General features: G+C 46.1%; 2 protein-coding genes and 1 long non-coding RNA gene across 4 annotated transcripts; 1 reads left to right on the top strand and 2 right to left on the bottom strand.

Moving 5' to 3' along the window:
• Nucleotides 1-31316: 31316 nt before the first annotated feature.
• On the top strand, nt 31317-38403 carry LOC109783728 (protein TPX2). 2 transcript variants are annotated; one of them, XM_020342326.4, is made up of 15 exons: nt 31317-31751; nt 32805-32960; nt 33240-33396; nt 33858-33966; nt 34807-34854; nt 35168-35289; nt 35383-35458; nt 36142-36245; nt 36511-36589; nt 36880-36945; nt 37036-37098; nt 37174-37248; nt 37342-37409; nt 37499-37552; nt 37855-38403. In XM_020342326.4, the coding sequence occupies exons 1-13, from the start codon at nt 31484-31486 to the stop codon at nt 37378-37380; spliced, it is 1362 nt and encodes a 453-aa protein (XP_020197915.1). In that variant the 5' UTR covers nt 31317-31483; the 3' UTR covers nt 37381-37409; nt 37499-37552; nt 37855-38403. The 2 variants fall into 2 exon arrangements, with proteins under 2 accessions (XP_020197915.1, XP_020197918.1); XM_020342329.4 differs by having other exon boundaries at nt 37342-37414.
• A 6484-nt stretch (nt 38404-44887) lies between these two features.
• Nucleotides 44888-45608, bottom strand: LOC141028036 (uncharacterized). Its single transcript, XR_012190208.1, has 2 exons — nt 45367-45608; nt 44888-45255 (listed from the first exon to the last, which is right to left on the bottom strand). It is a non-coding gene; the product is annotated as an uncharacterized lncRNA (long non-coding RNA).
• Nucleotides 45609-45618: 10 nt separating this feature from the next.
• Nucleotides 45619-52768, bottom strand: LOC109783729 (LRR receptor-like serine/threonine-protein kinase SIK1). The gene is made up of 26 exons (XM_045231671.2): nt 52158-52768; nt 51736-51807; nt 51367-51438; nt 51131-51202; nt 50756-50827; nt 50481-50552; nt 50312-50383; nt 50156-50227; nt 49997-50065; nt 49812-49883; nt 49650-49721; nt 49493-49564; nt 49303-49374; nt 49156-49227; nt 49006-49077; nt 48818-48889; nt 48640-48711; nt 48486-48557; nt 48313-48384; nt 48148-48219; nt 47972-48043; nt 47815-47885; nt 47605-47733; nt 47172-47510; nt 46705-47075; nt 45619-46553 (listed from the first exon to the last, which is right to left on the bottom strand). The coding sequence occupies exons 1-26, from the start codon at nt 52397-52399 to the stop codon at nt 46188-46190; spliced, it is 2955 nt and encodes a 984-aa protein (XP_045087606.1). The 5' UTR covers nt 52400-52768; the 3' UTR covers nt 45619-46187.
• Between the last annotated feature and the right edge of the window lie 19069 nt (nt 52769-71837).

Genomic DNA, 71837 nt, shown 5'->3' with positions numbered 1-71837 from the left:
TTATATATAATTGCGATCACGATGAACAAGATGCATAGGATAAAATTTCTGATGAAATTCCAATTTCAATCGTTTGTAGTTCCATGATCCCGTATCATCACATAGCCTATACCATGTCAATGCATCTCCCTTCAAAGATAAAGGGAAGTCTTTCTTCTTAATAACATCACCGGGTATACCTGCAAGCTTAAATAATCCACAAACTTCATCCACATATATTAGGTGCTCATCAGGATGCATTGTTCCATCTCCTGCATAAGGATTATCTAGCAGTTTTTCTAACATACCCGAAGGAATCTCAAAGCAGACATTTTAATTTTCAGTAGGTTCAGTAGGTTGAGGAGCAACTCTTTGCTCTACTGGTTGGGGTGAAGATACCCCGAACAAGCCCCTCGGAGGATTACTTTCCATAGTAACAATTGACAGTAAATTTCAGCACACTATATAAATTTTTCCTTACCAAATTCCACCTACCAAAGGCGCTTCACTCCCCGGCAACGGCGCCAGAAAAGAGTCTTGATGACCCACAAGTATAGGGGATCTATCGTAGTCCTTTCGATAAGTAAGAGTGTCGAACCTAACGAGGAGCAGAAGGAAATGATAAGCGGTTTTCAGCAAGGTATTCTCTGTAAGCACTGAAATAATAGGTAACAGATAGTTTTGTGATAGGATAATTTGTAACGAGCAACAAATAACAAAAGTATGTAAAGTGCAGCAAGGTGGCCCAATCCTTTTTGTAGCAAAGGACAAGCCTGGACAAACTCTTATATAGAGAAAAACGCTCCCAAGGACACATGGGAATTATCGTCAAGCTAGTTTTCATCACGTTCATATGATTCGCGTTCGGTACTTTGATAATTTGATATGTGGGTGGACCGGTGCTTGGGTGTTGTTCTTACTTGAACAAGCATCCCACTTATGATTAACCTCTATTGCAAGCATCCGCAACTACAACAAAAATATTAAGGTAAACCTAACCATAGCATGAAACAGATGGATCCAAATCAGCCCCTTACGAAGCAATGCATAAACTAGGGTTTAAGCTTCTGTCACTCTAGCAACCCATCATCTACTTATTACTTCCCAATGCCTTCCTCTAGGCCCAAATAATGGTGAAGTGTCATGTAGTGGCGTTCACATAACACCACTAGAGGATAGAAACATACATCTCATCAAAATATCGAACGAATACCAAATTCACATGACTACTAATAGCAAGACTTCTCCCATGTCCTCAGGAACAAGCGTAACTACTCACAAAGCATATTCATGTTCATAATCAGAGGAGTATTAATATGCATATAGGATCTGAACATATGAGCTTCCACCAAATAAACCAACTAGCATCAACTACAAGGAGTAATCAACACTACTAGCAACCTACAGGTACCAATCCCGGACTATGAGACAAGAATTGGACACAAGAGATGAACTAGGGTTTGAGAGGAGATGGTGCTGGTGAAGATGTTGATGGAGATTGCCCTCTCCCGATGAGAGGAGCGTTGGTGATGACGATGGCGATGATTTCCCCCTCCCGGAGGGAAGTGTCCCCGGCAGAACAGCTCTGCCAGAGCCCTAGATTGGTTCCGCCAAGGTTCCACCTCGTGGCGGCGGAGTCTCGTCCCGAAAGCTTGCTTATGATTTTTCTTCGGACGAAAGACTTCATATAGCAGAAGATGGGCACCGGAGGGCCAACAGGGGGCCCACGAGGCAGGGGGCGCGCCCCCCACCCTCCTGGACAGGTGGAGGCCCCCCTGACGTATTTCTTCTGCTCAATATTTTTTATTATTTCCAAAAATAACTTTCGTGGAGTTTCAGGACTTTTGGAGTTGTGCAGAATAGGTCTCTAATATTTGCTCCTTTTCTAGCCCAGAATTCTAGCTGCCGGCATTCTCCCACTTATGTAAACCTTGTAAAATAAGAGAGAACAGGCATAAGTATTGTGACATAATGTATAATAACAGCCCATAATGCAATAAACATCGATATAAAAGCATGATGCAAAATGGACGTATCAACTCCCCCAAGCTTAGACCTCGCTTGTCCTCAAGCGGAAGCCGATAACGATAAATATGTCCACATGTTTAGAGGTAGAGGTGTCGATAAAATAAAATACGGACATGAGGGCATCATGATTATTCTCATAACAGCAACATATATGGATATTGTCATATGATTTCTTATGCTCAAGTAATAATCTATTCACAATGCAAAGTATGAATCAGAAACTTTATTGAGAACTAACAAACTATAATCCCAGTCATTGAAGCAATTGCAATTTATCATAACATCAGAAAGAGTCTATGTCAGAGCTTTCTAGCAAGTCCACATACTCAACTATCATTTAGTCTTTCATAATTGCTAACACTCACGCAATACTTGTGGTTACGGAGTTTTAATCGGACACAGAGAAAGATAGGGGCTTATAGTTTCGCCTCCCAACCTTTTACCTCAAGGGTAATGTCAACAATAATAGTTCTTGCTAACCCACATCCAATTAGATATATCTATCAGGATCTTTCCAACATCCTGTGCTTGCCAAAGGATAAAATATAAAAAGGAAAGGTGAAGATCACCATGACTCTTGCATAAGGTAGAAGATAATAATAAAAGATAGGCCCTTCGCAGAGGGAAGCAGAGGTTGCCATGCGCTTTCAGGGTTGGATGCACAAAATCTTAATGCGAAAGAACGTCACTTTATATTGCCACTTGTGATATGAACCTTTATTATGTAGTCCGTCGCTTTTATTTCTTCCACATCACAAGATCGTATAAAGCTTATTTCCTCCACACCAATCAATCATACATATTTAGAGAGCAATTTTTATTGCTTGCACCGATGACAACTTACTTGAAGGATCTTACTCCATCCATAGGTAGATATGGTGGACTCTCATGGCAAAACTGGTTTAAGGGTTTTTGGAGGCACAAGTAGTATCTCTACTTGGTGCAAAGAATTTGGCTAGCATGAGAGGGAAGGGCAAGCTCAACATGTTGGATGATCCATGACAATATACTTTATCTCAGATACAAGAAAACATAACCCATTACGTTGTCTTCCTTGTCCAACATCAACTCTTTAGCATGTCATATTTTAATGAGTGCTCCCAATCATAAAAGATGTCCAAGATAGTATATTTATATGTGAAACCTCTCTTTCTTTATTACTTCCTATTAATTGCAACAATGACCAAAGCTATGTTTGTCAACTCTCAACAATTTTTAATCATCATACTCTTTCTATGTGAAGTCATTACTCTCAATAAGATCAATGTGATCTCTTTATTTCTTTTTATTCTTTCTCTTTTCTTTTATCCACTCAAGATCTTAGCAAGATAATCAAGCCCTTGACTCAACACTAATCTTTATTATATATAGCTCACGGACTCGATTACAAAGAGAGATCATAAAGCAAAACTCAAAACTAGATCATACCAGAACTTTATTCTACTAGATCAAGATACTACTAATACGATCGAACTAAGAAAAACGGTAAAGATAGGAGATGTGATGGTGATACGATACCGGGGCACCTCCCCCAAACTTGGCAGTTGCCAAGGGGAGTGCCCATACCCATGTGATTATGTCTCCTTTGCTGGTGAAGGGATTGTTGATGATGTAGGCTTGTCGTCCATCTTCCAAGGCATAGGCTCACCATCATAGAAGGATGATTGAGTCTCCGGGATCCTTAAATATGCAGCCAAACTCATCCTCTTGAATCTATATTAATACTCACAATTTTGGTTTTGCAGGTCATAGATTTGGGCTTGGAGGTGCTCGATTTTCTCGTGGAGCTTGAAGATGGCCTCCCCAATGTCCTTGGCATCCAGCTTGTGGTTGTTGGTGAACTCCGTGATCATTATGTGATTGGAGTCAAGTCCACGCTCCACCATCTCCTGGCACTTGAAAACTTGTTGCTCTATTGCTTCAAGCCTTGTTTCCACGCTTCCGGTCCTCCGTGGTCCCTCAACATCGCGGATGTGCAGCACCCCCTCACGCATCTCAATGGTTTTAGGGTGTTGCAGCACCTCCGCGAGGTAGGGGTTGATGACCTTCTCGAAGAACTTGTCCTTGGGGGCACTTGGAGACGTCATGATGAGCTAGATCTGTTAGAAAAACAGCTAGATTATCTCAAAGACTTGTCCTTGGGGGCACTTGTAACCATTAGAGGCAGGAAAAGGTCCCATATAATCAAAGCCCCAAACATCAAATGGTTCAATAACAAGTGAGTAGTTCATAGGCATTTCTTGATGTCTACTAATATTACCAATTCTTTGACATTCATCACAAGATAAGACAAACTTACGGGCATCCTTGAAGAGAGTAGGCCAATAAAAAGCGGATTGCAATACCTTATGTGCAGTTCTATCTCCAGCATGGTGTCCTTCGTAAGCCTCGGAGTGACACTTGCGTAGGATATGTTCCTGTTATGCTCAGGTACACAACGTCTAATAACACCATCTACTCCTTCTTTATAAAGATGTGGGTCATCCCAAAAGTAATGTCTCAAATCATAGAAAAACTTTTTCTTTTGCTGGTATGTGAAACTAGGTGGTATAAATTTAGCAACAATATAATTAGCATAATCAGCATACCATGGAGTAGCACGAGAAGTATTTATGACATTTAGTTTCTCATCAGGAAAGCTATCATCAATAGGTAGTGGGTCATCAAGAACATTTTCTAACCTAGACAAGTTGTCTGCAACGAGGTTCTCAGCTCCCTTTCTATCAACAATATGCAAATCAAATTCTTGTAGCAAGAGAACCCATCTAATAAGTCTAGGTTTAGCATCCTTCTTTTCCATAAGATATTTAATAGCAGCATGATCCGTGTGAATGGTTACTTTAGAATCAACAATATAAGGTCTGAACTTATCACAAGCAAGTACGACTGCTAAGAATTCTTTTTCAGTTGTAGCATAATTTCTCTGAGCATTGTCTAGAGTTTACTAGCATATTGAATAACATTTAATTTCTTATCAACTCTTTGCCCTAGAACAGCACCTACAGCATAATCACTTGTTGGGGATCGTAGCAGAATTTAAAAAATTTCTACGCATCATCAAGATCCATCTATGGAGTATACTAGCAACGAGGGGAAAGGAGTGCATCTACATACCCTTGTAGATCGCGAGCGGAAGCGTTCCAATGAACGGGGTTGGTGGAGTCGTACTCGCCGTGATCCAAATCACCGATGACCGAGTGCCGAACGGACGGCACCTCCGCGTTCAACACACGTATGGAGCAGCGATGTCTCCTCCTTCTTGATCCAGCAAGGGGGAAGGAGAGGTTGATGGAGATCCAGCAGCACGACAGCGTGGTGGTGGAAGTAGCGGGGTCTCGGCAGGGCTTCGCCAAGCTTCTGCGAGAGGGAGAGGTGTTGCAGGGGGAGAGGGAGGCGCCAGGGGCTGTCATACTGCTGCCCTCCCTCCCCCCACTATATATAGGCCCCCTGGGAGGGGGGGCCGGCCTGGATCCCATCTGCAAGGGGGGCGGCGGCCAGGGGGAAACTTACCCCCCAAGGCAAGTGGGGCGCCCCCCCCCCCACCCTAGGGTTTCCAACCCTAGGCGCAGGGGGAAGGCCCATGGGGGCCGCCCCAGCCCACTAAGGGTTGGTTCCCTTCCCACTTCAGCCCATGGAGCCCACCGGGATAGGTGGCCCCACCCGGTGGACCCCTGGGACCCTTCCGGTGGTCCCGGTACACTACCGGTGACCCCCGAAACTTTCCCGGTGGCCGAAACTTGACTTCCTATATATAATTCTTCACCTCCGGACCATTCCGGAACTCCTCGTGACGTCCGGGATCTCATCCGGGACTCCGAACAACTTTTGGGTTTCCGCATACTAATATCTCTACAACCCTAGCGTCACCGAACCTTAAGTGTGTAGACCCTACGGGTTCGGGAGACATGCAGACATGACCGAGACGCCTCTCCGGTCAATAACCAACAGCGGGATCTGGATACCCATGTTGGCTCCCACATGTTCCACGATGATCTCATCGGATGAACCACGATGTCGAGGATTCAATCAATCCCGTATACAATTCCCTTTGTCAATCGGTACGTTACTTGCCCGAGATTCGATCGTCGCTGTCCCAATACCTTGTTCAATCTCGTTACCGGCAAGTCACTTTACTCGTACCGTAATGCATGATCCCGTGGCTAACTCCTTAGTCACATTGAGCTCATTATGATGATGCATTACCGAGTGGGCCCAGAGATACCTCTCCGTCATACGGAGTGACAAATCCCAGTCTCGATCCGTGCCAACCCAATAGACACTTTCGGAGATACCCGTAATGCACCTTTATAGTCACCCAGTTACGTTGTGACGTTTGGTACACCCAAAGCACTCCCACGGTATCCGGGAGTTGCACGATCTCATGGTCTAAGGAAATGATACTTGACATTGGAAAAGCTCTAGCAAACGAACTACACGATCTTTTATGCTATGCTTAGGATTGGGTCTTGTCCATCACATCATTCTCCTAATGATGTGATCCCGTTATCAACGACATCCAATGTCCATGGTCAGGAAACCGTAACCATCTATTGATCAACGAGCTAGTCAACTAGAGGCTTACTAGGGACATGGTGTTGTCTATGTATCCACACATGTATCTGAGTTTCCTATCAATACAATTCTAGCATGGACAATAAACGATTATAATGAACAAGGAAATATAATAATAACCAATTTATTATTGCCTCTAGGGCATAATTTCAACAGTCTCCCACTTGCACTAGAGTCAATAATCTAGTTCACATCACCATGTGATTAACACTCACAGGTCACATCACCATGTGAACAATATCCAAAGAGTTTACTAGAGTCAACAATCTAGTTCACATCACTATGTGATTAACACTCAATGAGTTCTAGTTTGATCATGTTATGCTTGTGAGAGAGGTTATTAGTCAACGGGTCTGAACCTTTCAGATCCGTGTGTGCTTTACGAATATCTATGTCATCTTGTGGATGCTACCACGCGCTACTTGGAGCCATTTCAAATAACTGCTCTACTATACGAATCCGGTTTACCACTCAGAGTCATCCAGATTAGTGTCAAAGTTCGCATCGACGTAACCCTTTACGACGAACTACTTTTCACCTCCATAATCGAGAAAATTCCTTAGTCCACTAGATACTAAGGATAAGTTCGACCGCTGTCATGTGATCCATTCCCGGATCACTATTGTACCCCTTGACCAACTCATGGCAAGGCACACTTCATGTGCGGTACACAGCATAGCATACTATAGAGCCTACGACTAAAGCATAGGGGACGACCTTCGTCCTTTCTCTCTCTTCTGCTGTGGTCAGGTCTTGAGTCTTACTCAATACTCACACCTTGCAACACAGCCAAGAACTCCTTCTTTGCTGATCTATTTTGAACCCTTTCAAAATCATGTCAAGGTGTGCGTTCTTTGAAAGTATCATCAGACGTCTTGATCTATCTCTATAGATCTTGATGCCCAATATGTAAGCAGCTTTATCTAGGTCTTCCTTTGAAAAACTCTTTTCAAACAACCCTTTATGCTTTCCAGAAATTCTACATCATTTCGGATCAACAATATGTCATTCACATATACTTATCAGAAATGTTGTAGTGCTCCCACTCACTTTATTGTAGATACAAGTTTCTAACAAACTTTGTACAAACCCAAAAACTTTGATCACTCCATCAAAGCGTATATTCTAACTCCGAGATGCTTGCTCTAGTCCATGGAAGGATCGCTGGAGCTAGCATACCTTTTAGCATCCTTAGGATCCACAAAACCTTTCTGATTGTACCACATACAACCTTTCCTTACGAAAACTGGTAAGGAAACTTGTTTTGACATCCATCTGCCAGATTTCATAAATGCAGCTAATGCTAACATGATTCCAACGGACTTAAGCATCACTACGGATGAGAAAATCTCATCGTAGTCAACTCCTTGAACTTGTGAAAATACTCTTTGCCACAAGTCGAGCTTCATAGACGGTAACATTACCGTCCACGTCCGTCTTCTTCTTAAAGATCCATTTATCTCAATGGCTTGCCGATCATCGGGCAAGTTCACCAAAGTCCATGCTTTGTTCTGATACATGGATTCTATCTCGGATTTCATGGTTTCTAACCATTTGTCGGAATATGGGCCCACCATCGCTTCTCCATAGCTCGTAGGTTCATTGTTGTCTAACAACATGATATCTAAGACAGGATTACCGTACCACTCAGGAGTAGTACATATCCTTGTCGACCTACGAGGTTTGGTAGTGACTTGATCCGAAGTTTCATGATCACTATCATAAGCTTCCACTTCAATTCGTGTAGGTGCCACAGGAACAACTTCCTGTGCCCTGCTACACACTAGTTGAAGTGACGGTTCAATAACCTTATCAAGTCTCCACCATCCTCCCACTCAATTCTTTCGAGAGAAACTTTTCCTCGAGAAAGGACTCGTTTCTAGAAGCAATTACTTTTGCTTCCAGATCTGAAATAGGAGGTATACCCAACTGCTTTGGGTTTTCTATGAAGATGCATTTATCCGCTTTGGGTTCGAGCTTATCAGCTTGAAACTCTTTCACATAAGCATCGCAGCCCCAATCTTTTAAGAAACGACAACTTAGGTTTCTCTAAACGGTGTCGTCTCAACGGAATTGCGTGGTGCCCCTTTTAAAGTGAATGCGGTTATCTCTAATGCCTAACCCATAAACGATAGTTGTAATTTGATCAGAGACATCATGGTATGCACCATATCCAATAGGGTGCAGTTATGATGTTCGGACACACCATCACACTGTGGTGTTCCAGGCGGTATTAATTGTGAAACACTTTCCACAATGTTTTAATTGTGTGCCAAACTCGTAACTCAGATACTCATCTCTATGATCATATCACAGACATTTTATCCTCTTGTCACGACGATCGTCAACTTCACTCTGAAATTACTTGAACCTTTCAATAATTCAGACTTGTGTTTCATCAAGTAAATACACTCGGCATCTACTCAAATCATCTGTGAAGTAAGAACATAACGATATCCACTGCATGCCTCAGCACTCATTGGACTGCATACATCAAAATGTATTACTTCCAATAAGTTGCTCTCTTGTTCCATCTTACTGAAAACGAGGCCTTTCAGTCATCTTGCCCATGTGGTATGATTTGCATGTCTCAAGTGATTCAAAATCAAGTGAGTACAAACGATCCATTTGCATGGAGTTTCTTCATGCATATATACCAATAGACATGGTTCGCATGTCTCAATCTTTTCAAAAATGAGTGAGTCCAAAGATCCATCTACATGGAGCTTCTTCATGCGTTCTATACCAATATGACTCAAATGGCAGTGCCACAATGTAACACCCCGCATGTAACTTGCCATATTTGTAACTCCGACTCTTGCCATTTTTGGCTATGTGCTATGATATTCCCTCCGTGGTCGGGTTTTGTTTTTCGTTTTTGCATTTTGTTCATGTCATGCATTTCATATCATGTCATCATGAGCATTGCATTTGCATACGTGTTCGTCTCTTGCATCCGAGCATTTTCCCCGTTGTCCGTTTTGCAATCCGGCGCTCCTATCTCCTCCGGTGCACCCCTCTTGTTTTCTTTCGTGAGCGGGTGTCAAACTTTCTCGGAATGGACCGAGGCTTGTCAAGTGGCCTTAATATACCACCCGGAAACCACCGGTCAAGTTTTGTTTCATTTGGAGGTCGTTTGGTACTCCAACGGTTAACCGGGCATCCGCAAAGTCCATTTGAGTGTCCAGCAAAAACCCCCTCAAAAACCAGCCCAAAACCCACCAAACTCTCTTCCATGCTCTAGGTCGTTCGGTCACGATCGTGTGGGCGAAAACTGCACCTCATTTGGAGCCTCCTAGCTCTCTCTAGCTATAAAAGAGCATCCCCTCCCGTATACATTCGCAGGCGAACCCTAGCTTTTTCCCTCGTGCCGCGCCGGACGTGTCCGTACGCCGGCCGGACAAAGCCGCCGCCTCCTCCAGCCACTCGCGAGCCGCCACGTCAGCGCGCCGGATCTCCTACCGCCGCCGGCCCGCGAAGCCCGCCGCGGGCCCGCCCGGCCCGTACCGCCGCCGCCCGGCCTCCGCCTCCCCGCTCCGCTGCTCCCGCGCCTTCGCCGTCGCTCGCCGGCGCCGGCCCACCGCCGCCTCGCCGCCGCAAGGCGGCGCTGCCCCGCCGCCGTCGCCGGCTCCTCCCCGTCGCGGCCCGCCGTCCCCGAGTAGGCGGCGCCCCTCCGGCGCCCTCCTCCGTCGCCGGCCCGCCGGCCACCTCTCCTCCTCCGGCGAGCAGCCGAGCCCGAGCTCCTCTCTCCCTTGATTGGATCTGGATCCGGTCAACGCGCAGGTTGACCCCGAGCCCCCTCAAAATTTCCAAGTCCTTGAATTTTAACAGCATATGCCTCTGTTCAATAGTGCATAACTCCTTGCATGTAGCTCCGATTCGCGCGTGTAATATGTCAAATTGTTCGTCTCGTGATGCTCTATATTTTGTTCAATTGCACCATGTTCATTAGAGGTCATCTTGATGCCCAAATCTCTGTTGGAAGAGGGATAGTTGCTGTTATCCTCTGGTTCTTATCAGAACTTGGAGATTTGTCATTTTTGTATCTTTAATTCTGTGCATCTTATGGGCATGAGCTCTACATGTGTTTTGTTGTATGCCATGCCATCTTTCCAAGGGTGCATGCCATGTATTTTTGTGATCTCTGTGGTGACTAGCACAAGCATGCAAAGTAGGCTCTGTAATGTTTCTGATTTCAGGGACAGTGATTTCTCTAAGTCTGTCTGCTGTTATTTTGTTGCATGTTAACTTGATGCTACAGAGGGATCCATGCATATTTTGGAGATGTTCAGTAAGGATGTTTTGTAGATATTGTTGTACTTGATCCATTCCTGCCCTTGTTTGCAATTATGGAGTGCCATAGCATGACTCAATCTTGCTCTACTTTTGCTATAAAATATTTCTGGCAGATTCTTAACATGATATTCATTTTTGCCAAGCTCATTGTAGTTGATCCATACATGCTATGCTTTTGTTCTTGCCATGGATAGCTTCATAAACATGCCATCTTGCTGTAGGTATGCTAGTTTTGTCATGCATTGCTCTGTAGTGAGTGCATCAAGCTCACCAACATGCCTACATATTATTGTTTCTGCCATGCTCTGTTTTCTGCTAAGTCTGAAACCTGATAACGAAACTTGCTATGTTCTCATGCTTGCCATCATATCTTCTAGTCCTTTTTGGCTTATGGTAAGTAAGGGACTTTTGTCATGTGCATTTAGTAGAACACTGTCATGCCTTGATTTGCTATGTTAAGTTCCTGTAGCATGTTGATTTCATGCTCTGAACATTGCTACCTGATGCTATTTTCTGCCATGTCCAGTTTTTCACCAAGTCTGTGAACCTGTTATCTTTTGCACTTTTGCCATGCTTGTTTGGGCTTGATATGTTGTGATCTAGCCGTAGCTCAGTGTTCATCTTTTGTCAAGCATCTCCTGTAGATTACTGCCATGTGCTTTGTTGCTATGTTGGAGTGCTGTAGCATTGTTGTTTGTTGCATTTTAAGTGCTATCATGCTGTTAATCACAGATTCGTGTCATTCTTGTTTTGCTTGCCATTTGCAAACCGTGCATCCGTTTCCGGTGATCTTTATATCGATTTCGACCGAAATCATCTCATCTTTCCAGTGGCATGCTTGGTTTGCCAAGTTACTGCCATGTTCATTATTTTCCTTCCGGAGCACGCATATGCACCGAATATCATATCTTGCATACCATACATGTTTTGCATCATGTTGCTTGTGCATTTCTCGTGGTTGATTGTGGTTCCGTTTGTTTGTGTTCTTATCTTGGGTAGAGCCGGGAGACGAGTTCGTGAACGAGGAACCTGTTGAGTACGCTTACGAGGATCAAGCTTTCGACAACTCTGAGAACCTTGCAGGCAAGATGACCACCCCTCGATATCATTTCTATCTTTGCTTTGCTAGTTGTTCGCTCTATTGCCATGCTGCGCTACCTATCACTTGCTATATCATGTCTCCCATTTTGCCATGTCAGCCTCTAACCATCCGTTCCTAGCAAACCGTTGATTGGCTAAGTTACCGCTTTTGCTCAGCCCCTCTTATAGCGTTGCTAGTTGCAGGTGAAGTTGAAGTTGGTTCCATGTCGGAACATGGATATGTTGGGATATGACAATATCTCTTATTTAATTAATGCATCTATATATTTGGTAAAGGGTGGAAGGCTCGGCCTTATGCCTGGTGTTTTGTTCCACTCTTGCCGCCCTAGTTACTGATATACCGGGATTATGTTCCTTGAGTTTGCGTTCCTTACGCGGTCGGGTGATTTATGGGACCCCCTTGATAGTTCGCCTTGAATAAAACTCCTCCAGCAAGGCCCAACCTTGGTTTTACCATTTGCCGCCTAAGCCTTTTCCCCCGGGTTTTCGCGAGCCCGAGGGTCATCTTTATTTTAACCCCCCCGGGCCAGTGCTCCTTCGAGTGTTGGTCCGAACTGAGTAGACTGCGGGGCCCCCTCCTGGAAACTCGAGGTCTGGTTTTACTCGTAGGATGTCTCATCCGGTGTGCCCTGAGAACGAGATATGTGCAGCTCCTATCGGGATTTGTTGGCGCATCGGGCGGCTTTGCTGGTCTTGTTTTACCATTGTCGAAATGTCTTGTAAACCGGGATTCCGAGACTGATCGGGTCTTTCTGGGAGAAGGTTTATCCTTCGTTGACCGTGAGAGCTTATGATGGGCTAAGTTGGGACACCCCTGCAGGGTATTATCTTTCGAAAGCCGTGCCCGCGGTTATGAGGCAGATGGGAATTTGTTAATGTCCGGTTGTAGAGAACTTGTCACTTGACCCAATTAAAATACATCAACTGCGTGTGTAGCCGTGATGGTCTCTTCTCGGCGGAGTCCAGGAAGTGAACACGGTTTGAGTTATGTATGACGTAAGTAGGAGTTCAGGATCACTTCTTGGTCATTGCTAGATGACGACCATTCCGTTGCTTCTCTTCTCGCTCTCATTTGCGCAAGTTAGCCACCATATATGCTTATCGTCGCTGCAGCTCCACCTCATTACTCCATCCTTTCCTACAAGCTTAAATAGTCTTGATCTCGCGGGTGTGAGATTGCTGAGTCCCCGTGACTCACAGATTCTACCAAAACAGTTGCAGGTGCCGACGATGCCAGTGCAGATGATGGGGTCGATCTCAAGTGGGAGTTCGACGAGGAACGTGGTCGTTACTATGTGTCTTTTCCTGATGATCAGTAGTGGAGCCCAGTTGGGACGATCGGGGATCTAGCATTTGGGCTTGTCTTATTTTCATCTGGATTTTGACCGTAGTCGGTCTATATGTTTGTATTTTGGATGATGTATGAATAATATTTATGTATTGTGTGAAGTGGCGATTGTAAGCCAACTCTTTATCCCATTCTTGTTCATTACATGGGATTGTGTGAAGATGACCCTTCTTGCGACTAAACCACTATGCGGTTATGCCTCTAAGTCGTGCCTCGACACGTGGGAGATATAGCCGCATCGTGGGCGTTACACACAAGTATGTGGAACTATCATTACTATTTTATATCTTTTGGCACGAACATGTGTATCACTACGATCGAGATTCATTTTAGGTGCAAGACCATTGAAGGTATTATTCAAATAAAGAGAGTAACCATTATTCTCCTTAAATGAATAACCGTATTGCGATAAACATAATCCAATCATGCTCAACGCAAACACCAAATCTCGATGGTAGAGGGAGCATGCGATGCTTGATCACATCAACCTTGGAAACACTTCCAACACATATCGTCATCTCACCTTTAGCTAGTCTCCGTTTATTCCGCAGCTTTTATTTCGAGTTACTAACACTTAGCAACCGAACCGGTATCTAATACCCTGGTGCTGCTAGGAGTACTAGTAAAGTACACATTCATTTAATGTATATCCAATATACTTCTGTCGACCTTGCCTGCCTTCTCATCTACCAAGTATCTAGGGTAGTTCTGCTTCAGTGACCGTTCCCCTCATTACAGGAGCACTTAGTCTCGGGTTTGGGTTTAACTTTGGGATTCTTCGCTAGAGCAGCAAATGATTTGTTGTTTCATGAAGTATCCCTTCTTGCCCTTGCCCTTCTAGAAACTAGTGGTTTTACTAACCATCAACAATTGACGCTCCTTCTTGATTTCTACTTTCGCGGTGTCAAACATCGCGAGTTGCTCAAGGATCATCATATCTATCCCTGATATGTTATAGTTCATCACGAAGCTCTAATAGCTTGGTGGCAGTGACTATGGAGAACCATCACTATCTCATCTGGAAGATTAACTCCCACTCGATTCAAGCGATTGTGGTACTCAGACAATCCGAGCACGTGCTCAACGATTGAGCTTTTCTCCCTCAGTTTACAGGCTTAAGAAACTTGTCAGAGGTCTCATACCTCTTGACGTGGGCACTAGTCCGAAATCCCAATTTCAGTCTTCGGAACATCTCATATGTTCTGCGACGTTTCAAAAACCGGCTTTGGTGCCACAATTCTAAACCGTTAGCATTACGCACTGAACTATCACGTAGTCATCAAAACGTGTATGTCAGATGTTTCGCAACATCTACAGACGACGCTGAGGTTCAGCACACCGAGCGGTGCATTAAGGACATAAGCCTTCTGTGCAGCGATGAGGACAATCCTTAGTTTACGGACCCAGTCCGCATAATTGCTACTACCAACTTTCAACTAAATTTTCTCTAGGAACATATCTTAACCAGTAGAACTAAAGCGCAAGCTATGACATAATTTGCAAAGACCTTCTGACTATGTTCATGATAATTAAGTTCATCTGATTAATGAACTCTCACTCAGATAGACATCCTTCTAGTCATCTAAGTGATACATGATCCGAGTCAAACTAGGCCGTGTCCGATCATCACGTGAGACGGACTAGTCATCATCGGTGAACATCTCCATGTTGATCGTATCTACTATACGACTCATGTTCGACCTTTCGATCTCTTGTGTTCCGAGGCCATGTCTGTACATGCTAGGCTCGTCAAGTCAACCTAAGTGTTTCGCATGTGTTCCGAGGCCATGTCTGTACATGCTAGGCTTGTCAACACCCGTTGTATTCGAACGTTAGAATCTATCACACCCGATCATCACGTGGTGCTTCGAAACAACGAACCTTCGCAACGGTGCACAGTTAGGGGGAACACGTCTCTTGAAATTTTAGTGAGGGATCATCTTATTTATGCTACCGTCGTTCTAAGCAAATAAGATGTAAACATGATAAACATCACATGCAAATCATAACGTGACGTGATATGGCCAATATCATCTTGCGCCTTTGATCTCCATCTTTGAGGCGCGGCATGATCACCTTCGTCACCGGCATGACACCATGATCTCCATCATTGTGTCTTCATGAAGTTGTCTCGCCAACTATTACTTCTACTACTATGGCTAACAGTTAGCAATAAAGTAAAGTAATTACATGGCGTTTTCATTGACACGCAGGTCATATAATAAATTAAGACAACTCCTATGGCTCCTGCCGGTTGTCATTCTCATCGACATGCAAGTCGTGATTCCTATTACAAGAACATGATCAATCTCATACATCACATATATCATTCATCACATCCTTTTTGGCCATATCACATCACATAGCATACCCTGCAAAAACAAGTTAGACGTCCTCTAATTGTTGTTGCATGTTTTACGTGGCTGCTATGGGTTTCTAGCAAGAACGTTTCTTACCTACGCAAAAGCCACAACGTGATATGCCAATTTCTATTTACCCTTCATAAGGACCCTTTTCATCGAATCCGATCCGACTAAAGTGGGAGAGACAGACACCCGCTAGCCACCTTATGCAACTAGTGCATGTCAGTCGGTGGAACCTGTCTCACGTAAGAGTACGTGTAAGGTCGGTTCGGGCCGCTTCATCCCACGAAGCCGCCGAATCAAGATAAGACTAGTGACGGCAAGAAGAATTGGCAACATCAACGCCCACAACTGCTTTGTGTTCTACTCATGCATAGTAACTACGCATAGGCCTGGCTCATGATGCCACTGTTGGGGATCGTAGCAGAATTTAAAAATTTTCTACGCATCACCAAGATCCATCTATGGAGTATACTAGCAACGAGGGGAAAGGAGTGCATCTACATACCCTTGTAGATCACGAGCGGAAGCGTTCCAATGAACGGGGTTGATGGAGTCGTACTCGCCGTGATCCAAATCACCGATGACCGAGTGCCGAACGGACGGCACCCCCGTGTTCAACACACGTACGGAGTAGCGACGTCTCCTCCTTCTTGATCCAGCAAGGGGGAAGGAGAGGTTGATGGAGATCCAGCAGCACGACGGCGTGGTGGTGGAACTAGCGGGGTCTCGGCAGGGCTTCGCCAAGCTTCTGCGAGAGGGAGAGGTGTTGCAGGGGGAGAGGGAGGCGCCAGGGGCTGTCATACTGCTGCCCTCCCTCCCCCCACTATATATATAGGCCCCCTGGGAGGGGGGGGCGCCGGCCTGGATCCCATCTGCAAGGGGGGGAGCGGCGGCCAGGGGGAACTTACCCCCCAAGGCAAGTGGGGCGCCCCCCCCCCCCCCACCCTAGGGTTTCCAACCCTAGGCGCAGTGGGAAGGCCCATGGGGGGCGCCCCAGCCCAATAAGGGCTGGTTCCCTTCCCACTTCAGCCCATGGGGCCCTCCGGGATAGGTGGCCCCATCCGGTGGACCCCCGGGACCCTTCCGGTGGTCCCGGTACAGTACCGGTGACCCCCGAAACTTTCCCAGTGGCCGAAACTTGACTTCCTATATATAATTCTTCACCTCCGGACCATTCCAGAACTCCTCGTGACGTCCGGGATCTCATCCGGGACTCCGAACAACTTTCGGGTTTCCGCATACTAATATCTCTACAACCCTAGCGTCACCGAACCTTAAGTGTGTAGACCCTACGGGTTCGGGAGACATGCAGACATGACCGAGACGCCTCTCCGGTCAATAACCAACAGCAGGATCTGGATACCCATGTTGGCTCCCACATGTTCCACGATGATCTCATCGGATGAACCACGATGTCGAGGATTCAATCAATCCCGTATACAATTCCCTTTGTCAATCGGTACGTTACTTGCCCGAGATTCGATCGTCGGTGTCCCAATACCTTGTTCAATCTCGTTACCGGCAAGTCACTTTACTCGTACCGTAATGCATGATCCCGTGGCTAACTCCTTAGTCACATTGAGCTCATTATGATGATGCATTACCGAGTGGGCCCAGAGATACCTCTCCGTCATACGGAGTGACAAATCCCAGTCTCGATCTGTGCCAACCCAACAGACACTTTCGGAGATACCCGTAATGCACCTTTATAGTCACCCAGTTACGTTGTGATGTTTGGTACACCCAAAGCACTCCTACGGTATCCAGGAGTTGCACGATCTCATGGTCTAAGGAAATGATACTTGACATTGGAAAAGCTCTAGCAAACGAACTACACGATCTTTTATGCTATGCTTAGGATTGGGTCTTGTCCATCACATCATTCTCCTAATGATGTGATCCCGTTATCAACGACATCCAATGTCCATGGTCAGGAAACCGTAACCATCTATTGATCAACGAGCTAGTCAACTAGAGGCTTACTAGGGACATGGTGTTGTCTATGTATCCACACATGTATCTGAGTTTCCTATCAATACAATTCTAGCATGGACAATAAACGATTATCATGAACAAGGAAATATAATAATAACCAATTTATTATTGCCTCTAGGGCATATTTCCAACATCACTAGCATCACACATAATTTCAAAGGGTAAATTCCAATCAGGTGGCTGAACGATAGGTGCAGAAATCAATGCTTTCTTAAGTATTTCAAATGCTTCTACACAATCATCATCGAAGACAAATGGTATATCTTTTTGCAATAAATTAGTCAGGGGCCGAGAAATTTTTGAGAAGTCCTTAATGAACCTCCTATAAAATCCGGCGTGACCAAGGAAACTTCTTATACCTTTGATGTCCTTGGGACATGGCATCTTTTCAATAGCATCAACATTGGCTTTATCGACTTCAATACCTCTTTCAGAAACTTTATGCCCCAAGACGATACCTTCATTAACCATAAAGTGGCACTTTTCCCAATTCAGGACAAGATTAGTTTCTTCACATCTCTGCAAAACTCGATCAAGGTTGCGAGGGAGGGGTGGGAGCGCACCACTTGCCGCTTCGACTGACTAACGATGGCGGCGACCGTTGATGTCGTATCCTTCCTGAAGACTTCGTCGCGGCGTTCCCACTCCTGCCTTCTTGCTCAGGCTGAAAACCTGATCTTCAGGATCAGGCGGTGGCGGCTATCCATGATCGTTCCCTTCTGGGAGGCACCGCTTAATTTGGAGTCCTAGCTTCATTGTTGTCTAGCTCACCTCTCTATTGGTTAATGGTGGAGGTCTCCGTCGGCTCCAAGCAGTCTTACTGTATTGCTTGGTTGTCGGTGGGGTGGTGTGTCGGCGCCCGACACTTTTTTATCTTGCCTTGGGTGTGTCTATTTTGTGCGGTGGTGGTGCACGTTTGTATTGGTCTCTCGGTTGTAATCGATGATGATTGCTTTATAAGGGATTTTTGTTTTTTCGCCACAACTTTCTTTGGGCTTTGACAATTTGCCACCGGTTACATTGTAATTGATCAATTGCCATTTGTTATAGGGAACTTTGCTATTTTTCCCTCCGTCGGACGGGTCCCATAAGAAATTTCGAAAGCACCCCTCCCCTTGACCACGAACTGGAGAACAGGACTTGGTTGCTCGCCCTCGTTCCCCTTTTCCTCTCGCCTGCAAGAACTCAATAGACGGCGGCGACGGCAACTGCGCTCGGTTCTTCTCGACGGAGGCGGACCTGGTGGATCTCGGCCAGGACGGCGAGGCCCTCTCTCATGCCCCCTCTCTCCCGAGTGATGCTTGTGCCGCCGTCGCTGCTGCTGCATGCATATGTTTGAGCGCCGCTGCTGATGGTGATGCATGCTTGTGTTGCTACTACTGCTGTTGTTTTTATTTTGTTACTACTAGAGTTTCTTGCTGCTAGAGATCTCATGATGGTTTGATTGATTGTTGATGACAGACTACAAATTTAAAATGAGCCAGGAAGCTAATCAAACTAGATAATGGAAACCTTATACAAGTTGTCCTGCTCAGCATCGCCACCCTTCAAGCAGATGTGATTATTCCTTCTATAGTCACTAATTTGGCCCTTTATAAACATGCCAAGCTCAGTACGTTTGGCTTGAGGAAATAACTTGTTACGTTTGAATCAGCCTATCAGCTTAACCACCAGTACTTTAACTAATATGACCAGCCATGCAGGGGCGGCGGCAGGGCAGCAAGGGCCTGCGAGGAGCAGCAGGACAGCGGCGGCTGTGTTATGAGCGGAATCTTGAGTTCATCCCTTCATTTGGGTTGAGGCTGTGTTATGTTTGGGTCAAACAGGTAAAATGTACAATAGTCATCTATTTTGTTCACTTATGTTGTCTATTATTTCTAAAGTTTGTTTTTGCATTGAAAAGTGGCAAAATATCATATTCCAAAGAAAAGAGTGTTACCAGGTCAATTACAAAGTAAGGAGTGGCAAATTGTCAAAGTCCAAAGAAAGGGGTGGCAAATAATCAAATCCCCTCTTTGTAATATAACCCCTTTTCGGTGAAACTACATAGTCCATCGGACAAACAAAATCGGACCCAAAACACATTGTTCACCGGATTAAACTATACAAACAAAATAAACATAAATGATGTGGAAAGGCGAGCGTGTGGGATTTTTGTGGAGATGGTGGTGGGGGTGGTGTGGGCCAGAAAGCCGGTCTGACATGGCAGCAATGCTCGAGTGCGTCCATGCCTCCCCATATCTGCCCTAGGTATGCATCAGATATGGGGACTGCCGGACACTCTTGGAGTTTGGGCTGGATTTCAGTGGCGCAGTTGGGTGTTGTTCTGTTGGGTTCTACATTAGGTGCATCGGCTGCAATATAAAATTTTCCTATGCGCAGATCAACCAGGAACATGCTACAGCAGATAGATCATAGATCGTTACCATTAGACGTGTAGTGCCATGCAACGGAAGTAGAGTTGGGGCAACGCGTCTCCGGAACCGTCTCCTCCTCATCGTATCTCCCACATAGCCGATCGGATCCCACCAACAGGTTCGCCGGAGTGGCGCAAGTGCATCGCCTTTAACGGTATCCGCGCGTGCAGGAGGAACATTGTGTGGCGGACTGCTAGGTCCAATCACACAACCGGCAGTGAGTGGAGGTGGCTCTAGTTGCAACACATGCTAAGCCTTAGTGACAGCACCGAAGCGATCAACCGAATGGGTGTGACGCACCTCCACTATATATAGGCATCCGTCGCAGGCTCAACTCTTGGGCCTCGCACGGATCCTAAAGCCCAGAGTTTGTTCAGCCTGGATCCGAGTCCGAGTAGGATCAGATCTGACTCGTGGAGTTGGATCTGGCCTTATATGTTCCTTCCCTTAAGCGCGCGACCCCTTAGGTTCAAGTCGGTTTGGTCGCAGGACAGATCACCTCTGACTTGCTCGGTTGGTAGCGGACTCTAGCAAGGCGTGCCGACCACCAAGTAGACAATGAAGCCGGTTGGCGAACCTATACAACTTGTCACACTTCTGTTCCCTTTGCCATACTATATATGTTGTCGAGCTCAAGGCACGCGAGTCTGTCAACGTTGTGCTAGCCCAACCTCTTTCTCGTTCCAGTGATACCGACCACAAACCGGAGTATCTCATAATCCTTATCGCATGACCATGCTTATCTTGGTCGGATCACACGAGGGGCCCAGAGTATATCTCTTCTGATCTGAGGGGCAAATCACATCTTGCTCGACCATGTTTCCCAGCATGGGTTTTGACAAGCCCGAAATCTCCCTTTATAACTACCTAGTTACGGAATAGCGTTTAGTCGGCCCAAAGCAGATATGTCACCATCCTGAGTACATGCACCAACTCAGGTCTTAGGACATAGAAAGTATGTTGTACTAGAGACTCACAGATGACCCATCGTTGCGTCTCACAGTCGAGTCTGTCCGACTCGGACCTTATCTGGACTCAGATCCGACCAGATCCTTCCGAGTCCATATTATCTGGCTAGCATCCAATACTCCATGGCTAGTGAGATCGAGCCATCCACCGTGTCATATGCTAGTCTAGTCAGTTGTGCGTCCACACATCCCTTCCAACTAGGGACCATTGAGGACAGTCATCATACAATGCATAGTCCCACAAACAAGTCATGTACTTCCTGATACACATAATTGATAATGTCCACAGACTATCTTTATTCATAAACACATAGAAACTATTATCATACATGATTTCCTCTAGGGCATACCTCCAAAATGTTTTGCATCCGGGCAGTGACCTGACAGCCCACCCAGGCATTGTGGGGTATGGGGGTTCAAGTTGTAGATGCTCTTAGGACGTAGCAGGTTGATTCAATGATTGACGACGAAAGTGGGCTATGCATGGGCTGAAGTAGAAGACTGCTCCTGACTCATGTGCCCGGCAAGGAGCCGGGTGGAGCACAAGCTCATCGCGCGAAGCAGCGACAAACTCCAAGTTGACGAAGAAGATTATTCGGCATGCGGCGAAGCTTGCGATGGGCTCAAGGTGATCGCCATCGAGCCAAAAGCAAAGATCTAGCCTGGCATGTAAACACCAAAATTGTTGAAGGATTTCATCTGGATCTCAATTCCGGCCAGTGCAACCCGTGCCTACTGGGCCACTGATGGAGTAGATTACGACAGACCCCTCGTTGGAATGCTACAACTAGCCCGGAAGATCAGAGGAGTAACATAAGACCAGATTACCTAGGTCCAGGACCTCCCTGTGGAGGTAATACCCTACTCACAGGGGCGAATCTACTGGGTGGGCTTTAATAGGCTCAAGCCCCCCTCCAGCGCTGTAAAATTTGTTTTTACTACTAGTTTTAAGGCCCAACCCAGCTACTTGCAGGCCCAATCCAACACATATAGCATGACCCAGGCAGCCCAGTCCCCCTCCATTCTTTTAGATTCGCCACTTCCTACTCGTGCTCGTATTTATATTAATGTATGGGTGCTTATAGAGTAAAATGGTAGATCAATGTGTGATAATGATTTGGGTAATCGTGCCTATCGACTAGCCCCGCCTCGATTGATAAAGGATGCCAATGGCCTAGGGTTACAGAGTCCTAGTCGATCTAGGTGATGGAGGAGTCCTCCTGGGACGTCGGCTTCATTGTCTTGCATTTCTAGTACTTGATTACCGTTGATCCGGTTTTATATGTGGATATTCTTGCCTTTTTCCCCAGAGGTGACCCTGGTATCAAACCCACGGGAAGAATCATCGCTAGAAGTTCTGTTCTTTTGACCGAATATGCACAATTTTAGAGAGAAAACAATATTAGAAAATGGTCCAGGGCTTAACTTTCAGCCGTCATCTATACTAGCATAATCCCATGAGTTGCTATGAAGCCAAAAAAAGATGAGAAGTTACCATTGGCTTACGAGATTGTCAAAAGATGATGGTGTCTTGAGGTTTTTGCATGGTTCACAATTAAAAATGAGAGCAACAATATGACAAAAGATCAAGTTGCGTCCATTGAAAAATCTTAAGCAACCATAGTAGGTCCTTTGTAAGATTTGTAGTGAGATAACATTTTGAATTTTGAAACATAGGAGAATGGTCATGAGTAAGTTGAATGCACAAGATCGTGAAATTGCAATTTGTTTGTTCTCTCTTGCTATGATGTAGAGCGGGAAGAATTACTTGGGAAAATAAACTAAATTCAAGACCATGATTTTGAGTTGGGGTCGCATACTTGCATTATAATTCGTGTTTTTATAAGAATGTTATTCCGATATTAGGGGTAGTGGTGTATTCATTTATTTGGGATAGGACTCACACCAAGTAAAAGTAACATTTGTTTATTGAAGTTTGCTAGTCTCACATGTGAGTAGAAATGCATTTGTTTATTTGTATGGCCTCACATGTGAATGTTGGAAATATGCCCTAGAGGTAATAATATTTTTACTATTATATTTCCATATTCATAATTATGGAGTTTATATTCTATTCTATAACTGGTATGATCTTGTGATACGTCTCCATCGTATCTATAATTTTTTATTGTTCCATGCCAATATTATACAACTTTCATATACTTTTGGCAACTTTTTATACTATTTTTGGGACTAACATATTGATCCAGTGCCCAGTGACAGTTCCTGTTTGTTGCATGTTCTATGTTTCGCAGAAACCCCATATCAAACGGAATCCAAACGGGATAAAAACGGACGGAGAATATTTTTGGAATATTTGGAGAATATGGAAGGAAGAATCAACGCGAGACGGTGCCTGAGGGGGGCACGAGGCAGGGGGCGCGCCTGGCCCCCTCGTGGGCCCCACGTAAGGCGGTTGCTGCTCTACTTTGGCCACAAGAAAGCTAATTTTCAGAAAAAAATCTCGGCGAAGGTTTCAATCCAATCGGAGTTACGGATCTCCATATATATACGAAATGGTGAAAGGGCAGAATACCAGAACGCAGAAACAGAGAGAGACAGAAAGACAGATCCAATCTCGGAGGGGCTTTCGCCCCTCCCATGCCATGGAGGCCAAGGACCAGAGGGGAAACCCTTCTCCCATCTAGGGAGGAGGTCAAGGAAGAAGAAGAAGAAGGGGGCCCCTCTCCCCTCTCTTCCGGTGGCGCCGAACACCGCCGGGGCCATCATCATCACCGCAATCTTCACCAACAACTTCACCGCCATCATCACCAACTCTTCCCCCCTCTATGCAGCGGTGTAACCTCTCTCTTACCCGCTGTAATCTCTACTTAAACATGGTGCTCAACGCTATATATTATTTCCCAATGATGTATGGCTATCCTATGATGTTTGAGCAGATCCGTTTTGTCCTATGGGTTATTTGATGATCAAGATTGGTTTGAGTTGCGTGTTTTATTATTGGTGCTGTCCTATGGTGCTCTCCATGTCGCGCAAGCGTGAGGGATCCCCACTGTAGGGTGTTGCAATACGTTCATGATTCGCTTATAGTGGGTTGCTTGAGTGACAGAAGCATAAACCCGAGTAAGGGGGTTGTTGCGTATGGGATAAAGAGGACTTGATGCTTTAATGCTATGGTTGGGTTTTACCTTAATGATCTTTAGTAGTTGCGGATGCTTGCTAGAGTTCCAATCATAAGTGCATATGATCCAAGTAGAGAAAGTATGTTAGCTTATGCCTCTCCCTCAAATAAAATTGCAATAATGATTACCGGTCTAGTTATCGATTGCCTAGGGACAAATAACCTTCTCATGACAAAAAGCTCTCTACTAAAACTAACTTAGTTGTGTCTTCATCTAAACAGCCCCTACTTTTTATTTACGCGCTCTTTATTATCTTGCAAACCTATCCAAAAACACCTACAAAGTACTTCTAGTTTCATACTTGTTCTAGGTAAAGCGAACGTCAAGCGTGCGTAGAGTTGTATCGGTGGTCGATAGAACTTGAGGGGATATTTGTTCTACCTTTATCTCCTCGTTGGGTTCGACACTCTTACTTATCGAAAGAGGCTACAATTGACCCCCTATACTTGTGGGTTATCAAGACCTTTTTCTGGCGCCATTGCCGGGGAGTCATAGCGTGGGGTGAATATTCTCGTGTGTGCTTGTTTGGTTTATCACTAAGTAATTTTTATTTGCTGTTCTTAGTTGTTCTTTATCTTTAGTTGTGGATATGGAACACGAAATATCAAAAAAAATTAGGTGTACTTGCTACTCATGGAGATGGGGAACCTCCTAAAACCCTCGATGCTCATTATGTGAAAGATATTATGTACTACTTTGATAATCCTGAGAAAACTCCATTCAATTATGTAATGGGAGACACATTGGATCAACGTGAATACTTTAGGGATTATCGCTTGACTCAAAAAGGGAAACTATTATGGGATCAAATTCATATGTTGAAGTGGTATGCTAGGCAACTATGCTTGAGATATGATTATACTTGTTGCTCTAGGATGAAGTCTACACACCTTCCCTTTTCATGCAAATTTAATGATAATAAAACCTTAGCTTCTTATGCTAATGTTATATATGATTACTATGATGTGGAACAAATAGAAGAATTTGTTGCTTTTATGGGTGCTTATGAAATTGAATCTACGTTTAAAGAGTTTGAAAATCTTTATGATGTTGTTTATAGACCTGAAAATTTAGCTATCCTTAAATATTGCTATGAGAATTATGAATTCAATTCCGATATTGAACCATATATTGAGGACTACTGCGCTGTCCAAGAAGAGACTAATATTTTGCAGGTGTCTATGGAAGAAGAAATTGATGAAACTGTGAGCTCATTGGATGAAAAAGATGAGGAGGAGAGCGAAGAACAAAAGGAGGAAGAGCGGATTAGCTACCCGTGCCTACCTTCTAATGAGAGTAACTCTTCAACTCATACATTGTTTAATTTCCCTTCATGCTTACCGAAGGATGATTGCTATGATGACTATTATGATCCCGTTGATTCTCTTGAAATATCCCTTTTTGATGATGCTTGCTATGCTTGTGGCCAAGATGCCAATATGAATTATGCTTATGGAGATGAACTTGCTATAGTTCCTTATGTTAAACATGAAATTGTTGCTATTGCACCCACGCATGATAGTCCTATTATCTTTTTGAATTTTTCCAACTACACTATATCGGAGAAGTTTACCCTTATTAAGGATTATATTGATGGGTTGCCTTATACCGTTGCACATGATGATTTTGATGAATATAATATGCATGTGCTTGCTGCTCCTACTTGCAATTATTATGAGAGAGGAACTATATCTCCACCTCTCTATGTTTTCCAACACGATAAAATTGCAAGAAACTGTTTATACTATGCATTGGCCTTTACTTTGTGTGCATGAATTGTTCTTTTATGACATGCCGATGCATAGGAAGAGAGTTAGACTTCGTTTTTGCATGATATATGTTGCGTTGTGCTCATTACTAAATTCCAAATCATTGCTAATTAAAATTGGCTTTGATATACCTTGGGATCCGGGTGGATTCACTACTTGAGCACTATATGCCTAGCTTAATGGCTTTAAAGAAAGCGCTGCCAGGGAGACAACCCGGAAGTTTTAGAGAGTCATTTATTTCTGTTGAGTGCTTTTATATAGTTTAAAAACAAAAAAATAAAGAGGGGAACCCAAAACTTTTCAAAAAGAAAAGCAAAAGTGAGAAAGACGAGCATTGTTGAAGTGGGAGCTAGCCTTGAACTTTGTTCATGCTCACGGAAACTTTGTGAATCTTGATTACAGAAACTTTTCAACAAAAATAATTATCCCCTTGTAAAATTCCATTGTATTATGAAAATAATGTGCCAAGGTTTGCCTTTAGGATGTTTACAATGCTTGTTGGTTTGTACGGTGCAGGACAGAAACTTTGGCTGTAGTGCTCGATTTTACATTTTTTTACTGGAACGTCAAATGGTTCTGATTCTTTTTGCACTGTCTTTCTATACAAATTGTTTATTTTTCATAATTTTGGTAGAATTTTTGGAGTATCAGAAGTATGGTGAATGTTCAGATTATTACAGACTGTTCTGTTTTAGACAGATTCTGCTTTTGATGCATAGTTTGCTTGTTTTGATGAAACTATCAATTTATATCAGTGGATTAAGCCATGAAAAAGTTATACTACAGTAGACACAATGCAAAAACAAAACATGAATTGGTTTGCAACAGTACTTAGAGTAGTGATTTACTTTATTATACTAACGGATCTTACCGAGTTTTCTGTTGAAGTTTTGTGTGGATGAAGTGTTCGATGATCGAGGATGTCTCGATGTGAGGAGAAGAAGGAGAGGCAAGAGCTCAAGCTTGGGGATGCCCAAGGCACCCCAAGTAAATATTCAAGGAGACTCAAGCGTCTAAGCTTGGGGATGCCCCGGAAGGCATCCCCTCTTTTTTCAACAAGTATCGGTATGTTTTCGGATTCGTTTCGTTCATGCGATATGTGCAATCTTGGAGCGTCTTTTTGCATTTTAGTTTTCTTTTTTTTCTTTTATGCACCATGCTGGTATGAGATAGTCCTTGGTTGATTTATAGAATGCTCTTTGCACTTCACTTATATCTTTTGAGTATGGCTTTATAGAATGCTTCATGTGCTTCACTTATATCATTTCAAGTTTGGATTGCTTGTTTCTCTTTACATAGAAAACCGCCATTTGTAGAATGCTCTTTTGCTTCACTTATATTTGTTAGAGCGTGGGCATATCTTTTGTAGAAAGAATTAAACTCTCTTGCTTCACTTATATCTATTTAGAGAGATGACAGAAACTGGTCATTCACATGGTTAGTCATAAAATCCTACATAAAACTTGTAGATCACTGAATATGATATGTTTGATTCCTTGCAATAGTTTTGCGATATAAAGATGGTGATATTAGATTCATGCTAGTGGGTAGTTGTGGATTGTAGAAATACTTGTGTTGAAGTTTGTGATTCCCGTAGCATGCACGTATGGTGAACCGTTATGTGATGAAGACGGAGCATGATTTATTTATTGATTGTCTTCCTTATGAGTGGCGGTCGGGGACGAGCGATGGTCTTTTCCTACCAATCTATCCCCCTAGGAGCATGCGCGTAGTACTTTGTTTTGATGACTAATAGATTTTTGCAATAATTATGTGAGTTCTTTATGACTAATGTTGAGTCCATGGATTATACGCACTCTCACCCTTCCATCATTGCTAGCCTCTTCGGTACCGTGCATTGCCCTTTCTCACCTCGAGAGTTGGTGCAAACTTCGCCGGTGCATCCAAACCCCGTGATACGATACTCTCTATCACACATAAGCCTCATTATATCTTCCTCAAAACAGCCACCATACCTACCTATCATGGCATTTCCATAGCCATTCCGAGATATATTGCCATGCAACTTCCATCATCATCATATACATGACTCGAGCATTCATTGTCATATTGCTTTGCATGATCGTAAGATAGCTAGCATGATCTTTTCATGGCTTGTCCGTTTTTTTATATCTTTGCTACGCTAGATCATTGCACATCCCGGTACACCGCCGGAGGCATTCATATAGAGTCATATCTTTGTTCCAGATATCGAGTTGTAATATTGAGTTCTAAGTAAATAAAAGTATGATGATCATCATTATTAGAGCATTGCCCCTGTGAGGAAAGGATGATGGAGACTATGATTCCCCCACAAGTCGGGATGAGACTCCGGACTTTACAAAAAAATAAAAGAGGCCAAAGAAGCCCAAATAAAAAAAAGGAGGCCAAAGAAGCCCACCAAAAAAAGAAAAAAAGAGAGAGAAAAAAATGAGAGAAAAAGAGAGAAGGGGCAATGTTACTATCCTTTTACCACACTCGTGCTTCAGAGTAGCACCATGTCCTTCATATAGAGAGTCTCTTGAGTTATCACTTTCATATACTAGTGGGAACTTTCATTATAGAACTTGGCTTGTATATTCCGATAATGGGCTTCCTCAAATGCCCGAGGTCTTCATGAGCAAGTAAGTTGGATGCACACCCACTTAGTTTTCAGTTTGAGCTTTCATACACTTATAGCTTCAGTGCATCTGTTGCATGGCAATCCCTACTCACTCACATTGATATCTATTGATGGGCATCTCCATAGCCCGTCGATACGCCTAGTTGATGTGAGACTATCTTCTCCTTTTTGTCTTCTCCACAACCACCATTTTATTCCACCTATAGTGATATGTCCATGGCTCACGCTCATGTACTGCGTGAAAGTTGAAAAGGTTTGAGAACGTTAAACCTATGAAACAATTGCTTGGCTTGTCATCGGGGTTGTGCATGATTTGAATATTTTGTGTGGTGAAGATGGAGCATAGCCAGACTATATGATTTTGTAGGGATAACTTTCTTTGGCCATGTTATTTTGAAAAGACATGATTGCTTTATTACTAGGCTTGAAGTATTATTGTTTTTATGTCAAATGATAGACTATTGCTTTGAATCACTCGTATCTTAATATTCATGTCATGATTAGATACATGATCAAGATTATGCTAGGTAGCATTCCACATCAAAAATTATCTATTTTTATCATTTACCTACTCGAGGACGAGCAGGAATTAAGCTTGGGGATGCTGATATGTCTCCGTCGTATCTATTTTACTGTTCCATGCCAATATTATACAACTTTCATATACTTTTGGTAACTTTTTATACTATTTTTGGGACTAACATATTGATCCAGTGCCCAGTGCCAGTTCCTGTTTGTTGCATGTTTTATGTTTCGCAGAAACCCCATATCAAACGGAATCCAAACGGGATAAAAACGGACGGAGAATATTTTTGGAATATTTGGAGAATATGGGAGGAAGAATCAACGCGAGACGGTGCCCGAGGGGGGCACGAGGCAGGGGGCGCGCCTCCCCCCTCGTGGGCCCCCCGTAAGGCGGTTGCTGCTCTACTTAGACGCTTAGCTGGGGATCCCCTGCTTCGAGATCTGCTGGATTTACCTCCGTCATTGGTGGTTCATGTAGGTCTCGCTAAGCGATCGTCGTTGTACGATGGGGGTCAAGATCAACAAGCAGATCGATGCCGGCATGACCTTCGTGCCGGGGCAGATCTTTTTGTCTTGGGCGGGATCGCTCTTGGCGCCAACTCGGTCGGCCGCCTCGGCCAAGTCCAATCCTTCGCTCCAGGTACGATCGTTAGATTCGGCAGCATGGAGTATACATCGGATTCCCGCGGGTAGCTTATCTTGATGGGATGGGTGTCATACCAAGCCGAGGATCAACGCGACCGTTCAACCTGAACCCGGTGTTAAATTCGGCTCAGGACGAGCGTGAGAATCCTTCATTGGACCCGATGGTCCAGATGTTAGATCAGGCCGTGGTGGAGTGTGAGAAACCGAGGTCCATGTCAGATCGGATCTTGGAGTCGCTTCCTCTGTTCAGAATGTCAGATCAAGTCCAAGAGGAACCCGAGAAACTTCTTCTGAACGAGATGATAGATCAAATTCAGCTCGCAATTTTGGACAACCCGAAATTATGGTCTTGCGGCTGATAGGTGCACCTACAACTATGGTCTCCCCTGCCTTTCACCACATGCCCGCCTCTCCGACAGTTAATGAACAGATCGAAAGTTTTAAAAAAAAAAACTACACATCACTGGAGAGGTGTAGGCATTTGGCATCGACGTTTCGTTTGCCCACGCACGTCCGGCGTAGTAGTACTACACATGGTCGCGCTGGGTGCAATACGACGGTATACGAGATGGTGGCAGCGACGGGCGTGGCTCGGGCCGCAAAGCGTACGCCAAGCTAACGGGGACGGGCAAGGGCGCAACACGGCAGGGGGCGGCCACCCTGACCCTGCTGCCGCGCCGGTCGGTGACCGTTGCGAGACCGGCCGGTGGATCTCGCGTTCAAAAACGGATAAAAAGGCGTTGGCGGCACCCCACGCAGGTGACGAAAAAGCCGGCGCCCCACCACCGCCAGTCCAGGCCCGCTCCGTCACATTCTCCACGCGTATCCTCTGATGCATCTCCTCGCAGACCTGGACTGGACCCGTCTACACACACATACGTGCGCGCCTCGTTTGTTTCTTTGCCAGCCAGCCGGCATACATTTTCCTTGGTACAGTACAACTGGAGCAAGCGCGTACAGTACGTACGTACAAAACGGAAACGCGTATCTCGATGCGCAGTAGCACCGAGATGTGCAGGCGGGGGAGGGAATGGAAGCGGGGCCTGCCCGACAGGCGCTCTGCGCGCATCGGATGCCCTCCGGGACCCGAGGCCGAGGGACTTGCGCCCCAGCGGAAAGTACGGTCCTGCCCCTCCTGCGTGTACACTTGCCCGTCGCCAGGCCAGGGCCTCGGGCGAATACGACTTCCGTTTCTTTTCCGACGAGCTGTCGTCCAGCGAAATACAGTACAATACATTTATTGTTTGGATTTGTTTTCCTCGCGGCGATACGAGGCGGGCACGGCCCGGAGCCCTGGCCTGCGGGCCCCGCGGGTCACGTGGGCCCCACGCTCCCCAAAAAGTCACAAAGGCTGCACGCGCGATTTTACAGATCGAACCCCGGTTGCTGCGGAATTTGCGGGATGATCCTGTATAACGATGGAATTCGTAAATGCCAGCACTGTTTGTCTCATGAAGTGAAATGCGGGAAAGACAGGGGTGCGCCTGGGAAAGACGCGCGGGGGTCAAATCCGGCACAGGCCGAGGTCAGGCCCTGCCTGCTCCTCCGTGCTCCGACCCCGCATTTCAAATTTCCTCAACAGCCTTCCCCTCCGCCTGCGGCCCCTCCGAACAAGCACCTCGCCGGCCGCCGGCCGCCGTCCACCTCCGCGGCCTCGCATCCGCCCGGCCCATCCCCGCGCCGTCGCGGCCCCCCGGCCGAGCGCGCCATGGACAGCGACGACGAGGAGATGCGCGACGCCTCCTCCTCCTCCTGCTCCGTCGGGGACGACGACGGGGACGCCGGGTTCGACGAGGAGGAGGGGGAGGGGGACGGGAAGGACGGGGTGATGGTGATGGAGGTCCGGTGGTTCGAGGTCGACCTCGACTACGAGTACGACGCGCCGCGCTGGTTCGACCTCGCGCAGGACGAGGCGCCCGCCGAGGCCGCCGCCGCCGAGCTCTGGTTCGCCACCGCCCCCAGCTACCCGCCCTCCCGTACGTCCCCCTCCACCCCTCCCTCGTGTTCCATGTTTCCTGCTCTGCTCCACGATTCCAGAAATTACATACAGCGCTCGATCGATTCCGGGTTCGGCGCCTGCATTGCGCCGACTGATTGACGCCTCATGCCTTTCCCGTGCGCATTATGCTGGAGATTGGGTGGGGCGACGTGATGGATTTAGGAAATTTTGTATTTATTACTGCTCTAATTATGGAGTAGCGTATTCCCCTTTCCAAGTAGTAGCGTCGCTATTCCTATTTGGAGAAACTTGCTGGGCGTGGTTTTAGGCTTATACCAGGGACAAAATTGCGCGGCCATTTATTGTAATTCTCTGAGCACTGGGGTCCGGGGGCAATAATGGTGCAGATAAGACGCTTGTTTCGACATTTTGAGACCAGCATGCTCTATGCCATTCTGAAACTCTAGGAACTTAGTTTAATTTTGGCAATGATGTACCATGGCAGCATTCTGGGTTAAGTATTGGTCAGTACTTAAGATGGATATTGGCTGCGACTGCGAGCAGTGGTTTCTATGTTTGTGGCATTGCAATTGGTGGTAGATAGAAATGTATGGGGCTAGGGGGTGATGCTCAGACAAACAAGCCACTACGCTATATATCAACCTCTTATTTTCCTCACAAAAAATAAATGTGTTATTGATGCCTCCTCAGTTGAAAGCCTGATGAAGTGCAAAAGTTGCAAGAAATGTGTTAATTTCCAGCAGATTTTTTTTTTGGTTATTTCCGTACTTCTAAAATCGTCCTAGCGAGCAAAAGGATAAACCCATAATTAGTGCTTGCTAGGGAGAATTATAGTTTCAACAGTAGTTATAACCGAGTTTACATATCATCTACTGCAAACACTAAATGATAAAAAATGCGCAAACTGTGTCCAGTTACTTTAGCCATATCTGTTGACCTATATGGAAACATTATGTGTTGCAGTGTTATTTTATTTTGCTCTTAAAGCCTCACAGTACTTTTCTTATAATTTTGTATTGCCTTTAATTGCCTAGTCAATACAACTAACATTTCTCTTTTGTTTAAATAGCGTTGATTGCAATGATGCTGGCTGAAGACCTTGGGCTGCCGAACCTAAGAAGCATCACAGTTGCAGATATAGAGGCTGTGCGTTGCCCTAAACCGTCTCAACGTTCTTCTTGTGCAACTGAACAAAGTATATATCGATCACATGTACCAAATGAAGGTACTAATTAGCCAAATGCTTATATCTGCTGATTTGTTACATCATTCAGTTGTCACCTACATATATGTTATGCTATATGTTTAGGATGGAGTGCTTGCTTTCCAAGTCTTTTTGCTCATATTTATATATATTACTGTTAATACAGAGCATTGCATATCAAATAATTTGATCACTAATGTTGTTTATCATGGTTTCTGGAATTTAGCCTGCCATGGTTTCTGTCTTTCCCCATCCCTTTTTGATGAAATGTAATTGTTTTGTGTGCTCTTCGCAAAATAGGGCGGATACCGTGCTATGGAGCATCAAAAAATGAACGAAAACCTGTCACTCGAAGTGCCGTGAAGGGGAATTTGTCCAAGGGGTCCACACTGATGAAGCCTACAGCCAGTCAATTGGCCAGGCAACACAAGCAACTTGAAGTGAAGAATGCTGTGCCGTATGTTGACTCCTTCTGCTAATTGATTTTCTGAAAATCTCTAGGGTTGACTACAAAAATTATTTCTATGCTTTATTGTTTATGGGTAGTCTGCTGTTTCTTTTAGCTGCAAATTTTACCATCCACACTAGCAATTTTGTATGTCTCTGCTACTCATGTGGTTTATTCACCTGTCCCCTTTATTAAATCACCCATGCATACTTAAAAGGTTGTCGTTAACACTGGTATACATGTATGTCGGTTCCTGCTTTGCTTCAGTCACAACTCACAAGCAGTCTTACTTCAAAGGGGAGCTCTCTCTCTTTCACTATTCTCTTTATCGGCATTTTGTCTTGTCTCACCACATTTCTTTCTTTTCAGCTATACCTTTGTACTACATTGAATCTAGGAAATATAAAGTAGATGTACGATGTGTTTATTTCTGTCTATACTGTGTGACCTTCAATTCTGTTTGCTTTCAGGAGTAAAAAATCAGTTGGAGTGAGAAGTGACAGAAGTACCATTAGCTCAAATGATTGCACTCAACAAGCTGGTAAAAGGCAGAAACTTGAAAAAGGCCATCTCAACAAGGTATGCTAGTACTTCCTTTTGGGGGTTTGAAAATTGCCACATCTTGGGTTTTGTTTTCAGCCCATTCTTTATTTGGGGAGAAACTTTCTCTCATTTCTTAGACCACATATTAATTAACTACAGGATCATACTTCGTGTACAACTTTTTTTCAATGCACTTAGCATGATTAAAGTAACAGGCACAAGAAGAATCGAGTGTTTTCCCTACTTTACAAGTCAGCTTGAATTGTGGCAAGAAACTTACCTAGCGTTTAGCCCCTACAAGTGCTTGTAATTTTGTCTGTACTTGGGGGCTTCAGTGTTGCCACAGGGAAAAGATCCTTGGTCGCTCGTGAGATTATTTGTGCCTTGTCAGTAGTCAAGTGCAGTTTTTGTCTTCTGTATTGCATCTGCACATCCCATGGATTAGGCTTGCATTTACATGAAAATTTACGGCAATCCCTAGTTATCTTCCAGCGAAAAGTGACATTTAAGTTCTCTGCTAAATCTGGGATGTACTGTTGTTTAGTTTGTTACTGGAAGTACCAACAATTCAGTGAAATTTCAGTAAAGTATTTGATTTGATTTAAAAAAAATCCATGACTTGAACTGAAAATGCTTGATACATGTTATTTGTTAATGGTAACAGTTACTGTTAAACTCTGGTACACAAAATATAGTTTATCCAGTATATGCGTAGGGGCTTAGTGTAGATATTGTGCCCCTGGTCGTCATAGTTGAACCGTTGGTTGTTTATCCCTAGAGATGTTCCTAATGACTGAAGGTGCTAATTTGCATCACTTTTGTTGCATAACCATGTCATTTTTTTTTCTCCTGAAGCTACCTTTTATTTTGGTACAGGATGTTGCTACAAATCAACATGAGTTGATTCACAAGGCCCATGAAAAGGTAAAAGTGCCCTCGAAGCATGACATAAAAGACATTGATTCTTGTACCGTTCATTTAATCTTTAAATCCTGAATAGTTTTGTTGGTGTAATATGTTTCTATTTCTGTCAAGGAACTTTATCTTATGTTTTCAGTAGCATACTTGATTATCCTTCTAAAAATATAGTAATACATGATGTGCAACTAGTCATAGGTTCAATGTTTGTTGCACTGCAGTACACTGTCCTGTAAAGATATTGTATTATGCTAAAAATATATGACGCCAATGAAGGCCTTAAATTTTGCTTGACGTCACTTTACCATGTATCCCGCAGAATGTTATGAGCAGTAGCTATGATCGTGACACTGTTCTACCTAAATTGAAGATTACAGTTCCGAGAGAACCTGAGTTGGCTACTAAGCTGAGAGCAGAGAGGTCAAGGATTCAAAGATCAGTGTAAAGTCATTTTCACATGCTATTCTGTTTTGATGCCTGAACATAAGATACTTCTGCGATGATCCTTTTCACACCTTTACCTTCAAATTTCAGCCCAAGTAATTCAAAGCAGTTAAACAGACGGGATTTTCAACCTGCTTGTAGGACCCAATCGGCACCGACTAGAAAGGTAGGCTTAAAACTGTTGATTATCTATATTCAAGTTTAAGTCCTCATTAATCACATTGGCAGATGATTCTTGATATCATGACCCTTGCATGGATACTAGCAAAACCTACAAAATCCCACAATTAACATGTACTGATACATTCCATGGTTTATGGCCCATTTTCCCTGAGATAATTTGGCAATCATGGGAGAATTGTACGCATGCAATTTCTTATATCGAGGAACAAGGTTACGAGGCTGTGAATATGTTCTTAGTGGGAAACTGAGGATATATTTCCAGTAACATTTCTCTTGTGGGCTGATAGTCGAACAGTTCAGGAGTGGTTTCGCTGATGTTCTATTTTCCCATGAAACAGATAAATGTAAGGATCTGCAGAGAATATAGGTTAGGTATATCAATGTTTCATGGTAGCTGTACTCGTACACCATAGCTTGTAATTAGTTTTGCCTTAATTGTCTTTGTGGCTTGTTCACTATTTTGCGTCTAATTCTGTGGCTAAACCCTAAAGCTGTTCAGTTTGTTCCTATTTACCCTCGGCAGTTGAACCAATGTGCTGTACTACAACGGTCATTTCCCACATTTAGGTGGAGGGATATCAGATTGCACCATGCCTTATTTATTGTCCTTCTTTTATATTTATGCACGCTCTTGTGAGTCAACATTCAGAACTTCTCTTCAATCAGGTCGTGCAACCTTTTCGGGCTCATCAGCATGCAAATGTACAACATGTCAATGTTGCACCAAAAACGCCAGTGTGTTCATCTAACCGTGCAACTAGTCTTCACAAGTAAGCTTGCTTCTTATTTTCTGCCTTGGTTGCAGTTACCTTACCAGTTACCTAAATTCGAATCTATCCTATATGATATTCAATTTGGAAGAATAAATTGCTTACGATGAGGTCTTATAAATATTTCTGTTGTTCTAGTGTTTGTCAAGGCAGAGTTGTCTTGATCTAGATAAGGGCTGATAAGGTCTTACATATAGTTTTTGGAAAAAACACTGAAACTTGGGAATAAAGTGACAATATCTATTTCTTTGTTGTGTGCTAACAGCATTGATAAAACATCAGAAGATGACCGAGATGGCACGACAGGCACGTTTAAATTTAAAGCTCTGCCACTGGATAAAAAGGTATCTGCCCTGTACAAGTCTTGTATATTTATTTGTGAGCTAGTTTTCACTCAAAGCTTCTAGTTTTGACGGGTACATTCAAGAGTGCCCTATTGGCTATTGAAATGATATTTTGATGAACAATCCATGTTCTTGGTGTTAGTTGCTTTACATTGATGCGACAAATCCATTTGGAACAGAAGTTGCATAATGAACAACTATGTAAATATAGGATGATTCTTACTCTTACCATATAGTTAGTTCAGACAACAGATGCACCAATGATCGTCGTATTTTTCTCCTTTCAACAGATATTGGCAAGCAGAGGAGACATCGGTGTACTTCAAACTGCCAAAAGAAATCCTACAGTGCCCAAGGTTAGTTTTGTCGCCGTATTCTTTCATCTGTTTTTTCTTTTGTCCTTCCATTTACCAAAATTATCCATATCTTCTGGTTGACAATCCTAGGAATTCAACTTGTCAACAAGCCGGAAGAGCAAGCCGCCTCCATTATCCGAACTCTTTAACAAGGTACATACTGATGGAGCAAAAATGGATCACCTTAAAATCACTTCACTCTGATATTGGCGCATATTATTTTGGCAGCTTTCTTTAAGTACCGAAGCCTGCCGTGCCATGGACCGCCAGGCCAGTGAACGCCCAAACTATATCACTACCAAGGTTATTCACGTGCTTTCCTTTCATTTCGTTTTTGCGATCCCCTTGTATCTTTAATCCAAAGTGCTGAAATATCTCCTTTCTTTTTATTGCAAGGACTGCAAAGAGAACATGATTGGTGCCATTCATTGCTAGCTCTAGTAAGCGCTATCTTTAACTACCTGGTAAGGTACTTGCTGTTATTACTTATAGGTCGCTTCTCACTTTTTTGCCGAATTGCATTTACAACCTCACACTTTTTAACTGTTTTCAGACCGACTTTAGTTGGAAAAACATCATACAGTTCTCTTTGACAGCCTGCACAAAGGTAAGCACGTTTTTCCTCTGTTTCTCCCAACGCATACTTTCTCGCACTGCATCTCATGATTGATTCCATTTCTTCTTCATGACGACAAGAATTTAACCGAGCCACTCCCTCTGATCCAAATTAATTGGCGCAGCTTTAGTATTAACTTTAGTACAAAGTTGTGCTAAAACTGCGTTGATTAATTTGGATCGGAGGGAGCAGTAAAAGTGTACAGACATTACAACAGTATGATTTCTTGTTGAGATCGAAAATGTTGCGACTTGAGCTTGCATATTGACACTGCCCTCCTCCACACCTTGTAGGTTAAAGCGGCTAATTTTGGAGAGTACGACTCCGATTCTAAGTCTAACAAGATGGATGAAGCGATATGTTATTCGCCGTTAAGGCGCCCTGCCCGGTGATCTCCGGCATCGGCCAGTTTTCTGCTTCTCCCAGAGACCAGCCTGATTTCCCCCGTTCTCGGCCTCTGTCGCACGGCTTAGCTGCTCGTCGCCGTCCTGGAGATCGTCGGTCCCTTTTTGTACAGCTAGAGAAGCAAAACAACCCAGCCAGCCATAGCTCGTAGTGGTGGTGTGTTGTGGGGAGAGCGACTCGCCTGACCTGACCTGTTGCGCCTGGTGGTGGGCTCTGAAGTTGTAACGACACCACCGCCGCAAATCATCTGGCAAAGTTGTTGGCTTGCTGCATGGCATTCATCCCCCAGTTTACCGTTCCTTTATGCCCTGCAAAATGTTTCTCCTTAGTTTTTCCTGGGTCGTATCTTGTGTAGAGAGGATATTTGGTGCAACTCATTGTAGGTTACATTATATACACAGGATGTCTTGCGTGACAAGGTAACTAATCCTACCATATCTCTAGGAGTTAGCTATATAAGGCTAGAGAAGATAAGACTAGAAATACAAGATATGTCACGTTCAACACCCCCCCGCAGTCGAAGCGTCGGCATCGGCAATGCAAAGACTGGAACGAAACTCCTGGAATGCAGCAGTTGGAAGCCCCTTGGTCATAATGTCGGCAAACTGCTGGGTGGTTGGTACATGAAGAACACGAAGCTGACCCAACTGTACCTTCTCGCGGACGAAGTGAACATCAAGTTCAATATGCTTGGTGCGCTTATGCTGCACTGGGTTGGCCGCGAGATAGGTGGCCGAAACATTATCACAGTAAACCACCGTGGCTTTCGGGATGGAAACCCGAAGTTCGCCAAGTAACTGACGGAGCCAACATGTCTCGGCAACAACTTTGGTGACGACACGGTACTCGGCCTCGGCACTCGAGCGGGAGACGGTGGGCTGCCGCTTGGAGGACCAAGAGATGAGAGAGTCACCGAAGAAGACACAATATCCCGATGTGGACCGTCGAGTGTCAGGACAGCCAGCCCAATCCACATAAGTGTAAGTGAGCAGCTCGGTGGAGGTAGAGGCACGAAGACGAAGTCCGAAGGTCGGTGTGCCACGAATATACCGAAGAATGCGCTTAACCAAGGACCAGTGAACATCACGGGGCGAGTGCATATGCAAGCAAACTTGCTGGACTGGAAACTGAATGTCTGGTCTGGTGAGCGTGAGATACTGAAGAGCACCAACAATACTGCGGTAGAGAGCGGCATCGGTAGCAGGTTGCCCAGCAGTGGCAGAAAACTTCGGCTTGGCCTCAGCAGGTGTGGCAGCAGGCTTGCAGTCGGTCATACCAGCACGATCCAAGAGATCAAGAACATACTGTCCTTGATGGAGAAAAAATCCGGAGGCATCACGTCCCACATTAATGCCGAGGAAGAAGTGCAATGCGCCCAAGTCCTTCAGCCGAAACTCAGAACCAAGACGACCAATGATGTCGCGAAGTATGTCCGCGCAAGAGGCGGTGATGACAATATCATCCACATACAAGAGAAGCATGGCGACATGATCAGCTCGATGAAGCACAAATAGCGACGTGTCCGAGGTGGTGCTGCGAAACCCAAGAGCAGTAAGAAATGCTGCAATGCGGTGATACCAAGCACGAGGCGCCTGCTTCAGACCATAGAGAGACCGTGAGAGCAAGCAGACATCATCAGGCCGAGTGGGATCAACAAAACTGGTGGGCTGCTGACATAGAACACGCTCCTGGAGATGACCATAAAGAAAAGCGTTGTTGATGTCGAGCTGATGAACAGGCCAATGACGAGATGCAGCGAGCTGAAGGACAACACGAATCGTGGCGGGTTTCACAACCGGAGAAAAGGTCTCCGAGAAATCAACGCCGGCACGTTGTGCGAAGCCACGAACAACCCAACGGGCCTTGTACCTGTCCAAAGAGCCATCCGGAAGGAACTTATGTCGAAATACCCACTTGCCAGTAATGATGTTAGCTCCAGGGGGACGGGGAACCAGCGTCCAAGTTCGGTTGGCGACGAGGGCATCATACTCAGAGCGCATGGCGGCAAGCCAATGCGGATCACTCAACGCAGAACGCACCGAGCGCGGTACGGGTGAGACGACCGTGACGCTGAGGTTATGATAGCGAGGGTTCGGTTGCCGGATCCCGTCCTTGGCACGTGTCACCATAGAATGATGAGGCGGCGGAGGCGGTGGCCGAGCCCGCCGTCGAGGAGGAGCCACAGCCTCGGGAGAAGGCGGGGCGACGGTGACAGCCGGAGACGGGACCGCCGATGAGGACGGCGTGACCGCAACCGAGACGGCGGGTGACGAGGGCGGCGAGGCCGCAGGTGGCGACGACGAAACCGTGGGCAAGGCCGCGGGTGGCAGCACCAGCGACGGCGACGGGGCCACGGACGAAGCCGCGGGTGGCCATACCAGCAGCGGCGATGGAGCCGCGGACGAGGCCGCGGGTGGCCGTGATGGTGATGGCGACAGGGCCGCGGGTGACCGCGATGGCGACGACGACAGAACAGCAGGTGGAGCCGCGGGTGGCGGGGAGGCCGCGACGTGCATGGGAGACGCCGACCGAGGCAAGGCCGGCTCCTCCTGAGCCGGCAAGCGAGACCCCGCCGAGAGGCCTGATGGGCCCGCCAAAGAAGAGGGCGGGCGCGGCGAAGGAAGCGCAAGGGCTCCCCGAGACCGTCGAGTGGAAGCGTCCGAGGTTGGAGCTGCTGTCGATGAAACCTGCTCAAAGGGAAAAACAGCTTCATCAAAGTAAACGTGCCGTGAGACGAACAATCGACGAGAGACCGGGTCGAAGCAGCGAAAGCCTTTGGTGTTGGGTTGATAGCCAAGAAAGACACAAGCGAGAGAGCGTGGTGCGAGCTTGTGGGGCGCGGTAGCGGTCATATTGGGATAACACAAGCAACCAAAGACGTGGAGATTATCATAGGATGGAGGAGACCCAAATAGAAGATGGTGAGGGGTATAGTTCCAGCGTGGTTTACAAGGCCGGAGGTTGAGAAGGAGAGTGGCGGTGGCGAGCGCATCGGGCCAAAAGCGAGGTGGCATGTGTGCATGAAAGAGCAAAGCACGGACACTCTCATTGAGGGTGCGGAGAACACGTTCGGCACGGCCGTTTTGTTGGGATGTGTATGGACAAGTTAAGCGAAATATGGTGCCATGAGTGGATAGGAGATGGCGAATGGCGAGGTTATCAAATTCTTTTCCATTATCGGTTTGAAGATGAGCAATGGTGCGATGAAAATGGGTGTTCACATAGGCATAAAATGAGTGGAGGGTGGAGGCGACATCGGATTTGCGGCGTAACGGAAAAGTCCAAGTGAAGTGTGAAAAATCATCTAAAATCACAAGGTAATATGATAAACCCGAATTGCTAGGCACTGGGGATGTCCAAACATCACAATGAATAATATCAAAGGGAAAAGTAGCAATTGATGAAGATGAAGAAAACGGTAGACGAACGTGTTTTCCTATGCGGCAAGCATGACAAGTATGAGCCGCTGATTTATTACATGAAAAGGGAAAAGTGCTCAAGATTTTATGAAGAGCGTCGGCGCCGGGATGACCGAGACGAGCGTGCCAAAGCGAGACGTCGGCATGGAGACCAACCGGGCCACTGCGTGTAGAAGCACCGCATGGGTAGAGATCATCGGGAGAGTCACATCGGTGCAGAACCCTCCGGGAGCGAGCATCCTTAACAGAAAAACCGAGAGCGTCAAACTCAACAGTGACAGGATTTTCACGAGTGAGAGTACGAACTGAACAAAGATTTTTAATTAAGGATGGTGAAACAAGCACATTATTGAGAGTTAAAGAAGAAGAGGATAACGGAAGGGAGGATGAACCATGATGGGTGATGGGAAGGGAGCTGCCATCACCAACCAGGATGCGGGAGGAGAAGGGATAGAGAGCGGCACGAGATAAGATACCGGGGTTGGAGGCCATGTGAGCAGCGGCGCCGGTGTCCATGTACCAATTGCCACCTCCGTTGTAGGCGCTCGGCGAGGGGGTAGCATGAAGGGCGGAGAGAAGCGCTGGGTCGTAGACCGGAGGGGCGCCACCATATGCACCATAGCCCGGCGCACCGCCGTACGCCGAGGGACCACCATAGGCCGACGGGCCACCGTAGGCCGTGGCGGTGCCATACGCAGCAGGGACCGGTGCGGTCAACAGTGCCTGAGGGGTGCTCGGCCGTGGCCCGAGAATGCCCGGAGCTGGTGGGCGGGGGACGGGCATGGAGTAGGCGTGCACTACTCCCGTCCATGGGTTATACCCCGAGAGCCAAGGCGGGGGAGGTGCAGCCGCCGCGGGCGCAGGGGGCGAGGCGTCGTGTTGGAGTTGCGGCCCCGGCCCCCGCGACCCTTCTGCTTGCGGCCGCTGGAGGGCGCAGGCGCGGGTGGCGGGGCAGGAGCGGGAGCGCGCGGCCTCGGCTGGGTTGGGGAAGAGCCGAGGCCGACGTGGAGAGCGGCGTGGGTTGCCTGCCGAGCGGTGTGACGGAGACGCTTTTCCTCCATGCGAAGATATGTGACCGCCTTCGCGTACGTTGGCGTGATGAGGGAGAGGTTGGCGGCGGACTGGCCATGGTCGGGGTGGAGGCCACGAAGGAGGTTGGTGAGGAGGACCGAGTCATCGATGGTCATGCCGACGTCGCGTAGCTCATCGGTGAGAACCTTCAGCCGCGTGCAGTACTCGTCGATCGAAAGATCGTTTTGCTGCATAGTGAAGAACTCCCCTTGAAGAAAGACGCGGCGCTGCAGTTGATTGTCGAGGAATCGATCACACAGGCGCGTCCACATAGCATACGCGGACGGATCGCGGGCGTTCACCATGTTGAAGAGGCTGCCGGAGATGGTGAGGAAGAGCCACTTGACGATGCAGGCGTCCACAGCGAGCCACTCGTCGTCGTCCTTCATGTCGCGGATGTCAACGCTCCCGTCAACATGCTCGATGAGACGGTAAGAGCGGAACAGCAGCGCGAAGTACGTGCGCCATGCGTTGTAGGACGGCGAGTCGAGGTCGAGGATGATAGGTACGTGGTCCTTGATGTGAATCTCGTTGAGGCGATCGGAGGTGAACATGGCACCGGAAAAGGAACCGGCGTCGGATGCGTCAGCCTTGGCCATGGAGACGGCGGGTGGTTAGGGTTTTGGGTGGTGGTGAGAGGAGGAGGGAGCGGTGGCGGCGATGGGTGTGGAGAAGAAGACGACGGCGGCTACGGAGGGAAGGGGGTAGCGGCGGCGGCCCTTAGGGTTTCGGGAGAGAGGTGGAGAGGGCAGGGGGAAGAGGAAAAGCGGCGGCGGCGGCTACGGGAGATGTGGCGGCGGCGGCGGCTTGAGGTGTGGGAAGGAGGAGGCGGCGGCGGTGGCTACGGGGGGTGTAGCGACGGCGGCGGCGGTAGGGTTTAGGAGTTGGCGCGGCGGCGACTAGGGGTAGGCGCGGCGGCTTAGGGGTGCGGAAGCGACAGAAGATCACGGTAAAACTAATACCATGTAGAGAGGATATTTGGTGCAACTCATTGTATTCCATGGAATAGGTTACATTATATACACAGGATGTCTTGCGTGACAAGGTAACTAATCCTACCATATCTCTAGGAGTTAGCTATATAAGGCTAGAGAAGATAAGACTAGAAATACTAAGATATGTCACGTTCAACATCTTGAATGAATCTCACATGACGAAGCTGTCAACTCTTGATAAGGGCATTTATTCTTTTTTAACCGGGCTCCATTAGGTTGAAGCAGCGGGAATGCAAAGTTTGAGGCAGGAGAAGGATGAAGCCAAAACTGAACACGTGTGTACGTTTTTTTGTGCCTGTTCATCACAGGAGCCGTGTCGCCGGCTCGCTGCTTGAACTGGCGGCACCACGGGGTGTCCCCAGAGGCCACAGCTGTAGCCGAATCGAGCAGTGCCGGCGCAGTAGTAGTGTACTGTACCGTGCGTCCCTGCTCAGGGAGGAGCGGTCAAGCTCAGCAGCTGGAGCCGGTCCGGAGGTCGATCGGGGGGCCCCGGAGACGAAGACGAGAAGATCAGGAATCGCCGGCAGCCGAGTACGTACACCACGAATCCTCCCATCAACAGCGGCCGCATCGGTCCGTCCCGTCCATGAGCAGGAGCCGAGGAATAAAGCGTCGCCGCCTCATCGGTCGTCCTACTCGCCGGCCGGCACAGGACGCGTCCCAGTCCGGCTGCCGGCTGCATGCATGCATGCATGGCATCGGTTGCTTCCACATTCCACAGATCGATCGGACAGCACGGGCACGCACGCACGCGTCGGCGCATGCGCCGATGCCACACGCCCGCCCAGCGCTGCCGCTGCCGCCGTCGTCGTGCGTACGCGTCGCCACAGTGCCCGCGCGCGTCGCTGCAGGAACGCCTGTGCCGGCCCTGCTCGGTCTCGGCCTGGGAGAAGGAGATGCCGGTGGCCGTGCCAGCCATGGCATGCAGCAACTGTAGCTTGCTGCGGCTGCTGCGGGCAGGGGGTTCAGTCCGGAGGCTTTTCAGACAGGCCGCGCATGGCACGTCGCGTCGCCTGCATGCATGGACGCAGGGCCCCTGAGTCCGAGGCCGAGAGGACGTGTGATCGCAGCCGCAGTCGCGGTCGCAGGACACAACTGCCATTGACTAGCTGACGAGGAGGGGACACTAGCGGGCTGTGTACAAGCCAGCCAACGAAAGCGTTTGACACCGCAACAGGAGCCCCCGCTGTCCGCATGCCCCTGCCTGCCGGGAACCTGCCCTGTTCAGGCTGTACATTCAGGGCATCATCTTTGATTCAAAGAATTTCCATTGGTTCTTTGAAGGGCTAGAATCTTTGCTACCTCTTTGGGCTGCATGAATACGAAACCGTAGGAATAGAGAGAAAAACGTAGGGTTGAGATGGTATCTAGTGTGAAATCGTACATGATTTCAAAGCACATCGATTTCGGCAATGCGCGACTGTGGATGGTGCACGGAAAAGAAACACAGTAATATCAGAGGACGGAGTAGAGACAGAGATAGAGTGAGGCTGCAATGGACTTCTCAAATGAAAACTAAAAACATGTTTGAGCTCACATTTGAATTCCTACGTAATAAGGGGCACAGGAATGGATTTGGTGGCCCCACTTCTATGATCCAAAGGCTTTGCATAGGAAAAAGTCATTTGGATTCAATACCTTCAAAATTCCCAGGAAAATCCTTCAGTCCAAAGAAGCCCTGATTGTTTGGTTCGCACGGTTGAATTGGATAAGTTTTTTTTTTCCGAAGGAACCATTTGTACCACATTCCATACAGAATCTAGCATCAACTTCAATCTTCTGGAAAACGATCCTCAGTTTTTCCCTGCAATGCAATAAAACAAACTAAGCAAAAGCAATACCTGACCTTTTTTTTTTGGCGGTTGGCAATACCTGACCCTATAAAAGAGGAAAAATGAAGCACATTTCATGCGACCTTTTTCATTTCATCTCGTCCCAGCAAATTAAATGCCAAAGTGTGCTCATCATCAAGGAGGCATGAGCTACGCGTGCATGATGACACCATCTATCGCGACAGGCACGCAGGGCTGCGAAGCAGACATATAGTAAATTGATACACCACTGCTACAGTTCAGCAGCAGCAGCTACCCTACACTGATGTCCAGAGATTCAGAGGCAGAAAGCAAACCACCACCACCCTACAAGCTACGTCGCTCCGGCCACAGCATAGCAGCAAACTCTCCATAATAAATACCGTCAAAAAAACAGAGTAGACTGGACAACACCCATTTACATCGCACAATCCTTTGCCGACGACGCATCGTGCGGCAGGGCATGGGGTTCGATCCAATTCAATTCAATGCGCTCACAGGATCCAAGAACCCATCATCATCATCGGCTATGATACAGTAGTAGTAGTAGTATCTCTCCCTCTGGTCACCGTCATCATCACAGCGCATAAAGTTTTGCTAGGGGCTTTCATGGCGCTCACGAGATCATCCTGATCCACACCATGAATGCCCGAGAACTCTGCCCTCCATGCCTCTGAAGCTCTGATCATCAACACCACCAAGAACAAGAACAAAATATGAAGGGCTGAAGAACAATGGCGCCATCCATCCATCCATCAATCTACTCAGAAAGAAACCCTACGCCTATTTTCCTTGCACTGTGCTCTACTATGCTGTCCTAGCTGCTCCTTAGCTTACTTCCGGCTCTCGGCCTCTCACTACACCTTGGGGAGGAGAAAACTTTGGGGGGGGGGGGGGGGGGGGGGGTGTCCTCGGTCACCACACGTCACATGGTGTGCTTGGAGATGACCTCGCCGAACCGCACGAACCACTGCTCGTCGGAGGAGCTGTTGTCGTCGCCCATGTCGTGGTCCGCGTTGGGGGCCGCCGCCGCCAGGTACCGTGTGTAGTCCACCTTCTTGGAGGCGTCCGTCGTCGCGTAAGAGGAGGGCTTCGCGGCGGCGGGCGCCGGCATGAGCGAGAGCAGCACCCGGGCCACCTCGTGCATCGTCGGCCGGTCGATGGGGTGCCGCTTGGTGCACAGCAGGGCCAGCTGGAACGCCTTCCGCACCAGCCCCATGTCCGTGCACGTCACCGACACCTCCGAGTCCACCGCCTCCATCACCGTGTTGTCGTCAGCTCTCGACATTATCTACACATACACACAGGATGCTCAGATGATTAGATCATAACGCGATCGATAAAAGATAGTTGTACTCATTCTTATGAGTGCCTTGCACAATTCAATGACATGACCGCAGTAATATGATCTGAGACTCAGGAGTTCAGTGTGAATGACTTACCAACTGGTGCAAGTTGGAATCGTTGTCGACAGCCTTCATTCCGGTGAGCAACTCCAGGAGGACGATACCGAAGCTGTACACATCAGATTTCTCGTTCAGCCTGGACGTCCGGGCGTACTCTGGATCGATGTAGCCGATGGTTCCTAGCACATAGGTGGACGCGTGGGTCTTGGCAGCTGGGACGCATTTGGCGATGCCGAAGTCCGAGAGATGCGCTTCAAAGTGCTCGTCGAGCAGGATGTTGGAGGACTTGACGTCCCTGTGGACTATCCGAGGGTTGCAGTCATGGTGAAGATATGCCAGCCCTTGTGCCGCACCGACGGCGATTCTCAGTCGGGTGTCCCAGTCAAGTTTCACCTTCTTTGATGGACCTGAAATTGAGCATAGATCATGGGACAGATGCGTGTGAGACAGACCATATATCTGCGGAAGAAAACGAGGTAAAATAAAGTGTCACTGGTTCGTACCGTGGAGAAGATCCCACAAGGAACCATTTTCCATGTAATCGTAGAAGAGCAGGTTTCCATTTGGAGAGAGTGAGAAGCCATGAAGGCTGACAAGATTCCTGTGCCGGATGCTACCGACTGTCTCCAGCTCTGTCTCAAACTCACGGGCGCCATGGTTGTATTGGCTGTAGAGCCGCTTCACAGCAATGGCCTTGCCACTCTTGAGCACACATTTATACACGGTACTTGAAGCGCCGTAGCCGATGATGTATTTCTCGCTCAAATTCTCTGTCAGCCTCATAATATCATCATAGGTATGGATAGCCATGTCCATTTGGAGGAGTACTATCTTTGGAGGTCCTGAACATGATTAAGAAACATTGAGATGAGTGCCATTATGACAAGACAATTTTCTGGCATAGATTACAGTTTAACGGACAGGATGCTCACAAACCTTGCACTGGTTTATCAGATGCTTTGATAGGTGGCTGTGGTCGCTTTGTTTTATATATTGCCAATAGCAGAACACATAGCAATATGACGAAGCCCGAGATGATGCAAGCAATCGCCGTCCGAATATTCACTGGAACATGAAAGTACCTAAACATGAGTTTAAAAACATATTGAATGAAAAGCTAACTTTAGCTTATGACTTGGTTGATACCTTTTGATCCATGAGAGTTGCCACAGCTGGAGTCTTTGCAGTGAACGCTCAGCATCGGATTACCCAAGAAGCTGCGTGCAGGTATTGGTTAGTATCAGCAAAAGTAAGGTAGTAACAGAGGGGCATCAAACAGAGCAGATGGGAGTCATTTTGATACCTTTCCACGGGGAACTTTGAGAAGTTCTTAGCGAATGGGACATGTCCAGAAAAGTTGTTATATGACAAGTTCCTGAAAAATGTCATTGCCAATGCAGTTAGCAAACAAGTCAATAAGCTAATGTAGACTAAGTAATTGCCAATGCTGCAGGGAGGAGCTGGCAAACAAAAACTTACAAGATGTTTAAGCTGAAGCAGTTAGCCAACTGAGCAGGGATCTCCCCGACCAAAATATTGTTGTTAAGAATCCTACATATATGATAAAATTACAGCTCAGTAAAATACTTGCATGGACTTCAGATATCAAAGTTCATACTAATAGCATGATGAAAGAGAACTCACAAACTATCAAGGTTCTGAAGTTGGCCTAGTTCTTCAGGGAGATAACCAGACATGGCGTTGTTGGATAAATCACTATCAATGTTGAAATTAGGATGAATCATCATCAGCCATCACAACTCGAAAGATGACCTCCAACAGAACTTAATACACACATGACAAGGGTGATCACTTACATTACTTGGATGCTTCTCAAGTTTCCGAACTCAGCAGGCACTGACCCGCTAAGATGGTTTTTGCTCAAATTTCTACATTCATAATTTTGAACATCAGAAAATAATGACCACATCAGATGAAATACAAATTTTAAGAGGGTGGTACTGAACATACAGTTGAAGAAGATGCTCAAGATCACCAATAGTAGCAGGAACTGGTCCAGAGAGTTCATTGTAGGAAAGATCCCTAAGCCAAAACGATAGATGCAAGGGTGAACAATATTAGAGAATGAAGTAGATGCAGTAGGAACATCCAAACATGTAACCAAATATAGATACAAGGGCCTCCTTACAGTGTGTCCAAATTGATGATATGACCAAGTTCAGATGGGATATGGCCTTTAAAATTGTTTGAGGATAAATTCCTGTTATTTCATATTTGAAACGAGAACAATTCATGAGACTCTGCTCAAGCAGAGTAATGCTGTAATATGAATTAAGTAAGTAATGCAAGCAAAATTCTACAAACGCAAGTACTCACAAGTTAGTCAAACTCTCCAAATTCTGGAAACCAGCAGGGATAGAACCGTTCAATCTATTGCCATAAACATTGCTGAAGAGGATAAGTTCTGTTAAGCACCAAGATGATACTCATGTTCAGGGGAAAAAAGATAATTGCTTTATAACTTACAATTTGTTTAGAGCAGTGCAAGAACTGATGTTTGTAGGAATAGGACCCTCAAGATTGTTGTTGGCGAGATTTCTAGACAAAAATACAAGTGGTCAAGAATTGCACAAATGAAAGGAAATATTAATCTGTATGAAGATCCTTCCTTACAATTCGAATAGCTCTTCAAGTTTCCCAAGCTCAGCTGGAATTGTGCCCACTAATTCATTATCATTCAGTTGCCTGTATGGAACAAGTTCTAAACATCAGATAGTGTTTCAAACCAATTGAAGCAGAATATTATCAACATCAGAGAACAATTTCCAGTAAAAAAAAAGAACATCAGAGAACAATCACTTACAGGTAGCTAAGTTTAGTCATGTTCCCAAGTTCCGGGGGTACTTCACCAGTAAGTTTATTGCCATGCAAATATCTGAAGATAAATGGAGACAGAAAATGTTAATAGAAGAAAGCAATATTGTTTCAGTTAAAAAATAGGTTTTGCAGATGATACTAACAGTTTGCCAGTGTAGGACAGGTTGCCGAGTATTGGAGGAATGGGCCCTACTAGTTCGTTTTCGCTCAGATCACTGAGAAACAAGAGTCAGACACAAAAAATTCATTATTGAATATTTCAGCAGCTAACATCTCTGCAGACTAAAGAGTTGCGCTTTACTCACAGAACAGCAAGAGCTTGCATGAGGCCAATCACTTCTGGAATTTTCCCAGTCAGTCTATTTCCTTGAAGTGACCTACCAAAGATAAATGCAAGCATTTAGCATAAGTCTGAATAATAGAACAGTATACTACAAGAGTGCAGATAAGCTAAAGTATAGAGAATTTGAGTAAAATCAGGAAGGCTTACAGTGTAGCTACTTGAAGGAAACCTATGTTGTAAGGTATTTCTCCAGAGATTTTGTTATATGAAATGTCCCTATAGTCCATAAATGAAATATATAATCAATAAAAATCTTGACAAATGAGCACCAATACATCGACTATAAAATCTTAGCAGGCAACATACAGAATCTCAAAGCTTGTGCAGTTCCCTATGCTCTGTGGAATTGTTCCTGTTAGATTGTTGCCCCTCACATCACTGCAGATTTGGAAGAAATTTCAGTGCCGATAAGATCAGTTTGCATGATATAAAGCAGCATCTCCAAGTAGGCACAAAACTTACAAGTACCACAAGCCAGTGAGTTGGCACATGTCAGGTGACAAGGTTCCAGTGAGTGAGTTACCCCTCAAGCCTCTGAAAATGAGAGGATAACAATGTTAGCATCTTCTTTTATACTGACTGCCGAGCGAATCAGTAAGCAAAATCAACATGATGCAGGGGAACTTCTTACAGGTATTGCAGAACTTCATTCCAGTAGATGAGCCTTGGGATGTCGCCTGTGAGCTGGTTCTGCGCCAGATCCCTATTCCAAGTAGAGAAATGATAATTTTCAGTACCAAGAACCAGATGAGGCAGAAAAGGAAAATGTCCCCAAGATAAACACTGTTTAGGCAGTATGCATACTGTAACACCAAAGGGTAGGTAAGAAAAGGAAGATCATCAAGTTTGCCCAAGAATACAACAATAAGTATAGTCACGGGGAAAGAAAGGTACTAGGAAACTCACAAGATTTTGAGATTTGGAATCTGGGACAGTGTGGAAGGGATGGGTCCCGTGAGCTGGTTGTTCTTCAGAATCCTGCAGCCATAATAAGAGAGAAAAAGAAACATCATAACTCAAGCATTCTAAACCACAGAAACTTGACAGCAATCCGTAAACCACAGAGAAACAACTTAAACTAAATTCACAGCACTGTTATAGCCCCAAACCATGCTTTGACCCCAAAATATCCATAAAAAGAGATAAAAGCAAGTAGCCTCTCATTCCTTGGGATAACCCAAAACAATCCAAAGATGGGTGAAAAAGTGATCAAATTCTCAGAAGAAGGCATGGCTGTGCCAAAAGGCAGGCAAGATAAACAAATGATGATCCAGTGCTTACAAATCCTCGAGTTGCTTGAGCTTGGAGATGGAGAAGGGGATGTCTCCATACAGCAGGTTGAAGGACAAATCCCTGCATGACACACACACACACACACACACAAAAGAAGAGGCACAGGTCAACTATAAAAATACTACTAGTACTAACAAGAACCATCCATCTCTACAGCAAAAAGGTGGGAGTATAGTACTGTAAGTAGTAGGACAATAAAAGAAGACCCGGATTAGGTGGCGTACAAGTATTTTAAGGAGACGCAGTCCCCAATCTCGTCTGGGATTTGGCCTGTGAGCTTGTTCCCCTTGAGATCCCTGCACAAGCAAATCATTAGGGCTGAGAGAGATAAACTAATCAGCAAGAGCAAATCCAGCAGGGTGTGGTAGCCTGGTAGGCTTGATATATAAAATAGTATAGAAGCTTTGTCACATCACGGCATGAGGGGTCAAATCGGATGGATATTTTAAAGAAAGAGAGAGAGAGAGAGAGAGAGAGAGAGAGAGAGAGAGGGGGATGGGAAGATTCAGGCGCCGTCAAATGCACAAAATCTTAAGAAGATGCAGAGGAGGGGGAGGGGATGGGGAGTGATGGTGCTCTGGTCTGGTGCTTACACGAACTGTAGGGCCTTGAGCTCCCCTATCGCCGGCGAGATCTCCCCTCCCAGGTTCAGATTTGACAGGTTCCTGCATTTTTTTATTTCCATAGAGAAAATCAATCAGTCGTCAGAGATAAATAATAAGACTAGTTCATTTAAGCAGCGAAACAAAGAGAGGATCATTTGTTGTGCAAGAAAGAACCGAGGGGATAATCAATCCCCTGAGAGAAAAAGCACATTTATTTTGTTTTCGGATATGCAGCAGGAGCAAGCAGCATGTTTTCAAAGAGCAAGCGAGCTTTGAGAGAAAGCAAGAGCGGCGGCCAAGAATCGAATGAATGAGAGGGGGAAAAGGCAAAGGGAGAAGCTTGTCATGGCGTCGCAATGCCAGCCAGAGGAGGAGCACAGGAAGAGGGGAGGGAGGAAGGAGGCACGCACAGGGAGAGGACGGCGAAGGAGTTGGCGTCGCAGGCGACGCCCCGCCAGGCGCAGTGGTCGCGGCCGCCGTCCCAGTCGGCGAGCGCGTTGGCGGCGTTGCCGAAGCCCGCCTTGACGGTCATCAGCGCCTCCCCGTCCCCTCCCCCGTCCGCCCCCTCCGCCGCCGCCGCCAAAAACAGCCCAAGAACCGCCACGGTCACCACCACCGTCGCCGCCCACCGCCGCAACGACTTGGGCGCCATTCCGCCAAGCAGCCCGCGCACGACCCCAAACTGACCTTCCTTCCCCTCTCTCCGCCGCCTGCGCGCGCTCTAAGAAATCAAGAAACCTCCTCCCCGGACGACCGTGGAAGCTACTACCAGCACTGCTCGAGCACCGCCGCCGCCGCCGCCGCTCTTGCTCCCAGACCCAGTCCCATCTGGTGAATGGATGGATGGATGGATGGAGTAGATGGGGAGCGAGGGGGAGGGGGAGGGGGCCAATGTATTTGTCGTGGCGACGGACGGATAGCGACGTGACTGTGGTTGCTTTCGGGGGGCAGCCGCTGCGCCGCGCTGCAGGGGAAGCAGAGCCAGCGCCCACCCCCACCGTGGTGTGTGTGGTGCCAAGAGAGAGAAGCGAGGAGGCGGAGGCGGGCAGGGGTTAAGGCTGGCGCGGCGGGGCCCACCTTGTCAGCGAGGATGGCCAGCTATACGTACGCCGTTTCCTTTCGAACGTCCTCGTGTCTTTCCCCGCGGCTTTTACCGCGAGCATGACATGCGAGCCCCGGTGGGCCCAGAAGCCAGGCTGCAGACTGGCGAGCTGTGACTAGGCGGGCCGGGCCCACTTGTTAGCGATTGCGGGGTTTAGGGGCAGGGGGTTAATAAGGTTGGAAAAGGCCTCGTTCGCGCGCGAAACTGGATTGGATTGGTTCGGGAGCAACTGGTTAACCAGCGCTCCTTCGGTAGCCTCGCAAAAAACCGTGACTCTCAGTCATTCGCCACGTGTCGTGCTCTGGACGTTTCCTCCAGATTTTGTTTTTTTAATTATTTTTCCGCACGCGTTTTCGGCTTTTTAAACGGTTTTTTCCTGGGTTTTTTTTCGACGTTTTGGTTTTTTCCCGGTCTTCCTTAGCGTTTCGACCAAACAAAAAAAATTTGCGCGAAACAACGCGTTTAGTTTTTTTTAATGAAAAGTCACTTTTTTTCGCGAGAGGCACGGCCGTGCCTTTCGGAAACGAAAAAAAAACGCGTTTTCTGTTTTCTTTTTCGCGAGAGCACGGTTTTGCTTCCGCGAGAGGCACGGTTGTGCTTTCGTGAGAGTCACGGCCGTGCCTCTCGGAAAGGGAAAAACAAAACGCGTGTTCTTTTTTTTTCTTTCGCGAGAGTCACGGTTTTGCTTCCGCGCGAGGCACGGTTGTGCTTTTGCGAGAGTCACGGCCGTGCCTCTCGAAAAGGGAAAAAAATACGCGTTTTCTGGTTTTTTTTTTTCTTTTGCGAGAGTCACGGTTGTGCTTTCACGAGAGTCACGGGCGTGCCTCTTTCGGAAAGGAAAAAAACACGTTTTCTGTTTTTTTTCTTTCCACGAGAGTCACGGTTTTGCTTCCACGAGAGGCACGGGCGTGCCTCTTTCGGAAAGGGAAAAACCGTGCTCCCGGTTTGGTTTCTTTGTCCGGTTTTTTTGTGAAAAAAAAGTTCGTCAAAAACCTATCAACATGGGATCTAGTTTTGAAGATCTCGATGCGAGGAATCCAATGGTGAAAACGGTTTGAGATTTGGACGCACGGTTTAAGAGATAAAACGTTTTGATTAAACGAATCTACGAAAAAAGGGAAAACTCCCAGGTTGCGACAAGTGGCGCGCTGCATGTGCGTCACTTGTCGTGACCTGGGAAGATGGAGTGTTCTTTGCAACGAGTACTCCTTAATTAGTGATTTCGGATTGGTTCGCGGATTGCGGTGCGGGCGGGGGACTCCGTGGCCCGCGGTGTGGCCTTCCTGGTGGGCCCGGGTCGGGGTTTAGGGGCGGGTGGGTTTGGACGACGGGGAGTCGGGGTCATGCGGCGGCCGTGACGGCCCTGCCCCCAAGCGTCCGTGCATCGGTGCATGGCAGGCACTGTGGTCTGTGGCACGCTCAAGGTGAGGTGAGACCGACGGCGTGATCGATGGATGGACCTAGCTAAGGCAGGTAGGCAGGCGTAGGAGGTACGAGCGTGCATGAATGTTGCGTGGCCGATCAGAATCACAACGACCGCGGCGGGGTGGGTTGGCTTGGCTTGGCTTGGCTTAACTGGCTGGGGCTTTGAATTGATCGTGGTTCCTTAGATGGATCTAATCGAGTGAACAAGGTCCGGCTCAGCGCAACAGCACACAAGGACACGCTAGGACAGATACCCGTAGTACTACTACTGTACATTCTAAGCACAGTTTGGTCGATCCAACACTGTCTGAGAACTGCCATAACTTCGCTTGGTAAAAAGCGTGGCCGTGGCGTGCGGCTTTCTTTTCTGGAAAAATGTTTTGTCTTTTTTTTTTAACATCAGTACAGACACAAGCATTTATATACACTCACCCCTATGAACGCACACTCTACCCCTATGAGCACCTCCAAAAGACTGAGCCGGCATATCATCTTGAAACTTACGAAGTCGCCGTAGGCACCTCGTCGTCGACGGAAACGTCTCCCACTGAACGCGCATCGCCGAAAATCCAGAAATAAATGCGAGCACCAGGATTTGAACCTTGGCGGGCTGGGGATACCACAGTCCCTCTAACCAACCAACCACAGGTTGGTTATTAATCAGAGTAAATGAGCCGGCGGTCTTGTGTCCCGCTCGTCTATCCGTTCCCCTACATAGAGATGGGCGACTCCCATGGCGACAGGCGGTGGGCGGCGCACCTCGTCTCCGACCTGCACACGCTGGAGCTGCTGACCTTCCGGCGAGGGACCGTGGTTTGGCGAGCTCGCACCCGACGCCTGCTGCTGCTCAATGATCGCGGCGGATGCGTCGACGCGCGAGCAGTGCGGCCTGGGGAGGAAGTCGAGGAAGGTAAGGAAATCTCGTTCCCTTGCCATCTGGCGCTGGTGGGCTGGAAACAGTGCGAGGACAGGAATGGCGGGGGGTTCGAGGAAGAGGCAAAGGTGGACCGCCATGGCGGCCGAGCATTAAATGCGACGCGTGGGGCGATAACAGCATCCACCACTCCCACAGAAGCCGAGGACAAAAATTCCCCTCCCATCTCCGCAGCCGCACCTTCGGCTTTAGGGTTCAATGGCGTGTTGGAAGAGATCGCTCGAGACGGAGATGATGGCGATCGCAGCTGGAGACGGAGAGAAGATGGAGAGGCTGAGAGAGATCCTCTCCTGGTTCCCAGAGAGGGGAGATCTGAAGGCGGCGGCGGCGAGTGGCTTCCGGATGTTTACGGAGGAAGAAGAAGCCCGGCTGTCCCCTGATGGCGGGGCGGTTGGACCGCTGTGGATGATGCTATGGGCTATGGAGAGGCGGCCTCCGACGACCCCAAGCAGGCGAGAAAGTGGAGGGAGTTCAGATCCAGGCGCTCGACTCCTGCGGGCCCAGAAGAGGTGGTGATGGGTGCGGTGATGGCGCTGTCCGTCCCCGCAGTTGGCTCAAATACGAGGCCGGTGGAGATCCCTTCAGATCTGGAAGTCAGTGTGGAGGAGTCGGCCGCGGCTAATCGGAGCAAGGGGACAGAGAGGACCAAGCTGAAGAAGAAGAAGAAGTGGGCGGTGTCCGAGCTACCCAGGCATTCCCCAAGGTTCCCACGGCGCTCCCCACGCCTGCTCCGCCTGGCCTCCCTCGAGGAATAGGGTCCTCTCAAGTGGGCAGCCGCTTCTGGTTGCTGGCCGGAGAAGATTCCGACGAGGAGGCTGGGACCTCACCGGATTCTCAAGGTACGAAATATCGTAGCAGCTATTACCTTGCTATTTGTGAGGTGGGGGATGACCCGATTGGGGAGAAAACTAAAAAACTGAGGCGGAATTCGCCCCGTAGAAAACCTATCAAGGATTGTGTGGCTGATGATGGCGCTGTCCTCCATGGAGGTGTCAGCTGCAAGGTCTCTCATGGCTAGATAAGTAAGAGTGAGAACATTGTTAAAAAGATGAATAGAGATAATTATGCCCAAATTCCAGATTTCTGGTCTAATGTGGTTACATATCTAGATCAAATGGAATTAAAAAACTGCTTAGTTTTTGGTGTTGATCAGAATGCAAAAGAGATAAAGTTATTCTCCCCCGATTGGGATATGAAGGTAAAAAATATAACTAGAGAAGGGAATTTAGACAAAAAGAGGAGACGGATTCTAAAAATACGCTTTCCCATGCTTTCGGGGTGTATAAACAGCGAGCCTCTCCTCTGCTTTTGAGAGAGAGTGCGACCCCTTCGGGGAGCTAGGGTTTCCCTCCCCTCCGCCGCCACCAAATAACGCAAGAGAAGATACTGAGATGATGAACAGAGGTGTTGGAGGGTTTCGTGGGGGGGGGGGGTGGGAAGATTCAACAGGGGAGGGAGAGGCAATTTCCAGTATAGGAAAAAGGAAGAGGAAATAGACAGATTTCCGAGAGAATTACCAATACAATGACAGAAATGGGGGGAGATCTGGGTTCAGAGATGGAGCAGAAAGTTCTAATCATCAGATGTATGTGGATGGAGGAACAAAGGAGGAGATGAAAATCTCCATGGGGAACAAGGAGACCCCCGCTGCAAGAGCTGAAGGAGAGCAGGGGATTCAAGATCTCAAAGGTAAAGATGTTGCTACGACTCTCACCCCTTCTTTTGATTTGATGAAACAACAATAGTGGTTTGGAGCACTGTTGGCTCAGATGGCTCAACAAGGGGTGGAGAGTTCATCTGGAGGGGGGGGTGCCCCTCCTCATGGAAATGTCAAAACGAGTGAATTGGATAAGAGAAGAGCGGACTATGTGGAAGAAAAAGACAATATGAGAAGAAGAGAGACTGAAACAGGTTTTGGAAACAGACAAGGGCAGATTGGATGGGGGCAGACTGTCAGACCTGGGCAGAGAGAGAGATTTGAACAGAGCAAGGGTGGCAATACTTCAGAATTCTGTGCAACAAATGCAAAGATACCTGACACCTGACAAGAGACTATAAGTTGCCTCACTGCATCATATGTGGAAAGAACGCTCACATCACCGAAGATTGTGCATGGCTAAAGCAGATCAAGCCAACCCCAAAAATTTGTAGGATATGCTGCTAGGGGGCTGGGGTTTTTGTTGATTCAGAACACAAAGGAGGTGGATAAGTAGTGAGCAGGCCAACCCCATGGCAATTGCCAACATTGCCTCAAGAGAGATAAATGAAACCCAATTCTTAGAAGGCTTCAACTACATGTTTAGTTGGAACTGGCAGTGGAGATGCAAAAAACATGGAGATAGAGCATATTTGATGAGGTTTCCAAACAAAAGCAGGCTGATAGAACTCCACAAATTTGGGAATTTTAACTTGTTGGGGACAAAAGCTATTATTAATGTGGACAGTTGGACTTATGACACTCAAGCTATAGGGAAATTGCACACAGTGTGGGTAAAATTTGGAAAAGTTCCTGAATGCTTCAGACACTTCTTTGGAATGTGTGAGGTGGCTGCTACTGTTGGACCTGTCCTAGAAATTGACATGAACACCATTCTACAAGAGAAAGTAAGAGCTAAGGTGGGAGTCAGAGACCATGAATCCCAAAACACACTGAAGTGACTGATAAAGAGCTGATGATCTATAGAGTGACTATGGAGCTGGAAGATGTAGTAGAACAAGGATGGTATGAGGAGAAAATAAAATATGAGACTATGGAGACAGGACATAATACAGAGGATGAAGATGTGAGAAAAAAGATCAAGATAGGAGATATGGAAGCTGAGGGGAGTAAAGAAAACATCTCTTTGGGCAGTGTGGGGCTTAAGCAATTTGAGGAAATGAAGCAGAAGAATGATGAAATTCTGAACATGCAAAAATAATATATGATGGAGGTGGGATTAAGAAAGAAAGCTGAAGCTGAATTAGACAAAGTGCTGTTGAAATTCCAAGAAGTAGAGGAAAGCAGATGTAGACATGAGGCCTAGAGGGCAGTGGAGGAAAAGAAGATTTCTACATGGGAAGTGGAGAAGAAAAAGCTGATGGAAATGATTCAAGGTCAACAGGAGCTTATCAATAGATGCATGGAAAAAATTGATACTTGGGAGGAGAAAGAGCTATCTGGAGAGGAATTAGGGGAGAAAAATGAATTTGATACAGAAATCCCTCAGGACCCCACACTGGATGATGCTTATGCAGAGCCAGTGGATTACACAGCAAGTCAAGACTCAATTGAATCCCTGGGCTCTAAATTGGCATACACAAGAAAGAGGAGGGAGACAGAGACAAAGATAAAGATGGACCTACTAGAAGAAGTAATAGAAACCTGGACAAAAAGGATGCAAGAATTGAAGATCTAGCTAAGGAGAGGGCAGCTGAAAAACACAATGATGGTAAGGTTACTGACTTATCTGGTGATAAAATTTCTTTATTTGATATGGCCAGCAAAGTAGGAATTGATTTAGGGTGTTCTATTGGTATGGTTAATCAAAATCTAGACTTGATTGCCAATATGGAACAGGCTAGAAGAGATATTTATCTCCAAAGTTTGATTGATAAGGAAAAAAAAATAAGGAGGAAAGCTCTTCAAGTCTTATTGACATTGGAGATGCAGAATTGGAAGATCTATGTTCTAAAGGTGACCACTCTAATGCTGAGTTGGAGTTGGACTACTATGATAACTTAAAGAAAATCTTTTCTAGTAACAGAAAAATGAGAGGTGGTATAACAGCTAATAGTGCTGGAAAAAATCATCTCAATTGGGGGGGGGGGGTGAAAAACAAAAAAGAAAAAGAAACAAAAAATGAGAGGACTCTTTTGGAATGTCAGAGGGATAGGGCAAGACATTAAGATTTTTTTATCAGGGATACCATTCAGGAGAAACAACTTGATTTTGTGGGACTACAAGAGACCATCAAGAGTGACTTCTCAAAAAAATGAATTACACAACCTTTCCGTAGGAAGAAATTTTCTCTGGGAATGGATTGCCCCTAGGGGCAAATCTGGGGGGATTCTAGTAGGAGTTGACCATTTTAATTTTGTCTTCAATGCCATCATTGAACATGCATGGCTTAGAGATATTCCAATGAATGGGAGAAAAACACCTGGGCCAATAATCTCCCTCATCCTACCTATGAAAGGTTGGACAGAATATGTATTTGCCCAGACTGGGAGGATAAATACCCCTTAGCCATGGTGAATGCCATGGAAAAGGAGATTTCAAATCACACCCCCTTTTGCTGGATACTTGAGAACATAAAAATAACCAGCCCATTTTCAGATTTGAAAATGCATGGATGCTTATGGAAGGATTTAATGATTTTGTTGAAAAAAATTGAGGGATCAAATGCAAAGGATCCAGCTTGGATGTCTCGCAAAAAAGGTTAAGAAATATAAGAAAAGGAAAAAAGAGTTGTTAGGAAAATTAGATGAGATTGATAAAAATGCTGAAAACACAGGCCTTTGTGCCTATGATAGAGAGCTGCAAAAATAATTGAGGAGAGAATTAAGAGATCTTCTTAAATTAGAGGAAGTTAAATGGCTGCAAAGATATAAAGACAAAGAAATCAGAGAAGGGGACTCAAACACTAGATACTACCATGCCAAGGTGAATGGGAGAAGGAGAAAAAACATAATCATAAATCTGGAACATGAGGGGGAGATTATTGAAGGGGATAAAAATCTTATGGAACATGTCACTGGTTACTATAAAAAATTGTTTGGCCAAGATGACAATTCAATTTTTAATCTTGACATACAAAATCCTGAGGGAATTTCCTCTCAGGAACAGGAAGATCTGGTTAAACCTTTTAGTATGCAGGAAATCAAAAGGGTAGTATTTGCTATGGAGAAGAATAAAAGTCCAGGACCTGATGGATTTGCTATTGATTTTTACCAACATTTCTGGGAAATGCTGAAGACAGATCTAAAAGCCATCTTGGATGACTTCCATAGTGGGAAGGTTGATCTATCTAGACTCAATTATGGGATAATTACTTTGGTGCCTAAAACCAAAGAAGCTAGACAAATTCAAAAATTCAGACCTATATGCATATTGAATGTGAGCTTCAAAATCATCACTAAAGTCTTAATGAATAGACTGAGTAAAGTGGTGAACCCCATTATTTCTCCTATCCAAACTGCCCTTGTGAAAGGTAGATACATCATGGAGGGAGTGGTAGTTTCACATGAAGCACTGGATTCTATTCACACACAAAAACAGAGTGCTATGCTGTTCAAAGTTGACTTTGAAAAAGTATATGACAAAATTAAATGACTATTTGTTCACAAGATGTTGAAGCTTAAAAACTTCCTTGCCAAATGGTGTGACTGGATTATGCACACTATGAGAGGGGGTCGGGTGTGGGTGAAAGTTAATGATAATATAGGCCCTTTTTTCAAAACTTTCAAGGGCCTTAGACAAGGAGATGCTCTGTCCCCTTTGCTATTTGATTTAGCAGTTGATGCTCCAGCTATCATACTGGATAAAGCTAGAACTGAGGGGTTTATAAAAGGGGTACTCACTGACTACCATGAAAATGGGGTAAACATGCTGCAATATGCTGATGATACCATATTCCTGATTCAAGATGATGAAAATTCTGCTAGGAATCTCAAATTTATCTCAACTGCTTTTGAACAAATGTCTGGTCTAACAATTAATTTTCATAAAAGTGAGATCTACTTGTTTGGGGGTGCTAGGGATAAAAAAGATTTATATCAGAAAATTTTCACATGCCTTCTGGGGGAAACTCCTCTGAAATACCTTGGCATACCTGTCTCTAACAAGAGAATTGGAAACAATATATGGAAGAATGTGACCGAAAAAATTGAGAAAAGATGTGCCTGTTGGCAAGGGAGGTTACTCAATATTGCTGGTAGAGTCACATTAGTCCAATCCTGTCTTTCAAACATTCCTATCTATATGATGTCCTTCTATCTCCTCCCTGTTGGAGTTAAGAAGAAGATGGATTTTTATAGAGCTAGGATGGTATGGCAAGCTGAGGAAGACAAGAAAAAATATCACTTGGTCAACTAGAAAACCTGTTGCCTCCCAAAACAGCAAGGGGGGCTGGGGATTGCTAAACTGGAAATGTTTAACATTGCTCTCCTGGCCAAGTGGCTGTGGAAATTGGAAAATGAAGAAGGTTTTTGGCAGAACACTATTAGAGAAAAATATGTTAAAAATAAATGTCTCTCTGGGGTAGAACATAGAAATGGAGATTCCCAGTTCTGGTCTAATATCATTAAAAACAAAAAACATTTTTATCCTCATGTGAAGAAAAAACTTGGTGATGGAAAAAACACCAGGTTTTGGGAAGATTGGTGGGTTGGAGACAAGTCATTAAAGGAAGCTTATCCCTCACTGTTCTCCATCAGTAATGACCATGGGATCTCTGTCAGAGATGCCATTGACAAAGGGTGGGATCTTTTTACCTTCAGAATGTCCTTGTTTGGGGACACCGAGCAACTATGGAATAGTCTGAAAGGAAGATGTGAGGAAGTACTGATGTATGGAGGAAGAGATAAACCCATGTGGATGCTCTCTGCTGATAGAAAATTTTCTGTTAAATCCTTATATCTACATCTCATTAAAACTGACGTGGGGTTCCCAAAAAAATTCTTGTGGAAAACAAAAGTCCCTGCAAAAATTAAGTTTTTCTTATGGTTGCTTGCTAGAAAAAGCATTCTTACTAGAGACAATTTACTGAGAAGGGGGTGGAAGGGTGATAAGCATTGTGTGTTGTGTGGCAAAAATGAAATGACTGACCACCTGTTCTTTTCCTGCCCAGTTGCTAGATTGATCTGGAATTTGGTGGGGTGTGCTTTTGATTTAAGACAAATCCCCAGGGATTTAAATGATTGTTTGGGACGTTGGCTTAGTTAATTTCAAACTAACAACAAGAGACTGATCCTAGTTGGTACATCTGCCTTACTCTGGGCTATTTGGAAATGCAGGAATGACATTGTTTTTGATAGAAAAAAGATAACTGACCCAATGGGTATAGTGAAAACGATGTGTGGATGGATCTCTGACTCGGCTATTTTGCAGAAAAAGGACCCAGAGGAAAAAACACTGATGCTGGGGGGCAAGGCTCATCGAGCAAGTAGTAAGTGAAATCTACAAGGCGGCTCAGGGATGGCGCTTCAGAGTGCTGCGACTACAGGAGTGAAGACGTTCTTTTGGGATCATTGTATGAAAAGTGTTGATGCTGCTTTTGGAAAATGTAATAGCTTAGACTCTCTTGGCTCCCGCTAGTTTTCTTTAGTAGTTTCCTCCCGGTTCTAATCCGTGTTCAATCCTTAGATGTCTTCTTTCTACTGGCGTTATTGTAGCTTGCATGGCATACTCGAATATGTTGGTTTTCGCGGTGGTTTCTTTAATAGAAATTGGAGGGGAAACCCTCTTTTGCTAAAAAAAAATCAAAGTAAATCGGTCATGCAGGAGGGGGAAACCATTGACACCCCGACCAAAGAGAAATCACAAGTACACAAATGGTTCGTTTTTTTGTGTGCAGGTCTGGCGCGCAACATCAATTGACCATTTTTCATATCTGTAAGGTGGATACTTCTAGTTCGCAAGAAAAGGCGGATAACTTTACTAGGCCAAAATGGCTCCTTGGTGCACACGCACCCGGCCGGATGAAACAACCAACCACTCCCAACCCAAAAAAAGAACTTTGAAGACGAACAAGTCGAAATGAAATCAAAAAAATTAGATTTTTTTTGCGGCGTAAAAGATGTTTTATTCCATACTTATAATATAGAATTAGAATCGTGAGACAAGAGATCCTTGATACATGAGGCCCTCTGCCCGTTCTAGCGGGGGAAACACTTGGCATTGTAGGGTCTGGTGGCACAGGCTGCAGGTGGGCCCTGCCCGTGTGCCTTATACTAGAGCCTACGATGGGAGTGAGGGTCATACCCCGGTCGTGCATTGTGTGCTCTGCATCTTGCGTGGCATGACCGATCGAGCTGGCTATGGTACTGTGATGTACGGACATGCATGAATGTTGTGTGGCCGATCAGATTAACTATATGTTTGGTTGCCTTAATTTTGGTAGGCCATGTTACTTGTGTTGGGTGTGTCCTTTGGACCTATGGTTGATTGATTAGGAAGGATAGAAATAGTAATTATAGACTGTAAACTGGGGCACAACTAGAAATTTCATCATTGGGTTCATTATGTGGTACAATTATTTAAAATTCCATAATAGCGGTAAATAATTAGAGTTTTTTTGCAAGAGAAATTTTTGATCTATTCAAAAATCACGACACTATAGAGAATAAGCGCATCTTCAACGGCAACCCATAAATTTCCCCCCGCATCCGCTCGCGGACATGGGATCAGTCTACGGACACGGATTCGGGAGGCCGCCATCCACCCATAGCCACATACATCCGGCCTTCCTTATTTTTTTTGAAGTCTGCACTATCAAATAGACGCATACATAGTGTACAGACGTTCAAATAGCCGCATGCAGTAGTAGTTTAAATTTTACAAGTTCAAATATTGCATCCCAACATTGTTTTCCCCTTTAACCGCCCACCGATGCTCAATCAGATCCTCCTTCAGCTGCTCATGAATTGGTCGATGCCGAATTTGTTGATGCATTTGAATAAACTCTTCAAATGTGGCCAGATTCTGGTCTGGAGGTTCGATAGGATCGTCCATATTCTCAAATTCTAGAGCTGCGGCAGCATCATCACCCTCATCCTCGATGATCATGTTGTGCATGATCATATAGCATGTCATCACCTCCCACAAGGTCTCCGGATCCCATTGTTTAGCAGGTCCACGAACAACTGCAAAACGGGCCAGCAGAACTCCAAATGCCCTTGACATCCTTTCTAGCTGCTTCTTTTCTTTGGGCAAACTGAGCCTTTTCCTGGTCAACTGGGTTAGAGATGGTGCTGACAAAGGTAGCCCACAAAGGATAGATACCGTCAACCAAATAGTAGCCAATGTTGTACTCATGTCCATTGACAGTATAGTGGCAAGGAGGAACTTCTCCTTTAGTCAGCCTCGCAAACAATGATGATCGCTGCATCACTTGATGTCATTGTGAGAGCCGGGCATGCCAAACAAAGCGTGCCAAATCCAAAGATCTTGTGATGCAACTGCTTCAAGAATTATGGTGGGCTTCTTAACATTTCCCTGATATTGTCATTGTAAAGCCTTCGGATAGTTCTTCTATTTCTAATACATGCAGTCAAGAGACCCAAGCAAACCTGGCCACCCTCTTGCTTCTGAGATTACCAAGAGCCTCCTGGTGTCTGCCATAGTTGGCTCTCTCAGGTACCGAGGTCCGAACACCTCGACTACGACAGTTGCAAACCTGACAATGACATCTCCGCGTGTGCTCTCAGACATCCATAGGTACTCTTCCCATGAATCAGTGGCCGTGTCATATGCAAGCATCTGGAGTGCGGTCGTGCACTTCTGGTTACGACATATAAGTGATCCTCGAACAAGCATCTGGAGTTACGATCACGAGGCAAGAGATCCTTGATACATGGGGCCCTCTGTCGTATCTAGTGGGGGAAACACTTGGCACTGCAGGGCCTGGTGGCACAGGCTGCAGGTGGGACCTCCCCGTGTGCCTTATACTAGAGCCTACGATGGGAGTGGATCATACCACGGTCGTGCATCATGTGCTCTGTATCTGCATGGCATGACCGATCGAGCTGGCTAAGGTACTGTGATGTACGAACATGCATGAATGTTGTGTGGCCGATCAGATTAACTATAGGATTGTGCTAACGTCCAGTCGACTGGACGTTAAGCAACAGATCCACGCGATCGTACCCACCTTTCTCTCGCAACCCGCATGCTTGATTCCACCAATTTTTTTCTTCTCTCAAAAACCGTATACGCTAATAGTAAATCGCTAGTGGTTTTTCTGGTTTTTGGCTACACAATATGAAAAGAAAATAAAAGTGCTAGAAAGGGGACTTGAACTCAGGTTTATTCAATAGCTATTGAACCCAATAACCAAATAAGCCACCTTCAGTTGTTGTTTGTTCTACGTAAACAAGGTTATTTGAACCTTTCTTTTTGCTGTCATACATCAATAATAATAAGTTTTGGCTTGGTAACTTTGGCATGACCAGTGTGATAACTATGACATGAGCAACATGATAACTATACCATGATACTCCTGGTAACTATAGTATGAGAAGGTTAATGACTATATCATGAGAAACATGGTAACTTTAGCATGGGGCGATATGGTAACTTTACACGAGGGTATGTTTCAACAACTTTTTTCATGGATGAAAGTTACCATGGTGTTTAAACTTAAGATTTTAGGTCTGTGGTGCGTAAACTTACATGGAATTTACAGGAGGAGTTAGGTTTCAACGTTTTTCCCTTGAAGTCAAAGTTACCATGGTGTTTGAACATAAGTTATGAGGTCCGCAGCGCATAAATGACCATGTTATTTACACGGTAGTTACCGGGGCATGTTTCAACAACTTTTTTCACATGGGTAAAAAGTAATCGATGTGTTGTATGTAAGTTATCAGGTGTCTTGTGGCGTAAATTACCATACTATTTACACTTAAGTTATCAGGTGTATATTTCTACAAGTTTTTTCGCCTATGATGAAAAGCCATCAATGTGTATGTGTTTATATGTAAGTTATCAGGTCTGTGATGCATAATTTACCATTTTATCTATACATAAGTTACCGGTGTATATTTCAACAACTTTTCATGCTCGGATAAAAAAATTATCAGCTTGTTTGTATGTACATTATCAGGTCTACAATGCATAAATTATCAAGATATTAACACGGAAAGTTACTGGGGAATGTTTCAACAACAAAACAATCCCCGGGTGAAACTTAACATGAAGTTCGTATGTAACTATACGTGAGTTATCAAGAGTATTTTTATAGCAAAAAAAAAATCCCGGGTCACAATTACCACGATGTTCGATAAATTACCGGATGTATGCTTTTCAACAACTCTTTTTCCTGGGTCAAGAAAGTTATCGCGTCTAGGCTCAGTAAGTTATCAGGTCAGCTATACGTATATACCAAGTTATTTACACATGAGTTACCGGAGGTGTTTTTCAACAAAAAAATAGCAGGCTCAAAAAGTTACCACGTTTCAGCTAATTAAGTTACCAGCCCAGCGCTGCGTATATTACCATTCTTGGGACAAATGGTAGGAACCCACTAAATTTGGAGCAAATCTCGCCCGACCCAGCAAATTACGATTTCATTTTGTCGAACTAGTTAACTCAACTAGAAACATGCATAAAATCAAGACAAACAACACTTTAGCGAGTTAGTCTGTGCGTGCTGAAACTTTCAAGGGGTCGTGGACTCGAGTCCCAGCTCTCGCAAATTATTTTTCATTTTTTCCACCGGGACTAGCAACCACCAGAAACGGGATTAGCGGGAATACTGGGCGATCAGATCACGGGATTAGCGGGAAAGGTGCGGTCAATCATAGGATTCAGATCCAATGGCGCGCGATTCATGCGGATCTGTCGCTAACTTCCAGTCAACTGGAAGTTAGCTTTCTCATTAACTATATGTTAGGTTTCCTTAATTTTGGTAGGCCATGTTACTTGTGTTGCTTGTGTCCTTTGGACCTATATATGATTGATTGATTAAGAAGGATAGAGATAATAATTATAGACGGTAAACTAGGGCACAACTAGAATTTTTCATCGTTGGGTTCAATATGTGTGAAAGTTATTTTAAATTTCATAATAAACGTTAAATAAGTAGAGTTTTTTTGCAAGAGATATTTTCGATCTATTCATAAATCATGGCACTACAGAGAATAATAGAGGCGATAAAATTACAACTAGGTCCATGAACCACCTATCGGACGACTACAAGCACTGGAGAGAGCCGATGGCGTGCCGTCATCTTCGCCCCTCCCTCACCGGAGCTGACCAAACCTTATTGTAGTAGACAGTCCGGATGCCGTCGTGCTAAGGCCCCAAAGAACCAGCACGCCTGAGCAAGAACCATTGTCAACGAAGCGAGTCGTAGATCGGAAGGGTCAAACATGTAACCACACGAAGAAAGATGAAAGAAAACTCGATGCAAATAGATCAGCCAGAAACTAGCACCAACTAAATACCGCGAGATCCGACGAAGACAATCTTCACACGCCCTCTAACGACGCTATATGCACCATCGGGAACAGATGACGTGGGAGACATTATTCCTACCGAGGGACAACGCCAGTGCAACACAACCCCAGCTAAGACGTCGAACCTAAACAACACCGATAGTAAGGTCCCTCTCGCCGTCCCGGGGAGGGGGAGGGGGGAGGGGTGGGGCGAGATCCTCTGCACCTCCATGACCCAAAGGTCATCAGAGGCGAGGCGGACCAGCGGCGACGCAGCGAAAGGCGGAAGAAGACTTTTCTTGGGGAGGAGGAAAGGCATGCACGCTTGGGACTTTGTAAAGGAGTAACTTTAGAAGGTCAAATGGGCTCTGAATGCACCTGCACCGACAAGCTCAGATCGCGAAAAAGTGATAGCGACAACATATAGGTGATGTCGGTCTCAAGTTCCGGGGCGAAAGCTTAGGTTTGATCCGTGTTGGTTATACATGGCAATGATGATGCTTTTATGTTGTTATCTTGTTGAAGGCATTGCTTAGAAATGCTCAGATTGGTTCTTCAAGGTGAAAACCTAGATTTTGACCTGGAGTGGTTGGATCGGATGACGATGGCGCTTCAGCGTCGACTCCTTCCTGAAGGCGTAGCTGTTGAAGAACCTCGTTGTCCATATGGTATCATTAGATGGTTGGTGCGGACATGGTCATTGTTGTAGTTTGTCTATTCTGGATCTAATTGCTTTGTCTTTTTATGCCTGCACATAGCTTTGGTCTTAGGGCATCTCCAAGGCGGACCTGTAAACCTCCTGCAACTGTCCGCACCATGCTGTCCGGACCGCCGAAGCCATCCAATGCGGCCTTGCATCGGTCCGCGGAGCGGTTCGGACGCGATTTCTCCCGCAAAATAGAGACAAAAGTGGGGGAGCTTTGCAGGAGTCTGGACATGCGAATCGTATGAATCCGACACCCCAGGCCCACTCAAAACCCTTCCCCGACCCCGCGACTCCATCCTCCCCATTTTCTCTTCTTCCTTCTTTCTCTCTTGCCGTTGCCGCCGCGCCACCACCCCGGCCACCATGCCACACCCTTGCTGGAAATCTGCGTCTCCGTCACCTCCGGTGCTCCAGCAGGGCTCCCCGCCGCTTCTCCTCCGTCTACGTTCAACCCCCTATCCTCCGACCGCCCCGCCAGGTACCATCCTATACCGTGCCCGACAACTGTTCGATGAATCGCCGGAGCTGAAAATAGTTGTCCCTTCTTATTTTTAGAAATGGATTCCGATTTGGAGTACATATATGAGCAATATGCTGAGTCGTCTGACAGCTCATCAGACGAGGAGGAGTACTCCGATGAGAAGGCGATGATGCTGGTGGTCCTTGAAGACGCGGAGTGTGTGGAGGAGCATGTTCTCAGTTTCAAGGGCTCGATCAAGGTTCATCGAGTGCTCAACCACAACAGGGAGCGCGGGCATTTCACACTGATGGCCGACTACTTTGCCCCCGATGCACTATTCGCTGACCATTTTTGCCGGCGTTTTCGTATGCGCAGGACTGTATTCGATCGTTTGTACCATGGCGTCTAGTCCTACGATGACTACTTCATCCTGAAGAAGGACGTCGTGGGAACGATTGGCTTCTCTGGTTACCAGAAGTGCACAGGCGCACTCTGGATGCTTGCATATGGCACAGCCGCACTCCGGATGCTTGTATATGCACAACATGATCGTCGAGAATGAGGGTGCGATGCTTCCGCAGCTCTGAAATTTGAGAACATGGATGATCCTATCCAACTTTCAGACTAGAATCCGACCACATTTGAGGAGTTTATTCAAATGCATCAACAAATTTGGCATCGACCAACTCATGAGCAGCTGAAGGAAGATCTGATTGAGCATCAGTGGGCGGTGAAAGGGGACAACAATGTTGGGATGTAATATTTGAACTTTTTTAAATTTGAACTAGTGCTACATGCGGCTATTTGACCGTCTGTACCCTTTGCATGCGGCTACTTGATCGTGTGGACTAGGAAAAAACCCCGGAAGGCCGGATGTATATGGCTACGGTTGGATGGCGTCCTCCCGCATCCGTGTCCGCGGACTGGTTCCCCCGAAAAGCCTACATCTACATGCACTAAGGAAAAGTTTTACTTAAACTGCCAAACAAAATCTCTCCCACCCTGATTTTCAGGGGGTGGACCCCTTTCTCCCCCAAGCTCCAGTCACACATCCCCACGATGCTGATTACGTTAATCCCGTAATTATTATTACATAGATGTAGCATTACTCCTGGTCCCCTGTCCGCCGCGGACGGATGCGGGAGAAAATTTGCGGGTTGCCTTTGGAGATGCCCTTATATGACTTTGCTATTTGTTGACGTGTTTTTATGTGCATGTGTTAGTATTGGGTGTGTGCATTCTAGTTATGCAGAGGCCCGATGCGTGCTCTTTATGTTGTGTATTTTCTGGATGCTTAATTTTGAGCAAATAACATCAGTTCTTTATTGAGAAAAGAACAAGCATAAAAAAAGATTCTTAAAGAGTTAATAGTTACTTCCTTGGTCTCATCTAGTGTCAAAAAAACGTCATACATTATGAGACGGGCGAAGTAAATTATACGTGGAACACGAGAGGCACTACAAGTATTCCTCTTTAGCTCTACACACATGCCTTATCTCCAAAAACGCGCATAAAAACTTCGGTCGATCTCCCGCCAAAATTCAAACCCTGCGGCGGGCTTTACCCGACCGATCCCTGCAATGCACCTGTACGTACGCGACACATGCAGGCAGTGCTGCAGAAATACACACGTACGATCCGGTCCATACACGAAATACCAATTTAAAGCCATTTACACAAACATAGCCTGCACACAGGAGCTCTGACCCCCTCCTCTGCTCTGCGCCGTACCATGCATCCACTGCTCCTTGCATGCAAAGTATGCGATGCAATTACGCATATCTACGTACGTACTACGACGTACCCACTCCGCTGCCTGCAACACTTTGCATATGTATGTATGACCAGGACGCTCTGCTGGCAGGCGGCCATTCAAGTCGCTGCTGCATGCATGCTGCGTGCGTGGTTCACACTTGCTACATGATCGATATCGATCGACGGACTCTGCATCATGCACACACACATAGAAATTGTGTCTGCGCTGCTCCAGAGGCTGATCAGAGGTTGTGTGCACATCAAAGTGCCAATATTTTTTGCTTTTTTTTCTTCTGCGGTGGCGACGTACGTACATGCATATTACTCCGTGGGCTCATCGATCAGCCACGTACCGCGCACGGCCTGATGAATTGTTGATGATGAGATAGGATAAGAGTTATGTGTACGTTGGGAGCACCAATGGTGACGTGCCACTTGTGTTCCCCGAGAAAGGAGTGACCAGCCAAGGTTGCATATGAGGTCCGACACCATGATTCGGATACTAACCTTAGTTGACTTTTTCCCGTCCAGTAAGTTTTGAGGATTTTCTTAATTAGGAAAATTGTATTCTCCCTTCTCTCTTTCACTTCTCGCCGGATGGCGGTGAAAGATGATGATGTAGCCGTCGAATACACTACTACAAACCCGAACACTACTCACATTCATAACTGACTGGCTAGCGTGGACGCGTCAGTGATGACCGTCAAGGGGCGACCCTAGCCGGTCATCACTGACAGGGCACAAAATGGCCGGTCACTGAAAACTGATTGGTGGGTCATCGACTCTAACTTAGCATTGATTGTTCGATAAGTAGTGTCTTGTCTCTGATATTTTTTACTCATTGACTGGCTTTTAGTGGCAAGTTAATGATGTTTATTCTTTACATACCGCTGCAAACTTAGAGGGCGTTTCAGATTCCTTTGATCACCACTTCGGCTCCTCTTCCTTGCTTCTCTGGCCGGAGCGATGCCGATTAATCTCCCGTCTGTTATAAATTCCCACCGCACCCTCCACAAACCCGAGCTCTTTCTTGCCACAACCCATTTCTCCCAAACCGCGCCGGAATCAAGCCCTAATTCACCATGCTGAGGCTGCTCCCGACCCATCGTTTCACCTACTCCTTCCAGCATGTCCCGGCTGTCGCCTTGCCGGACGACCCGAGATCTGACGTCGAAACTGAGGAGGGGGCTTTCGACCGGACCTTCCTCAGAGAGGGAGGACGAGGAGGTAGATGGGGAGTAGCCCCACGTGTGGCGCAACGACGCACTGTGGTGGTGTCATGGTGCCCCTCCAACTGTGGGAGGAGGAGGAACAGGAGCACCTCGTCGTCGAGGTGCAACTTGCCGCCGAGCACATCGCCGCCGCCGCCGTTGCGACCCTTTCACACCGACCATCACGTGGTGGCAGAGCACCTCGTCGTCGAGCGCTGGGCACCAGGAGTAACACCTGTTCGTGACTCCATTTGTCACGGACCTCGGTGAGCCCGCCGATGATGGCGAAGAGGCGGAGAAGCTTAGGGGCAGCCATGACGGCGAGGCATCGGGATCCGGAATCTTCGTTGTACTCTACACTCATA

The sequence above is a fragment of the Aegilops tauschii genome, chromosome 7, assembly GCF_002575655.3.
Source record: "Aegilops tauschii subsp. strangulata cultivar AL8/78 chromosome 7, Aet v6.0, whole genome shotgun sequence".
In the NCBI taxonomy this organism is placed as follows: Eukaryota; Viridiplantae; Streptophyta; class Magnoliopsida; order Poales; family Poaceae; genus Aegilops; species Aegilops tauschii.
This window is presented reverse-complemented; position numbering and strand designations above follow the sequence as displayed.

What these genes read in the sequence shown, in the direction of transcription:
- LOC109783728 (XM_020342326.4), top strand. Translation starts at nt 31,484, where the DNA reads ATGGACAGCGACGACGAGGAGATGCGCGACGCCTCCTCCTCCTCCTGC. An exon ending in ATCACATGTACCAAATGAAG is followed by an intron (nt 32,961 to 33,239) that starts GTACTAATTAGC and finishes TTCGCAAAATAG; the next exon opens with GGCGGATACCGTGCTATGGA. An exon ending in TTCACAAGGCCCATGAAAAG is followed by an intron (nt 34,855 to 35,167) that starts GTAAAAGTGCCC and finishes TGTATCCCGCAG; the next exon opens with AATGTTATGAGCAGTAGCTA.
- LOC109783729 (XM_045231671.2), bottom strand. Translation starts at nt 52,399, where the DNA reads ATGGCGCCCAAGTCGTTGCGGCGGTGGGCGGCGACGGTGGTGGTGACC. An exon ending in TCCTTCGCCGTCCTCTCCCT is followed by an intron (nt 51,808 to 52,157) that starts GTGCGTGCCTCC and finishes AAAAAAATGCAG; the next exon opens with GAACCTGTCAAATCTGAACC. An exon ending in CTTGAGCATCTTCTTCAACT is followed by an intron (nt 48,558 to 48,639) that starts GTATGTTCAGTA and finishes TTATGAATGTAG; the next exon opens with AAATTTGAGCAAAAACCATC.